This window comes from Podarcis muralis, chromosome 14 (genome assembly GCF_964188315.1).
Source record: "Podarcis muralis chromosome 14, rPodMur119.hap1.1, whole genome shotgun sequence".
Lineage (NCBI taxonomy): Eukaryota > Metazoa > Chordata > Lepidosauria > Squamata > Lacertidae > Podarcis > Podarcis muralis.
Genome location: NC_135668.1, coordinates 53,394,215 through 53,454,145, shown reverse-complemented (window position 1 = coordinate 53,454,145; position 59,931 = coordinate 53,394,215). Strand labels below are relative to the sequence as shown.

The 59,931-nt window shown below is 46.3% G+C and overlaps 1 protein-coding gene across 4 annotated transcripts; it reads left to right on the top strand.

Annotated features, from left to right (window-relative positions):
* The first annotated feature begins 16,286 nt into the window (after positions 1-16,286).
* LOC114584056 (cytochrome P450 3A9-like) lies at positions 16,287-58,383 on the top strand. 4 transcript variants are annotated; one of them, XM_028705516.2, is made up of 13 exons: positions 16,287-16,543; positions 18,958-19,051; positions 19,176-19,228; positions 20,487-20,586; positions 22,213-22,326; positions 22,792-22,880; positions 24,482-24,627; positions 28,098-28,225; positions 28,599-28,686; positions 29,917-30,077; positions 31,790-32,016; positions 33,016-33,178; positions 37,310-37,682. In XM_028705516.2, exons 1-13 carry the CDS (start codon positions 16,473-16,475, stop codon positions 37,406-37,408), a joined length of 1,533 nt encoding a protein of 510 aa, XP_028561349.2. In that variant the 5' UTR covers positions 16,287-16,472; the 3' UTR covers positions 37,409-37,682. The 4 variants fall into 4 exon arrangements, with proteins under 4 accessions (XP_028561349.2, XP_077774851.1, XP_077774852.1 ...); XM_077918725.1 differs by lacking the exons at positions 18,958-19,051; positions 19,176-19,228; positions 20,487-20,586; ... (7 more) ...; positions 33,016-33,178; positions 37,310-37,682 and adding exons at positions 48,846-48,939; positions 49,090-49,142; positions 49,300-49,399; ... (7 more) ...; positions 57,691-57,853; positions 58,126-58,383 and having other exon boundaries at positions 16,301-16,543; XM_077918726.1 differs by lacking the exons at positions 16,287-16,543; positions 18,958-19,051; positions 19,176-19,228; ... (8 more) ...; positions 33,016-33,178; positions 37,310-37,682 and adding exons at positions 46,329-46,487; positions 48,846-48,939; positions 49,090-49,142; ... (8 more) ...; positions 57,697-57,853; positions 58,126-58,383.
* Positions 58,384-59,931: the final 1,548 nt, after the last annotated feature.

Sequence of the window (59,931 nt, the reverse complement as noted above, 5' to 3'; positions counted from 1 at the left end):
AGCTCTTCCTTCCTAAGGTTTCCAGCAACTGGGTTTAATAATAATACATTTTATTTATACCCCACCCTCCCCAGCCAAGACAAGGCTCAGGGCGGCTAACACCAGGTATAACAACAATGGATTAAAATACAACTTAAAAACAAGATTAAAACACAACATTAAAATGCAGCCTCATTTCAGTAGAAACTCAAATCAAAACTTTTGGGGGATGAAAACGTCAAGTCTTCACCAAGGCCAACTATCCAGACTGGTCCTTCGTGGGCCAGAAAAAGCCAGGGAAGTCCCCAAATAGGAGTTCCATCACAGAAGGAGAAAGGATAGAGGGGAAGGGGATCAAGTTGATTCCAAGCCAAAGGCCAGACGGAACAACTGTCTTACAGGCTCTGCGGAAAGAAATCAGATCCTGCAGGGCCCTGGTCTCATGAGGCAGAGCGTTCCACCAGGCCACAGCCAGTGTTGAAAAGGCCCTGGCTCTGGTTGAGGCTAATCTGCCTTCCTTAGGGCCCGGGACCACTAGGGTGTTGCTATTTATGGTCCTTAAGGTCCTCTGTGGGGGCATACCAGGGGAGGCAGTCCGGTAGGTACGAGGGTCCTAGGCCATGAAGGGCTTTAAAGGTCAAAACCAGCACCTTGAACCTGACCCAGTACTCCACCGGGTGTCAGTGCAGCTGGTAGAGCACTGGGTGAAGATGCTCCCATGGCAGAGACCCTGTGAGGAGCCTCACTGCAGCATTCTGCACCCGCTGGAGTTCCTGGGACAGCTTCAAGGGCAGCCCCACGTAGGGCGAATTACAGTAGTCAAGCCTGAAGCATTAAGAAGCATTGCTGCTCCCAACTGTGGAGGGAGAGCAGAACCACCCTGACTAATAATAATAATACTAATAAACACAAAACCCCCAACAACTTGTATCCTGCCCTCCCTGGCCAAAACCGGGCTCAGGGCAGCTAACATCAAATATATAACATTAGTATAAAATCAAACAATAATTAATTTACCTCCTAAAAACAAGTCAGGGTCAAATTAAAATCTACCGTATTTTTCGCTCTATAAGACTCACGTTTTCCCTCCTAAAAAGTAAGGGGAAATGTGTGTGCGTCTTATGGAGTGAATGCAGGCTGCGCAGCTATCCCAGAAGCCAGAACAGCAAGAGGGATTGCTGCTTTCACTGCACAGCGATCCCTCTTGCTGTTCTGGCTTCTGAGATTCAGAATATTTTTTTTCTTGTTTTCCTCCTCCAAAAACTAGGTGCGTCTTGTGGTCTGGTGCGTCTTATAGAGTGAAAAATACGGTAATTAGATGGCTTTCCGCAGGATTATGTTTGGGAACAGCAAATGTTCATCATAGTAGCCCTCTCCTCCTCCATGAATTTGTCCAGTCCTCTTTGAGTGCCTTCCAAGTTGGTGGCCATTTCTGCCTTCAGGAAGGAGTTCCATAGATTAACTATGCGCTAATTTAAATGGTGTGTGTGTGGGGGGGGGAGTGGATAAAGAATTAAACAATGCTGAAATGTGGGCAAGCCCTAAGGCAGCTTAGGCATTGGTCCTCACCCACTATATCCGACTCCAGCCCGTCCGCTTGAAGTCCGGGAAGGGTTAACCAGTAGGGGGAGTCCTGCTGATGCACATCAACTAGGAACTCCCCCGGGGTCACCGATCGGGGGCGTGCCTTAGGCCCTTACCTCCCGAGGCTACGCCCCCCGGAATCCTTTATCAGACTACCCTTCAATATGTGGGGCAGGTGATGGCGCTTCCTCCCCTCTTCCATCTACAAAACAATACCAATGCCTAACCGCCACTACCAAGAAAGTTGTGACAATTTGCTACGAGATAGGCAAAAACCGGGGACGCGGGTGGCGCTGTGGGTAAAAGCCTCAGCGCCTAGGGCTTGCCGATCGAAAGGTCGGCGGTTCGAATCCCCGTGGCGGGGTGCGCTCCCGTCGCTCGGTCCCAGCGCCTGCCAACCTAGCAGTTCGAAAGCACCCCCGGGTGCAAGTAGATAAATAGGGACCACTTACTGGCGGGAAGGTAAACGGCGTTTCCGTGTGCTGCGCTGGGTCGCCAGATGCAGCTTTGTCACGCTGGCCACGTGACCCGGAAGTGTCTTCGGACAGCGCTGGCCCTCGGCCTCTTGAGTGAGATGGGCGCACAACCCTAGAGTCTGTCAAGACTGGCCCGTACGGGCAGGGGTACCTTAGGCGAAAACCAACTGGCTGGTGCCAATTTGCCAAGTGGAAAAAAATCCTACCAGGCCCCTCAACGGAGGGCAACCGAGGTCCATAGCAAGGTCAAGGATCGCAAACCTTATAGGGAGGGAGGGTGGGAAACCGGAGCAGCTGGAGGCGGCAAAAGAGGGAGATCCCCAGCCACGCCTGCATTAAATAGGGCAGGCCACACACCCCGAGCCAGCCGATTGGCTGTCCAGGGGATGACGTGGCTGGGGATTCCCTGAATCGCACAGAGGCTAAGAGCCAGCCACCGCGCGTGTGGTAGGGGTGTGCAGCCCGCAACCACACCTCCTCTGAAGGCGGAAGTGGCTTTCCAACAGCTCCACGTACGAGCAGAAACACATCTACTCAAGCACTTGGGACCAAACCCTAGCACAAGCATCCTTGGGCTTTCAAAACAAGAAGCCCCAGGATGTTCTTGTGTAATCTCATAGGGCTGCCTGAGTTCCTGCGAGATATCACATGAGAACCCAAGATCCGGAGAGAGGAGAAGATGATTTCTGTTCCCTGCACATTCTCAGCCTCCATAAGACCAGACAGGAAGCATCTGTGCAGGTGACAGCTCAAATTAATTGGATACCCCCCAAACAACAACCCGGCTCTGCAGAAATATTCTCAAGCCCTGAACTGGGCATCATCTCTGAGGAAGCCTGTCTATTAGCAGAAGCAGCTGTCCTGATTACCAGCGAGACATCTGTGGGCCATCAGTTGCCTCAAACCGGCACTCATGTCTGGGGGGAATCACTGTGTCAAGTATGGCAGAGACTGAAGCCAGATCGTGTTCTGCGGAAATCAAGCGAGTGCTCCATCGAAAGAAGCCTTTGCAAGTGGAGCTGGCGAGGGCAGAATTGCACAATGATTGGCTTGGTGCGAATTGCATGATGAGTAAATCCGCTGGTGAGAGAAGGGCCATGCAGCTGAGAGGCCAAGCACCTGCTGGGCATGCAGAAGCTCAGGGCTTCAAGTCCTGGGTTCTCCAGGTGCAGCTGTCAGAAACCCTGGAGTGCTACTGCCAGCCAGTGTAGAGGTAATCTAAGCTAGATGGGAACATAGGAAGAGCCTGCTGGATCAGGCCCTGGCCCATCTGGTCCAGCATCCTGTTGCGTGTTCAGACCCAGAAACCTCCCCCCTAAATAAATTCACACATGACTCAAATTTTGGTTTTTGGCAGAATTTAGGCCACAACATTACAGAAAGTGACTGGTTGCATAGGCTCTGGTTCAACTAGCTCACTGCCATGCAGGTAGCGCTGACCCAGGGTTCCAGCATAGGCCAGCTAAGGGTGAACACCTGGATAAGCAGAAAGCGGGGAACAGGTTATCTCCGTCACCCAAATTCCCCCCTGGACTCAGGCACAGGCACAACCCCCCTCTCAGGGGTTGACCAAACCATTGAGTCCCTGGATTCCTTTAACGGAATACCCTTCACATAGGGATGGCGAGAGCGTTCTCCCATCCCTGTCACCTGAACCAGAGCCTATCCGCGACCTTACAAGTTGTGACTATTTGCTACACAGCAGGCAAAACCCAAATGGCACCAGCCAATCAGCCAAGAGGGGAAAATTCCTGCCATGCCCCTGTCCCAACAACAGACAACACACGGCGGCATAACAAGGTCAAGCGCACAGCCCTAAATATAGGGAGAGGTGGGTGGGTGTTACAAATGCACGTGCTGAAAGAGGAAGCTCTGGGTCACGTTGCACGGGCATAAATAGGTCCCTCAAACCGTTTGGACTGTGTCCCATTGGCCAGATTGCACCCAGCTTCGAGGGACCTGCCAATCGGGTGTTGTGGCTGACCAATTGTACCCACCCACAACACAGGGTGTCTGTTTTCCAGGTCTCACCACAACATGTGCCCTCTTTAAGGGAGGACCCGATTTCTCACAGCAGCCAACCCAGTGTGATGGCCTGGGACTCAGGCTCGGACTTGGAACCAGAGGAGTCTTAGTCTGCACCAGATCCTTTGCCTCAGGCATCACCTGAACCAAGTCTGGGGCCTGATCCTGAAGAGCCCCAGTCTGCACAGGTTCTCCTGCAACAAACACCAGCTGGGCCGAGTCAGGGGCCTGAGCCCGCCCTGGCTCCAGATGTGGGGATTCCCTCGTTGCCTCCAGCTGGGCCATCACTTACAGCTGCTTCCCTACTGGTTGGGTCAGGAGAGGCTGAGGCGGCTCCTGGGTCTAGTAACCCACCAACGTCTCCCGAGCTGCAGAGACTGAGGTCTGAGAGAAGGAGAGGAGTGCTCGCCTTCGGGTGAAACAGGGAGGTGAGTCGCCAGGGGATCAGGACCAGCCACTACCCTGACAAAGATAAAAGGCTGTCGGATCCCGCCCCAGGTTGAGGGAGCAACACTGCTGTTTGCTAGAACCTGCCCCTGTCCTTGCCTGGTTTTCTGCCTTGGCCCTGTCGGACTGACTCCTAGCAGAACCTTTGGATTCTAGACCGGTCCTGGACCGCATTTCATGGGTTACCCCCCGGGCCCAGCACACCCACAAGCAGGGCCCAAGCATGAGAGTCCTCTCTTCTCCCTGTGGTTTCAAGCAACTGGGATACAGAAGCACTGCTACCACCACCGAGAAGGCCCTCTGCCTGGTTCTCTGTAATCTCACTTCCCGCAGGGAGAGAACCACCAGAAGGCCCTCAGAGCTGGACCTCAGTGTCCGGGCTGAACGATGGAGGTGGAGATGCTCCTTCAGGTCTACTGGGCCAAGGCCATTTAGGGCTTTCAAGGTCAGCCCCAACACTTTGAATTGTGCTCAGAAACGTATTGCTTGGTTTCTAGTGAACCAGTTTCTGTATATATAATATCTGCAAGCACAAGGGTGGAGGTGGGGGGGGGGAGAGAAAGGAGGGAAATGGTATTTTGAGAACTGGAAAACAACAGCACACTGTCAGACTCTTGCAATATTTGGAAATTAATTCTGTCCTGCAGCATTTTTGAGGCTGGCTGGTTCTGAGAATGCCGTCATTTGAGAGCTGCGTGATTCCTGAATCTTCACCGTGCTTCTGTGATAAACCCATCTGCAATATTTCCATCTGTCCTGGCGTTTCCGTTAAGCCACAAAGAGGCAGGTTTGTTATTTGGAAACATCATTCCCTGCTCCAATAAGTAACCGGTTAAACATCAGAAGAAGAAATCAACAGCTGGAGCCAACCTGACAGCAGAGAATTATCAAGCCTATCAGGAAGAAAGCAAATCCAGACTGTGGGGGTGTTTGCCTTCCAACACACACGATGCAATAAGCAGAATAAAGTCCATGACCCTGGCCAGGAACTCCGGTTGCCTTGTGCACTTTCATCTCTAGCACAAATTCCTCTGGTCAAGAATGGACTTCTCTGAACCTGCAAACTCATTCATAAACCAGGGCTGCCAAAACAGCGAAAGAAAATCAGATCCTCAAGCCCTACGAAGGAGGAAGGTTATTTGGAGAGGGCAGAAAGCACAGCCAGGTGCCGTCGTGTTTGAAAGTTAATTCTGAGCTGCCCGGCATCAACCTCTGCAGCCATGAACTCCACTCATCTTCTGAACTTGCCCTCCAGTACAAATTCACCTGGGTGCTGACGAAACCAACCCCTGTATCTCTCCTTGACATCTGACAGCAAAAGAGGCTGTGGAAATCTGCAGCTGTTGCTCTGAGGTCAGCGAAGAACTGGATGTGGGCCACTAAATTGATCCCAACAAGCTTAATCCAAACGGGAAAAGGAGATCCGTGGCAGAGTATCTGCTTTTGCAGGAAGGAGGTCCTGGGGTTAGCTTCCAGCACACCTTGGTTTTCAAACTGCATGAAACGCTACTGAAATGAGACGGGGAGAAGCCATTGCATCGTCTTCGGTCAAGAATTCCAGGCACGTGACGTGGTATCTCTCACCCCAGGGAGGGATAGATCCAGCCTGCAATCTTGGAGCTGAGTCTGCAAGCTGACCTGCAGGCTACCAACACCCAGCCTAATTTTTGCAAGCTGGTGTGTGTGTGTGTGAAGTTTTCCTCCTTTCCCCCTGTGTTATGTCACATCTTGCCCAATGACGAGTAGAGCTCAAAAGATTGCCAAGATTTTGTGATGTTTCGGTCAGTCTAAATAAAGGTATTGGCCAGCTGTGGATTTGGGGATGGGTATTTCTGGGGGGAAAACATGGCCTCGCCTTCCCCACTTTTCTACAGTAGCTTTTGCCCCAGCAGAATAAATGTCGAGAGAGGACGCCAACAAATTATTTATTGATCCTATCCAATCCAAATAACTTTATTGTACTTTATTTATAGAAATATTTATACTGTATCCCGCTGTTGTGTGTCACTGTGTGTGTTTGAGTGGTTTATAGTAGTTGTATATAAAACCATACAACAAAAACCAAATTAAAAAACAACAACCCATATATTAAAACCAGAAACTGACCAACTGCTGTGAAAATAGGTGTTCTTAATTGCTGGCATAAACCCGAAGGAATAGAAAAGCTTTCAGCGGGTGTTTAAAAGTCGAAATGGAAAACACCTGCTGAATCTCCAGTGGCAGGGAGTTCCATAAGACTGGGTGGTGACACTAAGGCCTTGGTTTCTTGCTGTTGGATCATCCTACTCACGTGTAGGACCCTGGCAGAGACACTGGGAGCTTCAAAAGCTTTCTCCAGCCTGAACATCACAGCAACTGATATCAAAAGGCATTAGTACGCTTTAGGATCTTGCAGAGTGTGGCAGTTTGCGTAACAGAACTCAGTAGCACAGCATTTTGGCTAATCTACTTTATTTATATATAATACATTTGGAGCATTCTGACTTAGCTCCTTCCTCTTTCTCATCAGACAGCAAAGAGAAAGGACAAAGGACAACAGTCCCACATCACGAAATACAGTAATACCAAAACATCTTGTCTCCGTCACTTCCCACACTGTGGAATGAAAACATACACCGTCATGTGATAGACAACAATCCCATGACTGCAAGCACGGAGCCAGAGTCCTTGTGGGCTTCCCAGAGGGCATCTGGCTGGTCACTTTGACCAGTGCTGGATTTTTGTATAAGCAAAACCAGCTATAACTTAGGGTCCCACTGTCTTGGGGGCCCCCAAAAAATTTAAAGGAAAAAACAACAACAAAATATAAGTTCAACAATTACTTTGATAAAATACATATTTTGTTATGTGCAAATGGCTTGAGATACCTATTAGGTCCATAAATGACCATATAGCATATATTCAACACAAAAAACAGTGGCAGTTTGTTGTTGACAAAGGACAGCTGGACATAGAAAGGGCCCCATTGCCTTCAGCAGCTGAGGGCCGCATCAAACCTAATCTGGCCCTGACTTTGACAGCCAAATGCTGGACCAGACGGGTCTTTGGCCTGATCCAGAAGCCAGACTCTTTGCATGTGGGGCTGCCCCTTAAAAAGTGGGTCAAAGCTTTCAGCTGGTCCAAAACGCCACCACTAGAAATTTGAACCAGAGCTATTAAAACGTTTGCCCCATTAGTCAGGAGATATCTGGTGAGTTATTTGATGTCAACATTTGCGGAGGCAATTTTTGAGAAAGGCATCTGTTTGGCTCTTGTGGAAATAGCAGTGGCACAATGGGCTTCCCCTCTTCTTGCTTGTTCAGACGTTGCTGTCTCCACCTCACCCCACTGTGGTTTGAGCAAAGTGTTCCTTTCGTGCAAATGCACTCCCACCTCTAGGTAAAGGTAAAGGTAAAGGTAAAGGTAAAGGGACCCCTGACCATTAGGTCCAATCGTGGCCGACTCTGGGGTTGTGGCGCTCATCTCGCTTTATTGGCCGAGGGAGCCGGCGTACAGCTTCCGGGTCATGTGGCCAGCATGACTAAGCCACTTCTAGCGAACCAGAGCAGCGCACGAAAACGCTGTTTACCTTCCAGCTGGAGCGGTACCTATTTATCTACTTGCCCTTTGACGTGCTTTCGAACTGCTAGGTTGGCAGGAGCAGGGACCGAGCAACGGGAGCTCACCCCATGGCGGGGATTAGAACCACCGACCTTCCGATCTGCAAGCCCTAGGCTCTGTGGTTTAACCCACAGCGCCACCCGCGTCCCACCTCTGCTTGCTCCCAAATCGATTCCTTTCCCCTGGAAACTCTCTTCTCCCTCAAGATGGCCCAAGCAGCATTTCCTTCCGCAAGGAAGGCTCTCTCTCTCTCTCTCTCTCTCTCTCTCTCTCTCTCTCTCTCTCTCTCTCTGTGTGTGTGTTTGCTTGCTCTGGATTTGCATAGTAATTGTGCATCCTCTCTGCCACCTATGAATTTTTAAAATCTTGCCAATAATTGAGGAATTCCATGTAACACATTCATCGCTAGCAGGCAAATTATGTGGCAGGAATACATCTACAGCTAAGACGCACCCTCTGTTGCCATTAAATAAGTTGATGGTTTATCTTTCTTGGACACAGCTTACTGGTGCCATGATCACTCACTTCCATCATGTCCCACCCAGGTGGAGACAGTATTAATCCACAGATTACCAAATATAAAAACATAAAAAGAACCTGCTGGATCAAGCCAATCACATATCCAATAGGTAAAGGTAAAGGGACCCCTGACCATTAGGTCCAGTCGTGACCAACTCTGGGGTTGCGGCGCTCATCTTGCTCTATGGGCCGAAGGAGCCGGCGTTTGTCCGCAGACAGCTTCCGGGTCATGTGGCCAGCATGACTAAGCCGCTTCTGGCGAACCAGAGCAGCGCACGGAATATATAACATAAAAACAAGATTCCAAGGAATCTCCTGGACTTCCCTCCTCCCCTTGGTGGGTCCTCTTGTTAATCATTTCCTCCTGGATTTTTAATAATAATCCAAATCTTTTACATCTCCATTATGTCTCAAAATTCATCATTAAACTACAAGTGTCATTCCAGTCCTGCTAACAGTTTTAACTGTTTACAATGGTTTTTAAGATAAACTCTAATTTCTTCCTGTTCCTTATTGAAACTTTGGTTTCTGATTCTTCTGATTCTTCCGGTCATTTTTCCCAATTCGGCATCATCCATCAACTTGATTTGCCATTCTTCTCTGGTAGGGACTTTATCTTCTTTCTGTCTCTGGGCCAATAACATCTGCGCAGTCATGGTCGTGTACATAGTCTTTTCTGCTCCCTTGGGATTTCAGCACCTAGAATTCCTAAAAGAAAAGCTTTGGGGCTTTTAGTGGCCAGTCAGATGCACAGGCTCTCTGAGTGATGAATAGCTGTTGGGTTTGGAGAATTGGAAAATTGGGGAAGGGGAATTCTGGGAAAAGGAAAGGAAAGGAAATGGGGCGTTGTGACAGAGCACCCTATATTGCAACGCTTGTTATTTTGTCATTGCATCAGTTTTGCATCAGCCAAAACAGCACCCTTCCGGATATGTTCAAACTCAGCCTATTGGTGAGCAAGTGAGTAATGTTTGAGATTTGCAATCTAGACATGTCAAGAGACATCCTGGAGTGTGTCTGACTTGGATGTTTCCTCTCTGATTGAAGTGGATGCTAAACTTGTCAATGCAACATCAGCTGCCCCCTTGCACACCTGTTGCATCAGATATTCAGGAGCAGGAGGAACTGCTGGAAGAGGAACGCACAGAAACAATTTCCTTTCTTCACTTTTTAAATTTTCCAGGTCAAACCAAAGGGCTTTGATACAGTCCCTGCACAGGATCAGTCAGCAAAAATGTGCCACTGTTGGGGTAAAGAATTATCTAGAGATGTTATGGCTGTATCGAAAAGAGAGGAAAAAATGGTGTGGGGAGGATAGAATAAGAAAATGTACTTCTATACTTCTGAATAAGATGAAAGAAGGTTGTGAGTTTTGAGGTTATGACTCTATCTGCTGTGCAAACATCTGATACAGGGTTTTGCAAAGGGACGAGCGCCTGGGCATTAGAATCCAGATGAATTAATTGCTTCCACTGAGCAATATTAACACTCCAAGAAATATCACTCTTATTTGGGAAGGGAATGTCTTGCCGGCATCCCTTCTGTTAGGGCTGAAAGGTTCCTGGCAACTCAGGTTTAGGTTCTGGGGCTTTAGCAAACATGCCAGCCAGATCACCAATTCTTGGGTTCCTGTATCTGTGGGGGCAGAAGGAGGGATATGCTGAGTGTAATGATCTCTAGCAGACAAGCAAGTTTTGATAAGAAGTAATTGACTCTCCGGCAGAAAGACACATCCAGAGCCTGGCTTCTCCCCTGCTCGCAATTACCTTTGTTGGTCAGCCTGAAGTTTCACTCCTCCCACAACAGGAAGGACGCCAGACTCCTGCCTTTCCCCTCTTGCCCTTCCATTGCCTTCTGATTTTATTCAAATGCATGGATCGGGGTCTGAGAAGCTGACCTCTCCCCTCCTTCTCACTCTCACTCAACCCAGACTCAGACCACTGCTTATCTGCTTATTGCCTAGTAACACTTTGACTGCCTTCGAACTCTTCCTCTCCTTGAGAGCTAATAGAGCCCTCTCCAAAAGTGGGGATCAAACTGCCCTTTCTTGATTCTGATAGGTAGTTCTGCAGAGTCGGCCCCTAGTTCAATCTCAAACTCATCCCCTGTGCTCTGGGGGGGGGGGCACATTCCTGACACTGAGGTTGAAATTGCCTCAATTAGTTCTGTTTCCAATTGGTCCCATTGTTTTGTGGTGTCATCTAAAATAAAAGGGATGGCATGTATTACTTTGAGAGCAATGAAATATCGCCCCAAGTTTGGGATGACCCAGCCTCCTTCCACTATGGGAAGGTACAGGAGTTTGTTATTCCCACCTCGCCCCCAGTCTTTTGCAGGAAGAAATAAATCAATTTTGTTCCTGTCACGTTCGTATCTGGTTGAGTGGGATCCAAATTGGGAATGACAGGAATAGAAATGGCAGTTTTGTTAGCTTCATCGTTTTTACCGCTGCTAATCTGCCTGAGAAGGCAATATGGGTTTTGCTTCATTTTTCCCACTCCAGATTTTGCAGAATGGTTCCCTCAGAAATGAAGCCATCAGGGCCGTTTTAATTTTTTTTTTGAAGAGCATTGTCCATTTCTTCTCAGGAGTTGTGGCTATCTGTCTCATCAGGAGTTAGTGATGGGGGAAAGGAAGAGAAAAGTCAGGGCAGGGTCAGGGAGTCAGGTTAAAGGCTAAAATCGATTACCATTTCATCGGCCCAGTAGACCTGAAGGAGCGTCTCCGCCCCCATTGTTCAGTCCGGACACTGAGGTCCAGCTCTGAGGGCCTTCTGGCAGTTCCCTCACTGTGAGAAGTGTGGTTACAGGGAACCAGGAAGAGGGCCTTCTCGGTGGTGGTGCCCGCCATGTGGAACGCCCTCCCATCAGATGTCAAGGAAATAAACAACTATCTGACTTTTAGAAGACATCTGAAGGCAGCCCTGTTTAGGGAAGTTTTTAATGTTTGAAGTTTTATTCTGCTTTTACTGTTCTGCTGGGAGCTGCCCAGAGTGGGTGGTGTATAAATGATATTATTATTATTATTATTATTATTATTATTATTATTATTATTATTATTCCATCCCTGGCCCCCTTGTGCATCAGTGGAGGGCAATATGCATGCCCCAACCCATTACACGTTACATCCTGCCCTTTCCCCTGCTCCCTCCTTTTAGTGACATTTTCAGTCACTTCTGGGTTGGGCGCTGTGCGCATGTTTGCAATCTCCCATCTTTCAGACGCACATTAAGCGACTGTTTCCTGTATTTAATTCCAGCTTCTTGCTTTTTCATCGTGCAAGCACGTAGATTTCCCCTTTCCTTCAGTGTTTCTTAAGCCGGGTTCTGCATCCTGATAACTGGGCCGGTTTTTTTTAATAAGTGATGGATATTAGGAACCTCAGTTTGTACCACACTTCCTCCTCCTCCTTCCTGCAATGGGCAAAACAGACAATTATATCCTGGAGGGGGGAGCTCCCTCCCTCAGTTTCGGTCCGAGTGTACTGTGCGCCCGTTCATCAGACGTTCCTTCCCAAGGGACCCTTTTGCTTTCTGGGTTGTCAGATGCCACTGCGGAAACAGTTGACGTCCAGAAGTGGCCGAACCTCTGCCCCCAGCTTGTGTGGCAGCCTCGGCGTAGAGGATCGTTGCTATTCTGCACTGATCAATTCCAATTGATTTGTACCTGAAGGTCACAGGAAAGGCCGAGGAGAAGGTGAGGGAAAGGTCACAGGCTACAAATCACAATGCTCACCAGAGAGCCAGTGTGGTGTAGTGGTTAAGAGCAGTGGACTCGTAATCTGGGGAACCGGGTTCGCGTCTCCGCTCCTCCACATGCAGCTGCTGGGTGACCTTGGGCCAATCACACTTCTGTGAGGTCTCTCAGCCCCACTCACCTCACAGAGTGTTTGTTGTGGGGGAGGAAGGGAAAGGAGAATGTTAGCCGCTTTGAGACTCCTGAAGGGGAGTGAAAGGCGGGTATCAAATCCAAACTCCTCTTCTTCTGCTGCTTCGAAATCCATCAACAGCACATTTCTCTCCCCAGATTTCTGACTAAGGCGGTGGGGTTGGGAGGCTGGCCATTTACCCTCTGCTGGAATGCATCTTCAACAAAAAGGGCAAATGAGGTGTGTGGTGTAGTGGTTAGAGTGTCGGACTAAGGCCTGGGAGAGGCCAGGGTTCAAATCCCGACTCGGCCACGAAGCTCGTTGAGTGTGATCTTGGGTGAGTCACTGCCTCTCAAACTATCCTTCCTCCAGGAGTGCCAGCATGGCCCTGTGACCGTGGGTGCCATGCAGTGTGCATGGCCCTGGCCAGTGACGGATTTACGTATAAGCTAAACAAGCTATAGCTTAGGGCCCCACTCTCTTGGGGGCCCCAAAAAAATTTAAAGGGAAAGAAACCAGGATGCACATTTCCAAAATATAAGATAAAAAGCAAATAAAATAAAACCTACCTACAGCAACAGTGTTTTGTGTTGTGTAGGCTCCTATGATATAAGTCATGGGCCCTGCCTGCTAGCCTGCTCCCTAAAATATCACTGCTTTGCTCCTTTCTATATATAGGGTGCCCACATTCTGCATGGACTGGTTGCATGGCAAGATGTGCAAATGGCTTGAGATACCTATTGGGTCCATAAATTGGGTCCAGTGACAAGTTGTTGTTGACAAAGGACAGCTGGACATAGAAAGGGCCCCATTACCTTCAGGAGCTTAGGGCCTCATCAAACCTAAATCCGGCCCTGACCCAGGCGCTGAAATTTGTGGGTGCCTGGCCGCTTCGTGTGGAATTTTGTGGGTGCTCAGGTACTCAGGACCCCAGGGCGCCGGCACCTATGCCTGCCTCACAGAGTTGTGGTGGGGACTGAACAGAGTCTGTAACCTGAGGTATGACTGTACCCATGACAACCAAGTGATGGAGCTCTCCAGGAAGCTAGCAAAGAAAGAAGGAGAAGACTTCATGAAAGAAGAATGGATACAAAAACTGATGGACTATGCAGAAATGGCAAAACTTCCCGGAAGAATAAGAAATCAAGATAACATTTTTTAAAAAATAAATAAAAGAATGGAAATGGTCTATTGAATATTTACAGATAAATTATAAACATATAGAAACATTGGCAGACTAATTGTAACAACCTGCAGTTTTATAAGAGTACCTATTTAAAGAAGGTGAATAAATGAGCAAATTAAGTGAATCTGGATATGCAGAAGATATGAAAAACAAATTTAAGGAACCGCAGAAAGAGGGGGAAGGAAGTCAAGATTTTGAATGTTAAAATGATTGTAAAATTATTGAAATGTATACAACTGAAAATCATAAATAAAATATATTTAAAAAGAGACCTACTCCTTTTGAAGATCTCTTTTTGAAGTGCCAAAGTCCAGTTCAACGAGCAAAAGAACCCTAAAAATGTAGCGTGGTAGGAGGGGAGCCTGAGGGGGCCCCTTGGAATTACCAGAAAAGACACTTTAAAATAACTATTTAAAAACCATTTTTAAAAATAATTAAAATGAGTGATAGGCTAAGAAGCAGGTGAAAACACACACCAGCATTCTGCGCATCTGAGCAGGCATGGCCAGACAGAAATGTTTTTAGCAGGCGCCGCAAACAGTGCAGCGAAGTTGCCTGCCTGGTGTCCATCGACAGGGAGTTCCAAAGTGCAGATGCTGAAAGATTGGAATCTGATGGGTTGAGCCGATATTATTATTCTTCTCCCCCCCTCCCCCTTTTCATCTAATGCAAGCGCTCTGGTCCTGATGATTTATCTGGAATGCCTGAGATTGAGAGCAGCTGTCTGAGAACAAGAATGCCTCTTCCTAGGGAGAGCACAGAGGCTGGTGCAAACAAGCCAAACATTGTGTTAAAGCCTCCTTCATCTATCTCCGTTTTAATCCGGAGGAGAGCATGTGCTCTCTGCTGTCAGAATTCACAGCCTGACCCTACTTTCTGCGTTTCCCAGAGGCGAAAATGGAGACAATTTCGTTTCAGAAATTGGGACAGAGATGGGAAGGGATGAGAAGCACAAAGCGGTTCTACTCCCCTCGGTCAGTGTTGGGTGCAACTCTCTGTAGTTGCAGATCGTAGCTTTTTCCTGATAACCTTTGGAAACCCAGTGCCTAGAAAAGGCAGAGCTTGAGATCAGGGAAGATTGTTGGACCCCAGAATCACAGAAGACTGGAGAGTCCAGTGCTGAAAGAGCCCAGAGCCAGTGTGGTGTAGTGGTTAAGAGCGGTGGACTTGTAATCTGGTGAACTGGGTTTGATTCCCCGCTCCTCCACATGCAGCTGCTGGGTGACCTTGGGCCAGTCACACTTCTCTGAAGTCTCTCAGCCCCACTCACCTCACAGAGTGTCTGTTGTGGGGGAGGAAGGGAAAGGAGAATGTTAGCCGCTTTGAGACTCCTTTGGGTAGTGATAAAGCGGGATATCAAATCCAAACTCTTTCTTTCTTTCTTTTCTTTACCAATGTGGAATGGCTATTGCAGAAGAAAGTGCTGAGCAGAGCAAGGGCGGCAGTCAGCTCCTCCATGAATGGGAAGCCCTGGTGCCAAGATATTACTAACAAACAACACAAGCAACATGAAGACCAGTACAGTGGTACCTCGGGTTACATACGCTTCAGGTTACAGACTCCGCTAACCCAGAAATAGTACCTTGGGTTAAGAACTTTACCTCAGGATGAGAACAGAAATCGTGCTCCAGCAGCGTGGCGGCAGCGGGAAGCCCCATTAGCTAAAGTGGTGTTTCAGGTTAAGAACAGTTTCAGGTTAAGTACGGACCTCCGGAACGAATTAAGTACTTAACCCGAGGTACCACTGTATACTAGATAGCACTGTAGTTCTTATTGCATAATATACATGATTGCATGGTTACATATCCTTATGACCACTGCTCCTTGTGCATTTTTCTAATGTATGGGGTATGTACCTTTTCCCTTCTTATTGTAGTTGTAGCATATGGATTGTAATGTGTGAAGTTTATATAGCTTTCATGTACACAGGTCATTGTTTCATATTTGAATTCTTTTGTAGTCGTGCTGAAGAAGATTCCAGCGAAACAGTCAGATTATCTGGGATCACTGTCTACATTGTTATTCACTTACTACTTTGGCACCATGAACGCCTAAAAAGTTTTACCGCTCAGCCCACAGGATAGCATCTATTACTTTGCTTCAACCATAGACTTATTATACTTTTACGGACTTTCAAAGATTGACAGACGTGTGTTCATTTGTTTTCAAATATATTAGAGAATTTACAAGTGTACACATTTTGTTTTTGTTGTACTAAATCATGCAATAAGAACTACAGTGCTTTCTAGTATACTGGTCTTTGTGTTGCTTGTGTTGTTTGTTGTGTTAAGTTTGCAACACAGGAGTTTGTTGTTCTGTATTAGCCAAGATATTCCTGGCAAGTGGCAGGAGTGAGGCCTAGGAGGGGGAGGAATGTGCCACGAAATTGCAGGCTTTGGGGGCGACGGTGCTGGAATTGGACGCAGCAGAACGCCCTGACCTCGCTTTTTGCACCCCTCCCTTTGCAAGCCCAGCTCTCTTCCCGGTTTTCACCAGAGACATTGCACAGGCAGATTGCGCCCTCTGAAGAGGTTGGCACAAAATGCTGTTATATAAGAAAGGACCCATGGCAACGCAGCCTCGCCAGCCTTGCCCCATCCAGGACAAGGAATCCTCACCCCACCTCTTTTCATATCAAGCTTGGCCCAGTAAGCGCAGTGAAGACAAACAGATCGCCAACAATATTGTGAAATTATTTTCGCCCTTTGAGCTCCAGCATGGATCAAGCAGAAAGAGAATAGAAATCTTCCGTCAAAGCCAGAGGCAGAGAGACGCCAAGGGACAAGAAGATGAATCTCCTTCCAAGCTTCTCCACTGAGACATGGTCCCTTCTCATTGTCCTTCTGGGCCTTTTCATGCTGTATGTACCACTCTCTTGTCTTCCTTTTCTTGGGCTTGTTTTCTAATTGTGAAAAGGAGAAGGGGGGGGGGGGGATTTAAGTCTGTTGCGTCTCCTGAAAGCCATAAGAGATGCCAGTCTCTGAACTGCAAGGATATCCCTTCAGATTTAAGGAAGGTTCTCCTCACAATCCCTTTATCCAGGAAGGTATTCCGACAAATAGGTGTGACCTGACCAGTTTACAAAGGATTAAAGCAAGAACAAGCCTTAAAAAGAATAAATGCTAGACAACAGTTTGGTTTTTTCTTTCTTTCTTCCAAGGTCATGTAACAGTTAAAAATCAGTTTGCATTCCTCTCTCATCTTCCTCCTCTTGGGCTGTTTCCTAACTGTTAGGAGGAGAACAGGGACATTTTAATCCATTGCTTCTCCCAAAAGCCACAGGAGATGGTAGAATGCAGAAGAGTATAAAATGCAAGGCAAGCTTTGGAAGGAAAAGTTCCATGCATTTTTTCACTCCCTTTTGCAATGCAATCCAAAAGAGTTTACTCAAAAGGGAGTTCCTTAAGCCTTGGCAGCAGTCCTAGATGCACGTCCCTGAGGCCAGGGTAGGCATGGGTTCAATGGGGCTTACTCCTGAGTAGACACAGGGTGTTTAATCTGCAATGTTCTATTATGTTTTTATATAAGCTGGAAGCCATCCAGAGTGGCTGGGGCAATCCTGTCAGATGGGCAGGGAACAAATAGTTGTTGTTGCGTGGCAAGTCCCCTCCCTCATGTGAAATGAAGACACTGGACACGTTATTTAAGGTTAATGGGCATAAAAAGGCCACAATTTTATTGATTACAGAATTGAAAGGTATTGGCCTTAGGCATTGGCTCCTATCGACTACCCGGCATGGAGACCGGGAAGGGTTATCCACAAGCCGTGGGAGTCCTGTTGAAGTACGCCAACTAGGATCCCATGGGTGTCACCGGTCGGGGGCATGCCGGAGGCCCTTACCTCCCTAGGTTTCGGACAAGGCAATGCCCCCCGGAGTCCTCTACTGGACTACCCTTTTCCTTGGGGGAAGGTGATGGTGCTTCCTTCCCCCCCATTCATTTGCATAACAATTAACCCCTGCCAATGCCTAACCGCCAATACCGCGGAAGTTGTGACGTTTGCTACGAGGTAGGCGAAAAAACCAAAAGGCTGAAAGTGCGCCAAGTTGGAAAAATTCCTACCAGGCCCCATGCGGCGACCAACCGGAGTCCATAGCAAGGTCATAGCTAGCTAAGCCTAAGGGTGGGTGGGATGGGAAAACTGCTCAGCTGGGAAGGGGAAAGAGGGCGGTCCCCGGGCGTGCCTGGCCTTAAGTAGCCGATTGGCGGGCCGATTGGCGGGCCGGGTAGAAGACACGCCCGGGGATTCCCTGGATCTCGCGGGGGCAGAAGGCCAGCCCCCGCGTATGTGGGAGGGGGGGTAGCCCGCAACCCCCTCTCCTCCTGAGCTCGGAAATGGCTTTGTTGTTGTTGATATGAAACTGCCAGCACCATTTCTGACCCCTAAATGAATTGGGTGGTGTGTGTGTGTGTTATGTCCAGGGAGCCTCCCGGGGGACCCAGTTGAGGACCCCCTCAAACATGGAGCCAGCCCAAGGAAGGTTCCCAGGAGATGCCGAGGATTCAACCTGGGATCTTGTGGATGCTAAGCAGGTCACCTGACCACTGGGACCAGAAGGCGTCCCAGCTCAAACCACCTGCAATTGCATCCTTTGGCCAGCAGCCAAGAACACCTGCAGGGCTCTCCTTTTGAGCCCTGTCGTGCCACCCCAAAAGGTTAGCTCTGTGTGCATGTGTGTTTAGCAGGAGGTGTCTTTTGTCAGGAGTTCAGCCTACACTTGAGTAGGACCTTGGCATGGACACATGCCCGACTGGCATGTTCTCTCCCTCCTGGCCGAGCGTTCGGGAGCTTCATAAGCTTTCTTCAGCCTGAACATCACAGTGACTGATGCCAACAGCCACCGGCACACTTAGGGATCCACAGGTCTTCGCAGCTTGCGTAACAGACCTCATCAACTCAGCATTTTGGCTAATCTACTTTATTTACATATAAACACACACGGAGCACTGCAACATGGCTCCCTCTCTCTCTAGCATCAGACAGTAAAGAGAAACAGAACAAAGGACAATAGTCCAACTTCACGGAACACAGTGACACAAACATCCTGTCTCCGTCACTTCCCACTTTGTGGAGTCAAAACATACACCGTCATCTGATAGACAAAAATCCCATGACTGCAATCATGGAGCAGGAATTCCAACACCTTTATCAGGTACAACAACCTGCCAGGTTTCCCCAAGGAACCCTTAACAACATTTTACGCTCTGCTGCTGTCAATGATCATCTGCCAGATTTGCATCTCTCTCTCTCTCTCTCCTTTCATTAAAAAACAGATATGGAATTTGGCCATACAGCCATTTTCGAAATCTGGGCATTCCAGGTCCGAGGCCATTGCCTTTCATCGGAACTCTCTTGTCGTATCGTAAGGTGAGTGTCTGGGGACATTTCTGCCCTGCTTAAGAGGTTCACCAAGACCCCTGTCTGCTCCTCCCTCTGGGTCTTCTTCTGGCCCAGAAAGGCTGTTCTTAATTCCTGAAATGTTTTTCCGCAGGGGTTTATCAACTTTGATACAGAGTGCTTTCAGAAATATGGGAGGAACTGGGGGTAAGTGACCTTTTATGACCAGCTTGTATTTCTTTTCCTTTCCCCCTCCAACAGATTTTATATAAGTTTGAATGAAAATGCAGAGGTTAGTATCAAATATCCAATATCTTTCTATCAAGGATTTTAAAAAAACACTAATCCAAATAAAAACACAAACTGAAAGGAAGAGAGAGAGAGAGAGAGAGAGAGAGAGAGAGAGAGAGAGAGAGAAAGGAAAGAAAAAAAGGAGAGAACTTCTGATTCTGACCAGCTTGTATTTCTCAGGGCATCCCAAACCCTATTGTTTGATCGCAAGGAGGAAATATTCTGAAACAGAAACCTTAATCTGCAACTGGATGTCTCTGGGATCTCAAAAGCTTGCCATAAACAGTGAACATTCTGGTAGCCAGACTCTCCTGACTGCCCCACCTTTTTAGGGTTTCCTTTCTGTTGCCTCCAGCTCTTCAGTGCTCAATCGGAGCAAATGGCAATTGGTTTTTGTCCAGATTGCTGTTCGTTCTGATTTAGAGTTGAAGAGTGGGTCTTCCCTGGGAACGGAGTAGGGCAGGGGGGAAACTGCTCTGACTCATGTCTAGAGATAAAAGGTAAAGGTAAGGTAAAGGACCCCTGGGTGGTTAAGTCCAGTCAAATGGGGTTGCGGCGCTCATCTCCGCTTTCAGGCCAAGGGAGCCGGCGTTTGTCCACAGACAGCTTTCCGGGTCATATGGCCAGCATGACTAAACTGCTTCTGGCACAACAGGACACCATGACAGAAGACAGAGCGCAGGGAAACGCTGTTTACCTTCCTTCCACAGTGGTACCTATTTATCTACTTGCCCTGGCATGCTTTCGAATTGCTAGGTTGGCAGGAGCAGGAACAGAGCAACGGGAGCTCACCCCGTCACAGGGATTTGAACCGCCAACCTTCTGATCGGCAAGCCCAAGAGGCTCAGTGGTTTAGACCACAGTGCCACCTGTGTCCCTATCATGTCTAGAAAGCATGTCTCATGCAGGAAACCACCCAGAGCTCTGCTTTCTAGCCATGGGAAAAGCAGGAATGAACCCTTAGTCAGCCTCCACTGATCAGGCACCGTTGAGACATTTGGGACTACAGTTGCCATCAGTCCTTGTCAACATGGGGTGATGGGAGATGTAGTCCAACACATATGGAGGGCACCAGGGCAGGGAACGCGACCCGTAGCTCAGGGCAACACACTTGGCTTTTCAAAATATAAAACTGGTAGGATGTGCCTTCTTCTCTTCCTCACTCTTCATCCAGGTTTTACGATGGCCGGCAGCCTATATTAGCCACGATGGATCCCGTCATTATTAAAACTGTCCTCGTGAAAGAGTGCTACTCCACCTTCACCAACCGCCGGGTAAGGACTCATGTCTTAAGCGATGCGACAGGAGAGCAGGCGAAGGGCAGGTTATTCATGCCCCTGAATTGGGAATGCTAAATTGGGAAGGATTGGGTAATGTCTTCTTCTTCAGCGATCCCTCGTAGCCGAGTAAGATTGTTTTCCATGAACACGGCCTTAACAGGGAGTCCATAAGTGACTGTGGAGGCCAATTCTGGATCCACATGTCCTTCCACAGTGGGGACATTGGTTTCTGGGCGGGAGTTGATCACAGTGAGGGTTTGCCAAGCGTTCCTTCCTCTTAGCACGTTTCTCCCTTGCGTCCTGAGTTCGAGTTTCTTCAAAGCCCATGACACCTTTGGTAAAGGCTGTTCTCCAACTGGAGCGCTCACAGGCCAGGTCCGAGGCCAGTGTTTCCCAGTTGTTGGTGTTTATACTACATTTTTAAAGATTTGACTTGAGAGAATCCTTAAACCTCTTTTGTTGATCACCACCATTACATTTTCCATTTTTAAGTTCAGAATAGAGTAGTTGCTTTGGCTCACAGGCCAGGTCCGAGGCCAGTGTTTCCCAGTTGTTGGTGTTTATACTACATTTTTAAAGATTTGACTTGAGAGAATCCTTAAACCTCTTTTGTTGATCACCACCATTACATTTTCCATTTTTAAGTTCAGAATAGAGTAGTTGCTTTGGAAGACAATAATCAGGTAATGTGGCAGGTAGATGAAGACATCTTCTAAAGTCAAGTGTGAACTTGGGGCTCATTCGCCCCTCATTCCTGTCTTCTTTAGTATAAAATGTCCTTAAACTTACAAACAGCACAGGCATTTCAAAACGGGCCTTTTGTTTGAATGGGATTAGGATGACAACAACATTATCCATAGTTCAGTTAAAACAGACTATTTGCAATTAAATTAGTGTGTTTATTAAGCACACCTGGACTCAGAATTCAGCAGTGCTTGAAGTGGGATCAAACCCAAACTCTCCTGTCTTCTTTATCCCACTTCAAGTACGGTACTTCAGATTATAAAAGTACAAAGAGCGTCTCCAAGTGTATGTCTGAAGGACCCAGCTTATTGTTTATGGTTGCAAGGTGTTTTAAATTGTTTTTCATATCGTGTTTTAATGCCCTGAGACCTTAGAGCAGAGGGTGGGAAATAATTAAACAAACAATAAATAAATAAACAATAAATTTTGTGCCCTGTTTCTAGGCACCGGTCCAGATTTTCCATGTCTGTGTCTGGATGTGTGTGTGTGTGTGTGTGTGTGTGTGCGTGCGTTGTCTTGGTGCTTTCCCCAGGAAAACCTATGTTCTACCAATGAATCAGAGCAAGCAGCAATCCAGTTTGCTCTGACTCAGTGGCAAAATGTGGGTTTTCCCAGGGAAAGCGTCAGGATGAAAACAATGACAGCAATGCTTGGATACAGACCTGGGAAGCCTGGACTTGGGCCTAGGAAGCATGGAGCTGAGGGAAGTGTGACCGAGTCCTTAGTCACCCAGTCACCACTGTACTCCATGCTCATTGAGTTCACGAGTCCCTCCTGGCTCTCACTGAAATCCCAGGTTTGGGGTCTGTCATGGGTTCAAAAGCCGACTCATTGTTTTGAAACCACCTCACTTCCTGCTTGCTTGCTTCCCTCTAGAATGTAGGTTTAGGTGGGCTGTTTGAGTCTGCCATCACGATGGTGAAGGACGAACAATGGAAGAGGATTCGCACTGTGCTCTCTCCAACCTTCACCAGCGGAAAGCTAAAGGAGGTAAAAAAAGAAAAGAAAAACATACTGAGCCTTGAAGAACTCAGATATTCAACACTGGTCTGTATGGTCCTTATAATTCCAGCACAATTCACAGAAGCTATTCAGTCCGAAACTGGAGCATATCATGTTCCAATTGTGTTGTTAGCAAGAATGGGTGTAAATCAGCCCCTTTCACATTGTCATGAAATGAGACGACTGGCATTTGTTTTGGTTTAAAGTGATGTTGCAACATTGCACCATTTCTCCAGGTACTCAGTGCATCCTGCCAATATTGTATTTCCATCCTCTCTGAATTTTCTGTTTGGAGCTGGGAAACCTTGCCTCAAACCACTTGGGTCGATCTTCTGTAGAATGTGCCCCTCTTTTTCTCTTCATCCTTGAATGGAGACCTTTCTGCGACCCCACAGGCTTCTGTGCAGCTGCTTCCAGTTCCTTGAAAGATCTCCATCATTTATTGTATTCCAGATGTTTCCCATCATCAAACACTACGGGGAGGTTCTGGTCCGGAACGTTCAGAAGAAAGTGGAAAAGGATGAGCTTCTGGTTGCGAAGGAGTAAGTCACTTGGGGCCAGGGAAGGCTGCCGTCAAAAACAGAGCCCTCTTCTATCCTCCCGCGACAACGTGGGCTGTCTTGGGGGTAAATCCAGACCAGATTGGGTTAACAAAGTGAGCAGCCATTAGGTGGTAAAAGCACGTAAATTCATGCTAGAAGTATCCATTCAATAAGATGTTCATGGGACCAAAGTTAGATGTTATCAGAAAAAACTGTTCTTTCCCCCTTATGGGGTACTCAAGAGCCCTTCTAGAGTCCTTTGCAGGTTCTCCATCGGTCGGAGAAAATAACAGAGGTCAACCAGAGAATATTGAGGATCAAAGCAGCTAGTAAGCCTGATCTTTATTAAACTGTTGCAACAGGGTCCCCCACTCACCACACACAGGAGGGAGGAGGAACCCAGAACATTGGTGTGAAAGCTCTTATATAGACTTTTGAAATTGCCACCCTGTAGCTCAAGACCCGCCCCCCCCCCAAATACATCATACATACATCACAGAAAGAGGTGGTCCCCAGCAGAAATACATCACGGGGGGGGGGGGCGGTCTACAGCAGCATCCTGTCTGGCAGGAAACCTGTTACAGTCATACCTTGGGTTGCAGTAGCTTCGGAATAAGTATTTCCGGGTTGCGCTCTGCAATGACCTGGAAGTAACGGAGCACGTTACTTCCGGGTTTTGCTGCTCGCGCATCCGCAGATGGTCAAAATGACATCATGCGCATGCACAGAATCGGTGAATTGCGACCCGCAGACATGCAGACGTGGGTTGAATTCGCTTCTGGATGCGAACGGGGCTCCGGAACTGATCCCGTTTGCATCCAGAGGGACCACTGTAATGGGTTTAGCTGGACTGCCTGGCCATCCTTTTGTGATGATAACTACTTAATTCCTGAGTCCAGGTCACAGGCTCACCCTATTCATACCCAAATGTGCCCTTAAGGCAGGATTTGTGAGCACAGAGACAATGGGGAGGCTTTTCCTATTTGCATCCAAACTGCAGAGGAATATTTGAGGTCACCGAAAGAGTCAAAATGGCTTTAGGACTCTTTTCCTATACTGTTTCTGACATGTGGTTTATATATTTGTTTATGTGTTTGCCTGGTCCATTTATGAACATTTATTTTATATCTTAGGGACGCGGGTGGCGCTGTGGGTAAAAGCCTCAGTGCCTAGGGCTTGCCGATCGAAAGGTCAGCGGTTCGAATCCCCGCGGCGGGGTGCGCTCCCGTTGCTCGGTCCCAGCGCCTGCCAACCTAGCAGTTCGAAAGCACCCCTGGGTGCAAGTAGATAAATAGGGACCGCTTACTGGCGGGAAGGTAAACGGCGTTTCCTCTTGAGTGAGATCGGCGCACAACCCTAGAGTCTGTCAAGACTTTACCTATTTTATATCTTAGACCTTATAATTCTCATAACACTAGACATCCTCCTTCCTTGGACATGAGAAATCTGGACTAATTACTCTGTGAACAGCATCAGGCATGCCATACATTCCTGCAACTTCCGTTCTGATAAGCCTTCAGGCAGGGATGGTCTCCTCCTTTAAATCGTTTGCTATTTAACACATCCGAGAGCCTGATTTGGCTGCTCTGTTCCCTCCCCAGTGTCTTTGGGGCCTTCAGCATGGATGTGATCACCAGCACTTCGTTTGGTGTGAATATTGACTCTATGAACAACCCTGATGACCCTTTTGTCAAGGAGATCCAGAAACTGACCAAGTTTTCCTTTAATCTACATATACTTTTAGCATGTAAGTTGGCTACCAATTTCCTTTTTATATCAATTTCATTATGATACAATAAAAACCCAACTCCCAACTAGTATAATAATAAATAAAATAATAATAATAATAATAATAATAATAATAATAATAATAATAATTACAAAGAAGAAGAATAATAAAGGAGAGAAAAAGGACAGAAAGAGAGAAAGAGGAAAATAAGAAGAGAAATAAAATAAGCACAAAGTTGTGTGTGTGTGTGTGTGTGTGTGTGTATATATATATATATATATATATATATATATATATATATATATGCAGGTTTTGGTGTCCTCGGGTATCTTCCCGTGTAAAAGTTGGGGTGTCTAGGCGACGTTTCGACGAGGTCTCACTCGTCATCTTCAGGCTGGTGCTTTCGGCTTCTTGTTACTGGAACAGAGCAGGATCTCAGTGTTTGAGTTCCTATAAATACTGTTGAGGAGGTGTGGCCTCCTATGTTCTGGGCAGAGAGGAAGTTCCCAGGCTAGTGGCACACTAGCCTGGGAACTTCCTCTCTGCCCAGAACATAGGAGGCCACACCTCCTCAACAGTATTTATAGGAACTCAAACACTGAGATCCTGCTCTGTTCCAGTAACAAGAAGCCGAAAGCACCAGCCTGAAGATGACGAGTGAGACCTCGTCGAAACGTCGCCTAGACACCCCAACTTTTACACGGGAAGATACCCGAGGACACCAAAACCTGCATTCCTGTACCCGTGAAAATCTACGAAAGCAAATATATATATATATATATATATATATATATATATATATATATATATATGCCTACCGGCGTGGTTGCTCGAGAGCGAACAGGCAAGATCCCCATTGGTTTTTCCAAAGGCTTTATTATTGGTGCAAAAACATTTACAGTGCGGAACGTCTCAATTCCATGTCTTGTTCAGTCACTAGCAGAATTTGAGAGAGGGCAGTCCTTAAACTTTCCCCAGCAGAGTAGTCTCTTGACCCCCATCCGACGCCTCCCCTCTCTGCGCATAAACAGACTGTGCAGAGAGGGCATGGCTAAAGGGGGACCTGCCTCCCCCCGCTTTGCTCATGCACGGTGTCTTGGCTCTCCCTTGCATCCTCCGAGCCCTGCATCTCTTCCCCACTAGAGGCGGGGCTTCCCTCCTCCGCGGAGGAAGTGCTGCTTCTCACGATCTTTGGAGGCTCCCTGTAACCCAGCTGCCCTTCCGCCTCTCGTCTCTGAGCTGATGGCAGTTCCCACACACACACACACACACACACACACACAGCCCTCTGTTATATCTTAATTTTCAATCCACATACATAGATGTGAATCCTCTTGGATCTCACCTGGGAGAACTTCCCTCATCCTCAGTCTCACGGCCTGAGAAAAGCCGCTCTGGCCTGCCTCTCTCACAGGTTCCTTCTCCTCCTCTCCACCACCTCTCTGTATGTATTTTCATTTATCCTGAATTTAAATCTTCAGAGATCAAAACATACATATGAATAATATTAACAGAGAACTATCAATAACTAAAGATCTTAAAAAATAAAAAAGAGGAAGAAAGAAGAAAAGAGGTACTTCTGCTTCTCTATCTACCAGTTATGCATATAACAATTATTCTAAGCATTTAGCGTATGCACTCCAGAATAGTTTCTAGCTGCAATTGATATCCAGCTTTCTCCTATTCCGCTAGATGGTGTTTCCACAAACTTCCCTCCCAGGCCACCAGAATTCATCTTTCTGCCACTCAGAAAGTCCAATATAACTCTTCATTTATTGTTATCTTTGTGTGTCCCACATTAATCTTTCTCCAGTTCCTTGTGACATGTTCTCTTCAGGGGTTCCAACAAATCTTAGTAAATCCATATTTATTTGCCTGTTGCATTTTCCTTAAATCGTATTTGATCCTCCTGTTTCCTTCTCCCTCCTTTTCTTCCAGTCCTTTATCAGTCTAAACTCCAGTAGGTGAGTTGCTTTCTCTATTTGCATGCTTATTCTTCCACTCATCTCTTCTTTGAAAGCACGTTAAGCACGAGAGACCGTGCTTTGAACCATCGTCAACTCTCCTTCTGACTTTGCAGCAGATTCCTTCATCAGGTCCAGCCCTGCAGACAACTGCAAATCTGCCTTGCCAACATCTGCTGATTTTCCATATTTAAGCAAAGATCATTCATCATCCACAGAACCACAGAACCTGTTTAATCAAAGATAGTTCCAATTCACCATCCTCAGATTCCACACCTTCTCCCATATCTGTAATCACATCTCTCTGGTCATCCCATGAAGTTCAGTTTTTAGATCTGCTGGTTGTGGTTTAAGCAGCCCTTGCATGAAGCATCAATGAACAGGGCCGTCTTACCCATAGGTGCTAGGGGTGTGGGACACCCGGGCGCCGGGCTCTCAGGGGCACCAGGCCAAGAGTCTGGTGCCTGAGAGTTGAGTTCGGGAAAGAGCCCTCCCATCGGTCGGAGCACCACGGCAGGTTCTTCTGCTGTGGGCAGCTCTGCACCACGAGTTTGGGGGTGACCGAGCCAGCGAGATATTGTACTTGAAAGGCAACTGTCAACAATTGACATCGCTAGTAGGGTTACGAGAAGTTTTGTAAAGATAAAATTATCATTTATTATGAAGGATAATTTATAATTTATTCATAAAAGGATTTGATTTAATAATAATAATTAAATATAACCAAATACAGGATTAGAGAATAAGTTTGAAAACCATCAGCCGAGGGGGAGGGAAGTCTCAAGCTTATATAGCCAAATGTCTTTTATTCTATTATACAACAGTGATTAAAAATTTGTCCAGTAGCACCTTAGAGACCAACTAAGTTTGTTCTGGGTATAAGCTTTTGTGTGCATGCACACTTTTAGCTTATACCCAGAACAAACATAGTTGGTCTCTAAGGTGCTACTGGACAATTATAATTTTTTAAAAATTTATTTCAACTGCGTCAGACCAACACGGCTACCTACCTGGATACAACAATGATGTTATGTTTGAAAAAAATGTAAAAACCAATAAAATTGTGTGTGTGTGTGTGTGTGTGTGTGTGTGTGTGAAATAAAAAGTCAATTATATAAAATACATTTTAGGGCTTTGAATCAATAGTCAAATACTGGGTCTTCTGATTGCCCCAGCTAAAAACCTTGCAACCTTTCCTGTCACCTGCTCATCTTGATCTGCCAAGAGAAAGGACACAGTGGCAGTGGTTGGGCGACAATAAAAGAGGGGTGGAAAACTCATTCCTCAAGTCTTTATAAAGAGTGTAGGCCAGAAGGGCATGCGCCACCGATTCGGTGCTGCGCATTATGGATCTGTAACCCTGAGATTCACAATGTGTTTGGGCACTGACCACATGCTATTAAGGCTTACAAGCATTGACCCTCAGAGCAAATAAACCAAAGTTTACTCATGGATTTCTACAGAACTATGTCTGTCTGCCTGATGTTTTGCTTCCCGTTAACTGTGAATCTCTGTTTCTTGCAGTTGTGTTCCCGTTTGTGGTTTCTCTCCTCAACTTAATGAAAATCACTTTCTTCAACCCAGAAGCTATGAACTTCTTCGAGAGGTCATTTGCGAAAATAAAGGCGACACGGGAGAAAGAAGGCCAGGGGGTGAGCATTCAGGCCGCACTGAATTTTGAGGGTGAAAAATTCACACAAAAAATTCACACCAGAACGAACTTTCCTTGGAGGGGACAAAATTATTCACCCAAAGATCCCCCAAGACTCACCTCTACTGTGCTACTTCATTGCTATTTTCTACACAAAACAACCCAATATTTTGACTCTTTTGCCCCCTCAGTATGTCCAAATCTGCCTAAGAACAGTGAGATCACCACACAGCCAATGTCCTTAAGGGCAAAGGCACCCAACTCTCAGGGCTGCATTCAACCCTTTAAGAAACTTGGGGGAGCAAACCATCTTGGTCTGTGGGGGTCTTTCCTCTGCTTGCTTTCTCCGCTGTTTTATTTGTTTCTATGCTTAGGGCCGGGTGGATTTCCTGCAGCTGATGATCAACTCCCAGAAGTCCAACAGGGAGCACCAGAGCAACGGCTCGGATCCTTCCTATAAAGGTAATGCTACTTCTGGGAGTCAATTCAGTGTAACTTTGAGGTCTCTGAAACCGAAGGGGAACAAGTCCAAAAGATATCAGGGGAGGCGCCAAGCAGATCTCACCGGGGAGGGCATTCCACAGATGGGGAGCCAGGACTGAAAAGGCCCTTTTGCGATTTAGGGATGAAGTTCTGATCCATGTTGGCAGAACGTCTAAAGCAAACAAAGCTAAGAGGCTCAATGCATGGCGCTCTCATTCCCAGACTTCAGGGAATCGGTGTCCTCCCCCCCACTGGAAGTAGATAAGCAGATCAAAGGAAAAGGAGTCTTTTTACCAGTTAAAAACTTTAATGATCACAGCGAGAGAACAAAGAATCCATTTCCTAGGGATGGCGGTGCTCCCAATTAAGGGTTCCACCCACTTCCTCCCTAATCACTACTGTGTCTTGTAACCAGATCTTGTAACCGCTGTGCTTTCTGTGCTTCCACCTTATCAGCTCTTCTTGACCTTGGGCTGAGCAGCTGAATGCCTTCCAGGGACAGTGAATCTGTTAACTCTCTCCTCCCCAGTGTTTCTTCCCCTAGCTGTTCCCCATCCAGTATTTCCCAGCTTCTGCCTTCTGAACTATGTCCCTCTGCAAACCGCTGTTCCAAATCTATACTGTCCTACACCCGGGAAGATTCAGGATCCTGATCAGGGGGAGGATCCCACCATTCCTCCTCAGTCCAGACCTCCTCAGCATGGTCCCTGACATTACCAATGCAGATCATTTCCCCACCTAGTGTATGTGCTGTATTATTGGGGCTAATAATAATATTTATACCCTGCCCACCTGATAGGGCTTCGCCAGCCACTCTGGGTGGCTTCAAACATAGTCTGAAAACACAACTAAGCATCAAATATTTGAAACTTCCCAATACAGGGCTGCCTTTAGGGCTGCCTTCAAAAGGTTGTTTAATTCTTTATCTCCTTGACATCTGATGAGAGGGTGTTCCAGAGGGTGGGTGCCACTACTGAGAAGGCCCTCTGCCTGGGTCCCCTCTTGCAGTGAGGGAACTTCCAGAAGGCCCTCAGAGCTGGACCTCTGTGTCCGGGTTGGATGATGGGGGTGGAGATGCTCCCTTAGGTATATAGGACCGAGGCTGTTTAGGGCTTTAAAGGTTAGCACCAACACATTGTATTGTGCATGGAAACATTCTAGATTAGTTGTAGTTTCTGCTTCATCTTTCTGGCCTTTGTTTGTTTGCAGGCTTGACTGATGATGAAATCCTGGCCCAAGCCTTCACCTTTGTCTTTGGTGGATACGAAACCAACAGCAACTCTTTGGGCTATACGGCCTACTTTTTAGCCATTCACCCAGATGTCCAGCAGAAGCTTCAAGCTGAGGTAGATACGATCCTGCCCAACAAGGTGAGAATGTGCAGGTTGTAAAGGTGAGTCTGGATTCAATGGAGAAGGTTTTGGGGGTATGGAATTGTAGAATTGTAGAGTTGGAAGGAACCCCCCTGGGGCATCTAATCCACCCCCTACAATACAGGAAACTCAACTATAGGATCCCTGGCAGATGGCCATCCAACCTCTGCTTAAAAACCTCCAAGGAGAGAGAGTCCAAAACCTCCCATTGTTGAACAGCTCATACTATCAGAAAGTTCTTCCAGATGCTGAGTCGGAATCTTTTTTCTTGTAACCTGATGTCAAGTATGGGAGTTCCCCTCTCCCTTTTGGTAACTCAGCAATCAGAATTAAAGAGCATTTGTTAGATTTACAGTAGTACCTTGGTTCTCAAACTTAATCCGTTCCAGAAGTCCACTCCAAAACCAAACCGTTCCAAAACCAAGGTGTGCATTCCCATAGAGAGTAATGCAAAATGAATTAATCCATTCCAGACTTTTAAAAACAACCCCTAAAACATGAATTTTACTGTCTAATGAGACCATTGATCCATAAAATGAAAGCAATAATCAATGTGCTATACTATAAAATAAATAAGACAGTATTGTAGATGATAAAAATAACCCCCCCCTTGTCTACGCTGATGATAGCCATTGTTTGGATGGGGGGCTTTTATCCATTTCCACAGTCAATCAATCAATCAATCAATCAATCAGTAGCTGAGCTGGGTTCCACACAGTCACAAAAACAAATTAACCGGAAAAAGCCTCAAAAACAAAAATGCAAAATAGACAGCAAAAACAAAAGCACCAAACTTAATTTGTTCCAGAAGTCCATTTGACTTCCAAAATGTTCGAAAACCAAGGTGCAGCTTCTGATTGGTGCAGACGCCCCGGAAACAATAGCTGGCAGCCGCATCGGATGTTCGGCTTCTGAAAAACGTTCAAAAACTGGAACACTTACTTCCGGGTTTTCAGTGTTTGAGAACCAAGTTGTTTGCGAACCAAGGTACCCTGTATAGTCTTTTTATTACAGCATTATTTGTGCAAGCACAAACAGGTAACCCTCTGCAAAGATATCAGTTGCCTATTCTGACTCCTCCCCACTTTCGCAGCATGAAGCACGCCAAAGGAATGTCTCTCCTCTGCTGCGTCTCCTTTGTTCTCTGACACGCTCGGACCTCCGAGTTCAGGGGGTTTCTCCCCTACTCTCGAGTGATGTATCACCCAGCTGCTCCCCCCCTTCTGGTTCTTTAGCTACTATTTCATAGCTGGGTAGCTCCTCTCTCAGCTGTGGAGCTTCTGTGTCTGCCTGTCTCTCTGCTTCTGGAAATGCTGGAAGCGGCGGGCGGGTATTACTCCTCTTCTGCTGTTAGGAGCTGATCTCCCTGCGATTGCATTCCCCAATCTTCCAATTCAGACCAGCCCCTGACACCTGAAGCCATTGGTTCGAATTCTACCCTCCAGAGCAGGAGTATAGGAGATGGGTTTTGAGGTCTTTTTTTAAAAGAAAGAACAGTTGCATTTGCTTCCTTCTACCTGTGTTGAATATAACCCAAAGAGTTTTCCCCATTCATGGACAGAAATCTTAGAATAAGGCTACTGAGAGCTTTCCTTCTGATGGTCTCTGCGTCTGGGCTCCCCTGCTTTCCCCAAGAACTGTAGAAAGACGGAGCCTGATTTCAGATCCCACCAAGTACGACTAACCTTCCCCCTTGAATCACCCCAAAGGCTCCTCTCACCTACGATGCCATCATGCAACTGGAGTATCTTGACATGGTCCTGAACGAAACGCAAAGGCTGTATCCTTTTGGAGGGCGGCTCGAAAGGCTCTGCAAGAAAGATGTCGAAATCAATGGCGTCACTATCCCGAAAGGCACATTGGTGATGATCCCACCCTACACGCTTCATCGGGACCCCGAATACTGGCCGGAACCTGAAGAGTTCAGACCTGAGAGGTAACAAAAAAAAATGTGCTGGTGAAAAATAGGAAGCACATTCATGCCAATGCTGATTCACACCTGAATGTACACAATTAATAATAATAATAATAATTTATACTCCACCCTCCCTGGCCAGAGCCGGGCTCAGGACGACTAACACCAGTAAAATTACAATAAAAAATAATAGTGGAAAAAACCAATTTAAAATACAATTTTAAATGCAGCCTCATTTTAAAAGTAGCCCATAGATCAAAACCAGAAGGGGAGGGAAACATAAGGGTCAGACTGAGTCCAAACCAAAGGCCAGGCCGAACAGCTGTCTTGCAGGCCCTGCAGAAAGATGTCAAGTCCTGCAGGGCCCTGGTCTCTTGTGACAGAGCATTCCACCAAGTCGGGGCCAGTACTGAAAAGGCCCTGGCCCTAGCTGAGACCCATCTAACCACCTTGCGACTTGGGACCTCCAAAGTGTTGTCATTTGTGGACCTTAAGGTCCTCCGCGGGGCAGACCAGGAGAGGCGGTCCCGTAGGTACGAGGGTCCTAGGCCACATAGGGCTTTCAAAGTCAAAGCCAGCACCTTAAACCTGACCCTGTACTCCACCAAAAGAGCCAGTGCAGTTGGTAAAGCACTGGGTGAATGTGATCCCGCAGCGAGGACCCCATAAGGAGTCTTGCCACGGCATTCTGCACCCGCTGGAGTTTCTGGGTCAATCTCAAGGGCAGCCCCGCATATAATAATAATAATAATAATAATAATAATAATAATAATAATAATAATTTTAAAAAAAATATTATTTATACCCCGCCCATCTGGCTGGGTTTCCCCAGCCACTCTGGGTGGCTACCAACAGAATATTAAAATACAATAACCTATTAAGCATTAAAAGCTTCCCTAAACAAGGCTGCCTTCAGATGTCTTCTAAAAGTCTGGTAGTTTTTCTCTTTGACACCTGAGATCTGCCCTTTCCGGTCCCTTATCCAGCCTCCATTTTTCTTGTCTCTGTGAATGCAACCAGGTTCAGCAAAGAGAATAAGGACAAAATAGATCCCTACACGTACCTGCCCTTTGGAGCTGGTCCCCGGAACTGCCTGGGAATGCGCTTTGCTCTCGTCACGATGAAGGTGGCAATTGCAATCCTGATGCAGCATTTTTCCTTCAAGGTCTGCGATGAAACGCCGGTGAGGAGGTTGGATGTCTGGCACACCTCTGTGTGTGCGTGGAAAGGGAGGGGAAGGTTTTCCTGACCCTGTCCTGATCTCCTCCATCTTCTCCTGTTATGCAAGAGCCTTTTCCTTCAGAGAAGTGGCTGGCCATAAGGTAACAGGGACTACAGTGGATGCTCAGGTTGCGAACATGATCCGTGCGGGAAGCACATCTGCAACCCACAGTGTCTGCAACCCTCAGCGCTGCGTCTGTGCACACGTGGGTTGTGGTTCGGCGCTTCTGCGCATGCACAAAGTGTGATTTAGCACTACTGCGCATGTGCAAGCGCCAAAACCAGGAAGTAACCTGTTCCGGTACTTCCGGGTTCAGCGCGGTGCGCAACCCGAAGCATCTGTAACCTGAGGTATGAATGTATAATGCAATTTGGGAAAAGGAGCGAGATGGACATTGTCTTCACCTGGGGCGACTGTAGGGGATCCTGCATTTCAGAAACTCTGCCACTTGTGTTTTCCGACCCCTATGAGGTGGTGGAGCAAGCTGATTGGGCGCCTGGGGTGACATGCGTGCCTTGCGCCCAGGGGCGAGGCTAGCCAGGGCAGGACACTCTGTGGGGCCTCCAAGGAGTCTACCTGCCTCCTCCCACTCAGCTGCCCTATAGCTCAGGGGAAGCTGGCGCGAGGACAGTTTGGGGCAGCGCGGAGCCTGCGGGAGCCCAAGCCACTGCGTCACTCCCAGGAGAGACACATGGCTTGGGTGTGCTGCAGGCCCCGCGGGGAGTGCCGCCTGACATTTTGTCACCCCCCTCAGTGGTGACACCTGCCCCCACCGCACCCCCCTTCCTCTGCCCCTGCCCCTATGCTGTAACCTGCAGCCTGTGCAAGTTTATCACTGGCTCTGTAATTAAACCCCAAATAATGACTGCTTTTAATCCTTCACTGCTATGATGAATGCCTCTTACAACTTTTTGTTTTATTGGTGTATTACAATGCTCAGCTCTTTTTTTAAAAAAAAAATATTTCTTTGGGCTAACAACAAAAACACAAATGCGTACCAGGCTGCTAGAATAAAAATAAAAGGCTGAGTATATCTTTAAACAGAGAATGAAATAAAACCCATTATTGTCATGGGTGGGATGAATCTTAAAGAGGAATAATATAATATATTATTGAATCAATTAAACCCATTGATAAGCTGAGGGAGGCGACAGACCACATTTTTCTTTATTGACATAAGTAATGAAATCAAATCAAACCAAACCAAACCTGTGAATCTATCCTCTTCACATTGCCCCATGGAAATGTGTAGTTTGTTGCTCAACTTATCAAGCAAGTTCCCAAACATTGGAATAACAAAAAGAAATGTTGGCGCCATTTGTATGTCTCCAGAAATGAGCCACTGTGGCTCCAATATCTATTAAAAATGAAACTTTAAGTACAGTACATTAAGTGTATTATAGTTAAGTATGGTATATTAAGACCAGCTTCTTCCAAAATAGATAAAACTGCAAGCTGGGCAGAATGGGTATTATAACAATTCCAAATTGTATGGATTTCTTCTACCAAATTTTAGAAAGGCCCGAGTCTTATGTTTCCGCACTTGGGAACTGCTCTCTGGTGGCACATCCAGGGAGAGTTTGCCACATGGTGCTCACACGGGGAGTTGTTTGGAACAGCTATTACAGCTCGCCTCTGATGCGCAGGTGCTGAAAGCAGCACCTGTGAAGTCTTTGCAACTCTCATATAGAATCAGAACCATCACCGCATCTGCCACTGGGATTATTTAATAGATAAGCGGAGGGCAATTTAAAGTTTGCTGAGTCGAAAGAAGAAATAACGTCTTCGCTCTATGCATCGACGATGATCTGAAACCATGTCTGACAACCACTGAACTCCCCATTGTCCTCCCCACTGGCAAAACACGAGGTCAGTCATCCCATGGAATCTTGCCAAAATCGATGGACTTTAGCATGAATACAAGTACAAAAAGTGCTTTATCTCTGCTTGCATAACCATCCATTTGCAAAATGCATTTGTACAGCTTATAAAGCAGTATCCTGCCATTGGAAGATTGCTGTTATTACATTCCCATAAACAAGAGGGGATAACTTTGTAAGCGCAGTGAATCATTCAACCAAGTCTATATTAATAGGAATGCTGAAGAATGCTTAGTCTGGATGCCTCGAGTAAGTTAAAAACAGGCAAACATTGCAGTTAAACTGCATGAAACTGAGAGCACCGTTGAAGGCCAGAGATCCAAATTAATGTGACAATAAAATGTTGGGCCACCGTACTAGGTTAATTTGAGCTTGGAGCTTGTCACATCAAAAAGGTTGGGAACCCCTGGTGTAGTGGTTAGAGTGATGGACTAGGGCTTGGGTGACCTGGGAGAGCAGGGTTTGAATCCCCACTCAGCCACAAAAACTCACTGGGTGACATAAGAACATAAGATCCAGCTGCATCAGGCCAGTGGCCCATCTAGTCCAGCATCCTGTTCTCACAGTGGCCAAAGGGTTACCTGTGGGAAGCCAGCATGCAGGATTCGAGCACAAGTCCATTCTCCCCTCCTGTGGTTTCCATCAGCTGCTATTCAGAAGCACGGCTGCTTCCAACTGTGGAGATGGCGCAAAGCCACCATGGCTAGTGGCCATCAGTAGCTCTCTGGCCATCAATTTGTTTTGTTGGTTGGCATCCGTCTGTCTCGGGAGACAATGGAGGAGTGTGCCTTGGGGGGTGAAGTCAAACCACTGAAGAGTTGCAGCGCCTGCTGTGGCTGTAGAGACTGATACAGGAGAGACATGCTGTATTGCAGTCAGGGCGGATGAAGGTGTCCGATTATACCGCTGCAGATGCACCAGGCTGTTTCCTTCCTTCCTTCCTTCCTTCCTTCCTTCCTTCCTTCCTTCCTTCCTTCCTTTCCCCCCACTTACTAAATTGCAGGTTATCTCCTGGTCCAGTTCAAAGGCGATCGAAGTCCCAGCAGGGGACGTCAGGACCGGGGGCAAGATGGCGGGGTGGGAGCAGGAACAGGGGTCCAGAAGCCAGGAGTCAGGAAGCCAAGGGTCCGAGGGTCAGGAAGCAAGGAGTTATGAAGTCAGGGGTCCGAGGGTCAGGAAGCAGGGAGTCATGAAGTCAGGGGTCCGAGGATCAAGAAGCAGGGAGTCAAGAATCTGAGGTTCAAGGATCAGGAAGCAAGAACCCAAACACAGCAAGGCAGGAAGCATGTTGCTGTGGCAAAGAGCCGAAGGGAAATGCAGACCTTATATCCCTTCCCAGCTCTTGCCAACAGGTGCTGTGAGTTACCAATGGGCCTCACCTGTGAGGCCACGCCTTGCCCCTTCAGAACAAACTTAGGAAGGCCCCACTCCTGCAAAGTCCTATTGGTCACAGGGCCTGGCTCCTGCACGCACACCTGACACCTTCCGAGCGACCCTTATTTTCAGAAAGCTCTTCCTAACATTCCCTTCACACCATAAGACTGTGATCCTACAAATCAGGGGTGGGTTCCTCTGGAGGACTCTCAGGTGCTGTTAGACCCCACTTCCCATGGTCCCTAACCATTAGCCATGGGACCCAGGGCTGAAGGGAATTATTATTATTATTATTTTTTAAATTTTTATTAAGGTTTTCCAAGTATTACAAAAAGAAAAAGTACAAAATAAAAACAGTTAAAAACAGTTCAGTCTTTTCATGTCTTATTTTTCATTTGCCTGTTTCTCGGACCTCCTCACACCTCCCTTTTTTTGTATCCAGTTCAATTAGTTGGTTCAGCAAATCCTTTCCCTCTTTATTTTTATCCTAATCTTTAATCTTAATATATTATAACTTTAGATTATCCCCTGTTAACAATCCATTTTTACACATCTTTATAACATTACTGCTGAAAACCACTTTACTTCAATCCAACATCATTCTAACATTCATTAATTTTGCAGTATTTCTGTAAATAGTCTTTAAATTTCTTCCAATCTTCTTCCACCGACTCTTCTCCCTGGTCTCGGATTCTGCCGCCGGGGCTGAAGGGAATTAGAGCCCAACCACTTCTGGAACATAGCAGGACCCCCACCCTTGCTGTCAAGATTTGCTGGTGGCTTAAGATGGGTCTAATGGTTTCCTAAGTGCTCTCTTTCCCTTTTCATCCTGCTGCAGATTCCTCTGGAGATGAGCAACGAAGCCTTCTTAGTGCCAAAGAAACCAATAGTTCTGAAGCTGGTGCCACGAGGTGATCCCCGGGCGAAGGGGGAGTGAAGCCAGGCCCTGGACCTTGGTAGAAGATGCAGAAGCCTCAGGTGTTGCTTTGAGAAGTTCCCCCCAAAAGAACTTCAGATAGTTCCAGAGAATTGGACCGATTCGCAAACTGAAACAGAGCTCTCTGAAAATTCGTGCATCTCTGAATTTGGCACTGCGGTTTTCCAGCCAAAAAATGCACACAAAATGGGAGTCATTAGTGCATCGCCAAAAAAAATGTGTATCTTGGTGAAAGTAGCATTAAAAGATGTGTTCCATTAAGGAAAAACCAAAATGCTTGCATTGTATTCAGGCTTGCCAAAATATTTGCACTGTGAAACATTCATACAAAAGTGTGTCTACTAGGAGAAAAGGGCACCAGAAATATGTACAAATGTTCATGCAAACCCCTCTGTGGAAATGGGGTAAAGCACACGTAAGAAAGTGGGAAATCTAAATTCTCAGATTTTTCCATCCCCTAACATTCCTTTATTTCCCTGATCTGTCGCTTCTATTGTTTCAAGGCTGTTTTGGAGATTTTTTAAAACAATATTATATATATTTGGTTGCAAGGCATCTTGAAAATTCTTGTACTATAAAGTAGATTTAAAAAGCCCTCCTTTAAAACCAGATCATCAATGATGATTAATTGGAGCATGCCCAGGCTACAATTTTGTATCAGTCTGAGACCAGTTTACCAGTCTTGGCTTCCCCCATGGAATTCTGGGAACTGTAGTTTGGGGAGGGTGCTGAGGAGATTTCGTTAAGGGATCCATACAGAGCACATGCAACTTGAATTCCTCAGGGTTGCTTGGGAAGAGAGAATCACTATGGCATCAAATCATGACCACTGAACGACAGGAAACTCAGTCGGTGCAGGCCAGGATTGCAAAAACCCCTTCCTAGAATTGACACACATCACAGTCCTGGGTAATGTGATTTATTTGGGTCCCTGTGACTCAGATACATTCTTTCAAAACTCTGTGTGTGGAAATGGTCTTGCAGAAACAGGACCCATCCACCAGTGCAAGCCCAATTTAAATACCACTCTGGAGAGAAATAAGATCTGCTGTGGTTTAGTAGATTAAACTTCCCTTGTTAAATGCAGCTTCCCTTGTTGAGTTGTTAGAGTCACCTAACAGTGTGTAAAACTGGGTCTGGAAACAGCTCAGAAGCAGTAGTTGCAGTTGGTGAAAGACCAATGTAATGTGACCTGCCTTTGGCACGATATACACTACAGTACACTGACGCCTGGTATAGGGGGTGCTTGGGACTCCTGCCCCCTCAATATTTTGAATCGGGGGCCGTGTGAACAAACCCTAATTTCATGGCTACAAGAGCATGAACAACTGAGACCAGTTGGGTTGTAGCTGCCACATCAGTCTAAGATGGTACGAGCGTCTCTGTGCCGTGGAAGCAACCTGTGATTTTCTGTGACCTCCTTGTTGCACCATATAGCATGCTCCAGTAGCCTTTGGCTGCATGCACACATTCTCATTTGTAGCACCGAAATGTGGTTTTCCTCAATATGGAATCACTCACGCTTAGCTTCAAAATGCTGCTTTCCATCTAGACCGGTTCTTAATCCTGGCTTCCATAAGGGTGTGAGTGTATACATTTGAAAACCCTTCTCTTGATGAAATAAACTGCAACCTTTTCCTTCCTGAGCACAACCAAGGTGAATGAAGAAGAAAGCTGTGATTGTGGTCTTGGCATAGAGACATCCACAATGTCATTGGATGTTAAGAATAGGTCAGCAATAAAATCTTCAAAAAATGCCCCCCCTGCATTGTCCTTGCAAGCTGGCACCTCTGGCCCTAACAGTCCCATCCCCCCTGAAAAATTTCACCGCATGCTACTGGCAAGAAGGCACCTGAGACAAGACACCCTCTCTCCAATTTCACCTCTGTGACAAGCAGAACTCCCCTGGCCTCTTTTCACATCAAACATAGCAAGCTTGTTCGGAGTCAGCCTGCCAGACATCAGAGCAAAGGTGAACAGATCGCAAAAGATATTGTGAAATTTTAATTTTTGTCCTTTGAGCTCCAGCCCTGAAAGAGAATAGAAATTCAAACAAACACAGTAGGAACAGGTTGTTATTTTTTTAAAAAGCCATGCGAGAGTTTTAATTCAGTTAAACAAAAAACAAAAAAACCCCAGAAATTACAATGTTAGGTATATTCAGCCAGGGAAACCCAAGGTCATTATATAATAGGTTACTTATTAACGGCAGCAAGAATATTGATAGCCAGAGACTGAAAAGAAGCGAAGGGTACCAATGTACCACAAACGGTATCACATAATTTGGGAGGTGGCACTTTGTGAAAAATGGATGCAAACAATTTGTGAGGGCAACCAGCATTCCCTTCACCCTGAAAGACTTTTATAGCAGACTAGTGGCTCTTTATTCTGCCCAAGAACAAAGACTCTGCAGGGCAAAGTGTACCTGTGACATTTCGTATTATGCGGCTGTGCTAACACTTCCCTTTATATTGACTGCAGCAGGGCTTTTTCCCAGGGGGAACTCCCAGGAACTCAGTTCCACCACCTCTCAGGTGGGTTCTGGCACCTGTCAGGTGAGCACCTAAGAGAAGGTTCCTGGTGAGTTCCAGCATCTCTTTTTCTAGAAAATCAGCCCTGGACAGCAGCAACGATTGGACTCTTTCTGCTCCAGGGCTTATGAACTCACCTGTTTTTATTTTGATCTCACCTTGCCAACAAAGGTCCGTATAGTTAAAGCTATGGTTTTCCCAGTAGTGATGTATGGAAGTGAGAGCTGGACCATAAAGAAGGCCGATCGCCGAAGAATTGATGCTTTTGAATTATGGTCTGGAGGAGACTCTTGAGAGTCCCATGGACTGCAAGAAGATCAAACCTCTCCATTCTTAAGGAAATCAGCCCTGAGTGCTCACTGGAAGGACAGATCCTGAAGCTGGGGCTCCAAGACTTTGGCCACCTCATGAGAAGAGAAGACTCCCTGGAAAAGACCCTGATGTTGGGGAAGATGGAGGGCACAAGGAGAAGGGGACGACAGAGGACGAGATGGTTGGATAGTGTTCTCGAAGCTACCAGCATGAGTTTGACCAAACTGCGGGAGGCGGTGGAAGACAGGAGTGCCTGGCGCGCTCTGGTCCAGGGGGTCATGAAGAGTCGGACACAACTAAACGACTAAACAACAACAACATGCCTTCAGGTTGGGAGGGGAAGGTGTGATGCTGAGTTTGGCATTTTCATCTTTTCACATATAACAACATACACACACATGCAAGAATAAAAATAATGATTTTTTTTTAAAAAAAGTACAGCAAAAACACACAAACACAAGGGTGTTTGCTATAGATAAAGTTGTGGCAACTTTAATTGCAGAATAAGGCAGTGGGATTCTGGGCTGCCCCACTTCCACTGGGCTGGGTCTTCTCCAGAGAGAAAGACTCCTGCATTAAATGATGCACGTCGGGGAGAAGGACAGGCTAAAGTTCAGCAGTTATGAATACCTGAACGAGAGGATTTCAGCTGCACTTCTGTGTGCTCTTTGTCTTAAGACGTCACGTGACTATGTTCATTGCAGATCACTGCAGATATCATCCATTATTTTATTTATTTATCGAGAAGCATTTGTATTCTGCATAATGAAAAAAGATATATCTCTCAAGCGGTGTACACAAAGCAATTAAATATGATTAATTCCTCCTCTCCATGCATTGAGGTCCTGATCAGTTTATGCAGTAAGCTTATGGTTCAGGGAGCGCGTGAAGAATCCTCTCATAGAGAACAGGTACCCTGGAGAGAAGGAGCAAGCGATTAAACCAGCTTAAATCTGTGGTGTAGATATATCATTGTTATTACATATTTATTGCATCCATATCACACCTTTTCCTCCAGGTTGGTGCACCTGTGTTTTGGCGCCTCCTGCTAAAAAACCCCAAACCATTTTCTTCCTTACTCTTAATCCAGGATTTACGAGGACCGACAATCTATATTAGCCATACTGGATTCGGCTATTACAAAAGCCGTCCTTGTGAAAAAGTGCTACACCACTTTGGCTTGCTGGCGTAGGAATGACAGAGAGGGAGCCAGTTTGACCTCTCTCAGGAGGGGATCCCATCATCTGGGAGCAGCCACAGAAAAGGCTCTCCATGAACCCACAATTTTTTTTTATTCATTTTTCTTTTTCATTCCTTATATACTTCTCAAATTCTTAACATTTACTATATATTCCTCCCTCCCTCCCCTCCAGGGCTTCCCCCAACTTCCGCTTCTGGTTTGTTTCTCTTTTCACCCACTTTGCTATCTCCTAACAGAAAAAGTTATTAATAAGATAACATCAAGCCTTAAAACATGAAAATAAAAGGTAAACACACCATAATATTTCACTATCTTCTAAACATTTTCTAGTACTAATAATGTGAATGTTTATTTAAATCCTGCCATCAAGTCTATTGATTTTCTTTGTTTCTACAAATATAATATAAATGGTTCCCATTCTTTTTCAAAGTCGCTGTTGTCTTTTTCTCTTAGCCTTTCTGTCATTTTTGCCAGTTCTGCATAGTTCATCAACTTCTCTTGCCATTGTTCTTTAGTTGGTATTTCTCCAGTCTTCCAATTTTGTGCAATCAATTTTCTGCAATTCTTGCTGCTTTGGTGGGGGACTGTAGTCTGCTGTAGTGTAGAGGACTAAATAAAGTCCTCATTTCTGTTGGTATGTCTTGGCCTAAAATACCTAGCAAAAAGGCTTCTGGGTTTTTTTACGAAAGTTATTTTCAACATTTTCTTCAATTCATTGTATATCATTTCCCAGTAGGCTTTTACTTTTTTACAATCCCACCATATTTGATAAAACATACCTTCTGTTTCACATCTCCAACACACTTTCTTTTTACAGATAGGTAGCCGTGTTGGTCTGCCATAGTCAAAACAAAAAAAATTCCTTCCAGTAGCACCTTAAAGACCAACTAAGTTAGTTCTTGGTATGAGCTTTCGGGTATCTGAAGAAGTGTGCATGCACACGAAAGCTCATACCAAGAACTAACTTAGTTGGTCTTTAAGGTGCTACTGGAAGGATTTTTTTTTTGTTTTTAGACTTTCTTTTTGTTTTTATACATTTTTGCCAATTTAACCGGTGATAAATACCATCTATACATCATTTTCATATAATTCTCTCTCAATAATATACAATCGGCAAATTTCAAATTTACTTTCCACGATTTTATCCAGTCCTGAAATTGCATATTATGTCCTACGTCTTGCGCCCATTTGAATATTACTCCATGAACCACACTTCTGATGTTGATGGGATCGCAAGAAGGTGCTCACCTGAGGATCTTAGCACCTTAAGGTGGCAACCTGTACCAGCCAGGGGGCAAGAGGTGGAGGCAGGGGGAAGCTTCAGAGCTGGAGGAAGAGGCAGGACAGGCCAGGCAAGCCAAGGGCCAGGTGCTTCCCCACCCTCTCCTGTGCCCCTGTCTCCCAGAACCAGGAAAGATTGAAGCATCTTCGTTCGGCTAAGGGAGCTGGGCATGTTTAGCCTGGAGAAGAGGAGGTTAAGGGGTGATATGATAGCCATGTTCAAATATATAAAAGGATGTCATATAGAGGAGGGAGAAAGGTTGTTTTCTGCTGCTCCAGAGAAGCGGACACGGAGCAATGGATCCAAACTACAAGAAGATTCCACCTAAACATTAGGAAGAACTTCCTGACAGTAAGAGCTGTTCGACAGTGGAATTTGCTGCCAAGGAGTGTGGTGGAGTCTCCTTCTTTGGAGGTCTTTAAGCAGAGGCTTGACAACCATATGTCAGGAGTGCTCTGATGGTGTTTCCTGCTTGGCAGGGGGTTGGACTCGATGGCCCTTGTGGTCTATTCCAACTCTATGATTCTATGAAGAGCAGAGGAAGTTTCCATGCAGGCAAAGTCTTCATGGCTTTGTGTGCAGACCATAGGGTCCCATAAACAGGTGGAGGGGGAGCGCTCCCCTGTTGCTGCAGCTGCTCCATTGTGCTCTGATCTGGGAATAGCTGCCTAGATTCTATGGGAATGTTCAGGGTGGCAGGAGAGGCTTTCTTGTTTATTAATATCCTTCCTAACTTGCACCAGCAAGTTCCTTTACTTAGCAGAGTTTCACATCCCCCCTCTCACACAGCAGAAAACTTAGTATCTGAAGAAGTGTGCATGCACATGAAAGCTCATACCAAGAACTAACTTAGTTGGTCTTTAAGGTGCTACTGGAAGGATTTTTTTTTGTTTTAGCAGAAAACTTGTCGTGTGAGTTTCTTAAGTCAATACGCAATTCAATCTGGCTTGTCCAGATTGAAAGGTGTTCTAATATTTTCCTGGTAAGACCCCTTGAATCCCTCCTAAAAGAATAAAGACACCATAGTCTTATTCATAAGTAACAATAAGAAAGTTTACTTACACTCAGACAGAGCACAGTGTGATCCCTGAAGGCAGGCTTTAGGGTTACAGTTCCAAACATATACAAACAGGTTTACCCCATAAGGAGATTTACCTAGTAACTGCAGGCTAGCAGTCCAGCAGTTCACAGGATGAAAGGAAGATGGAAAAGAAAGAGAGTGGCAGCTTGCCTTTTCCTTTTACACGCCCACCCACTAGTCACATGCAAGTAAAGATGCTGCAGGCCAGGAGGAACGGGAAGTTCTGACTGGCTGGACCAAACATCCCCTTGCACGGCCACTCTAGGAAAACAAGGAATGTTGTACTTGACTGCTCTCAGTGGATTATATCCCACAGATTCTAGATGGGAATGTGTGGGTATCCAGAGCTTTGGAAGAAACTGTGTTACCTTTGACAATAAAGAGTTAAGTCTCTGCCGTGTGCATTCCTTGACTGGCAAGTGTCCTTGACACGTAAGCTGCCTTCTGCCTGTGCAGCTGTTGAATGCAACCCACGGAGATTTTGACATTCATGGACAGAAATCTCAGAACAAGGCCACCTCAATTGAGATCTTTCCCTCTGAAGGTCTCTGTCTGAGCCTGGTTCAGGGTCCCACCGGTTACAGCTAACCTTCCCCCTTGAATCACCCCAAAGGCTCCTCTCACATACGATGACATCATGCAACTGGAATATCTTGACATGGTCCTGAGTGAAACGCAAAGGCTGTATCCCCTTGGAGGACGGCTGCAAAGGACCTGCAAGAAAGATGTGGAAATCAATGGGGTGACTATCCTGAAGGACATGACTGTGATCATTCCTCCCTAATGGGTGTCATTAGTGCATTGTCAGTGAAGAATTCAAGCAAAAATGTGTATCTTTGTGAAAGTAACATTAAAAGATGTGTTCTGTACAGGAAAAACTAAAATGCTTTCATTCTATCCAGGTTTGCCAAGATTTAGTTTACTTATTTTATTTATTAAATTTGCATATTGCCTTTCATGACACCTTGCAGTGTGATGAAGTCATCCTGGAAACAACTCAGAAGTAGTTGCCATTGGAAAAACACCTGTGTAATATGACCACAGCACTTGTTCCCAGGATACAACCTTGGAAATGTATTTTGAACGATCTCCCTTTTGCAGAGTATAATGTACTACGGTAGCCTTTAGCTGCAGGCACACAAACCCATTTGTAGCACAAAAATGTAGTTTTTTCTCAATTCAGAATCGTTCATGGTTGTCTTCAACATGCTGCTCTCAAGCTATTAAATCATCATAATAATTTTATTATTTGTACCCCTCCCATCTGATTCAATATGGTTATTGATACACATTTGAAACCACTCCTTGAAGAAATAATCCACACCTCTCCCTCCCTGCGGTGATTGCATTCTTGGTATAGGCCTACCCACAATGCCATTGGGCAAGTCTGGGTACATATACCACATGGGTGAGACTACCTACATCTCTTTTTTTCAAATTGACACACTGTGGGGGATTGCAGAACCAATCTGCATTGAACTTTTGTTTTTGGAACGGAAGCAGTTTATTACGAAGCATTTCAAATGGAGAGCTAGATTGTGTGTTGGCTATAAAGGAAAAACAACTAGTATCCTCCATTGGTCCCAGAATAACATGCCATGATGTCATGGACTGGCTGGATGCAGAGGAGGGGGGGGAAGGCACCAGCTGGGGAGACCCCAAGGAAACCCCCAGGGAAGGAAGCTCAGAGCCAGGGGATTGGTGGTGGCATGAGGACGAGTAGTCAGAGGGAGAGGAGGGAGCTGAATGGGAGGAGGAGGTGTCAGAAGCGGAAGAGGCAACAGGGTTTAGTGAGCAGGAAGAGGCTGGGGCAGAGAGCAGTCCAGAAGTGGAGGCAGACGCAGAGGCTGGAGAGGAGGTGGACCAAGAGGCAGAGATAAAGCAGACTGCTGAAGAAGCCAGGGAATTTCTCCCTCCTGTTGCAAATAACACATGTTGTTCAGGGTGCATTTAAATATCCATGCTATAGTTATGCAACCTCTGTTGGGAAAGCCTCCAAGGAAGGAGAGTCCACCACCTTTGGAGTGAGACTGTTCCACTGTTCCACTGTCAAACAGTTCTTACAGTCAAAACATTCTCCCTAAGGGTTCAAAGGAATTTCCTTTCTTGTAACTTGAATCCATCAGTTTGGGTGCTCACCTCCAGAGCAGCAGAAAACAATCTTGCTCCATCTTCCAGGCACTTTGATAAGGCAACTGTACCCCATAAAAGGCGGCCAAATGATACAGCCCCTTCGCTTTTCAGAGATCTAAAGGGCACCAGGTGAGCGAAAGCTGTTCTGTAGTAGAAGGAATCAGAAGATGACATCATGCATCTCCTGGAGCGCTTGGCAGGAGATGTTTTTACATAAGAAGGCAGCCAAGGCAACACACCCTCTCTCAGTCCTTGCCTCTTCAGTGAAAGCAGAACTCACCTGCCCTCTTTTCACAGCAAACAAAGCAAACTTGATCTGAGGCAGCCAGTCATCAGAGCAAAGTTGAATGGATAGCAAAAGCTATTGCGAAATTTTTGTTTTTGCTGTTTGAGCTCCAGCCCTGAACAAATATAGAGAAGAAATCCTCAATCAAAGCCAGAGGCAGAGAGCCATCAAGAGCTAACAAGATGGATCTCCTTCGAAGCTTCTCCACTGAGACATGGTTCCTTCTCATTGCCCTTCTGGTCCTTTTCATGCTGTATGTATCATTCTCTTCTCGTTTCTTTGGCCGTTTTCTAATTGTGAAAAAGAAATGGGGGCGTTTTAAATCTGCTGCTTCTTCTGAAAGCCATAAGAGATAGCAGCCTCTGAACTGCTAGGATATTTACTTCCAAGGAAGCTTGCATATGGTTGGGTTGTAGAAGCAGCTCTAGAAGCACAGCATATTGTCTTTGGCATGCACCTAATAGTGGTCCTTGGAAGGGCTTCCATCTTCTGGGTGCCAACCATGATGCCAGAAGCCTTTTATTTTGAACTCACATCCCAATGGCTCAGCAGCTGAGGGACAGGGAGAAGGAATGGAGACACAGGACAAAGTTCTTGGGCAGCCAATTCCTGATCTATTCTATCTAGCCCAGGACTGCGAGGCCTTTAAAGCTTAAAACTAGGGAAGAAGGTGACAACTCTGGAGATTGATGAAAGGTTGACCTCATGCGGTTTGATCAGCTGGCCATCAACAAAACACTTCTAGTTATCACTGGGCTGGTGGAATTTTCTAAACTGCTTTCATGGACACAGCCATGTAAAGAACATTATAGCAATCTAATTGAATACTATAGCCATTACGGAGGGCGGGGGATGGGATGAGCGTTTGCTACCCAGCTCTTTGCTACCCAGAATGTAATTACTCTGTTGTTGGGCTCTCTGTGTTGTATCCAACCAACTTTCAGTCAGAGTAGACCCTCTGGAATTAATAGATCTAAGTCACATTCTTTAGTTTCTATGAGTCTGCTCTCAGGAGGACCAGCAATGGTTGCAACCCAATATGAGTTTGTGTGTGTGTTTGCTTTCTGTTTCTGATTTAATTGTATCCCACAGTTATTTTTTTTTAAGAAAAGAATATCTGCTTCTGCTGCTTTCAACTTCCTGTGACAGTATTTCTTTTGCTCTTTATCTTTGATTTATTAATAAAATATTTTTGGAACCCCGCCCCCAACCCGAAATATCATTGTTAGGTATATTCAGCCGCGACAACTCTAGGTCTATTATATGAACATATAATTGATTACTTATTAACAGCAGCAAGAATACTGATAGCCGGAGGCTGAAAAGAAGCAAAAGGTACCCATGTACCAAAAATGGTATCACATAATTTGGGAGATGGCACTTTGTGGAAAATGGACTCAAACAATTTGTGAGGGCAACCAGCATCCCCCCCCCCACCCTGAACGACTTTTAAAGCAGACTAGTGGCTGTTTATTCTGCCCAAGAACAAAGACTGCAGGACAAAGTGTACCTGTCACATTTCGTATTATGCCGCTGTGCTAACACTTCCCTTTATATTGACAGCAGCAGGGCTTTTTCCCCAGGGGGAACTCCCAGGAACTCAGTTCTGCCACCTCTCAGGTGGGTTCTGGCACCTGTCAGGTGGGCACCTAAGAGAAGTTTCCTGGTGAGTTCCATCATCTCTTTTTCTAGAAAATCAGCTGTGGACAGCAGCAACGATTGGACTCTTTCTGCTCCAGGGCTTATGAACTCTCCTGTTTTTATTTTGATCTCAGCTATGCCTTCAGGTTGGGAGGGGAAGGTGAGATGCTGAGTTTTCATCTTTTCACATGTAACTCAACACACACACAGGCAAGAATAAAAATAATGATTTTTTTTAAAGTACAGCAAAAACAAACAAACAAAAAAACCAAGGGTGTTGGCTAAAGATAAACAGAACAGGGAAGGAAAGATCTGGATTTTCAGGGGAGAAATCAGCTGGTGGACTTTGGAGCCTGTTTATTACTGTATATATGCAGAGCAGGGTGTGCAGTAAGTTGATCCCTAGGAATTGGTGAGTGATTTCATTGAAGGAGCTGTGCAGGCCAGTTGCTTTCTGCCCACATCAACCCCCGGTTTAAAGCTTAGTGAGGTGGGGCCCACAAATCCCTGCCTTGTTTTCTGGCAACTTTAATTGCAGAATGACTTTGCTCATTGTAAAAACAGTGCTTTTTCGGGGGGGGGGGGTATGCAGGGGTACATATTCCCCTAAACATTTTGTGCATCTTTGTACTTTTGCCCATTTACTGTATTTATTTTTCCTGATTTGAACTATAAAATGGTGATTTTCTTGAGTCAAAATGAAAATACTCCTAAACATTTTTAAGAAAAAAACAAACCCACTGGTTAAAAAGGTTAAAATGACTCTGAATGTAACAACAAAGTTAATCAAACTCATGTGTGCCAATTTTTTTGCCCTGTGGTGCCCAAGTCAGTTCCTTGTGGGATTTTTCAACAGGAGGAGCCCCCACACAGGTGCATCAACCTGCCAGGTTTCCCCTCTGAACCCTGGACAGGCTTCCATGCTCTGCTGACAGATTTCTCTCTCTCTCTCGTTTTACAAAATGAACAGATATGGATTTTGGCCGTATGGCGTCTTCAAGAAACTGGGCATTCCAGGTCCATCGCCGTTGCCTTTCTTTGGAAATATCTGGTCCTATCGTAAGGTGAGTGTCTGGTGACATTCCTGCCCTGCTCAAGAGGTTTCCTGAGGCCCCTTTCTGCTCCCCCCTCTTGGGATCAGAGGTGCTCCTCAAAATGAGCCTTAATCTGGTTCAGAAAGGCCGTTCTTAACTTTCTTCAATGTCTTTCCACAGGGGTTTATCAACTTTGATTATGAGTGCTTTCAGAAATATGGGAGGACCTGGGGGTAAGTGACCTTTTATGACCTGCTTGTATTTCTCATGTTAGCCCAAATCCCATTGCTTGATCCCAAGGAGGAAATGTTCTGGGGCAGGAAAATGCTACATCTGCAACTGGATCTCTTTGGGATCTCAAAAACATACCATTCTTTACTCTTAATCCAGGATTTACGAGGGCCGAAAGCCTATGCTAGCTACGCTGGATCCGGCTATTATAAAAGCTGTCCTCGTGAAAGAGTGTTATACCACTTTCACCAACCGCCGGGTAGGCATTCACTTCTTAAGTATACAATAGCATCATGGAAGTAGGAGAGTTTCTACACGTCCCTCCATTGGCACCAAACTGGGGTAATGGGGAGGGCAGATTAATCCCTCTCCAAAAGTCAAGTGTGAACTTTGCCACCCAGCCATCACTGCCCTCCATGTTTATTCTGTTTACAATTCCCTGTTGGATATTATTGGTTCCACATCTGTCATGAGTTCAAAACCTGACTTTGCCACTCATTGGTTCCAAACTGTTTTGCTTCCTCTAGGATATAGATTTAGTTGGGATCTTGAAGTCTGCCGTCTCACTGGCAAAGGACGAACAATGGAAGAGGATTCGCACTATTCTCTCTCCAACCTTCACCAGCGGGAAGCTCAAGGAGGTAAAAAAAGGAAAAAGATATCAAGTATTAGGTACTTCCACTGGTAAATATGGGTTGTACAGTTCAAGCACCATTCAAACTGTTCAGTCTGAAATTTCCCATAGGTGTTTACATCTCAGTTCATTGATTTGTATTTCAGATGTTTCCCATCATCAAACACTACGGGGAGGTTTTGATGCAAAACGTTCAGAAGAAAGTGGAAAAGAATGAATTTGTGGTTATGAAGGAGTAAGTGGTTTGAGCCAGGAAAGGCCTCAGTCCAAAATAGCATAGCATACAATGTGGGCTGCCTTTGAGGCGAATCCAGATCATATTGGGTGGCCAGAAACAGGCCTATGGAAAATCCTAAGTACAGTGGTACCTCGGGTTAAGTACTTAATTCGTTCCAGAGGTCCGTTCTCAACCTGAAACTGTTCTTAACCTGAGGTACCACTTTAGCTAATGGGGCCTCCTGCTGCCGCCGCGCTGCTGGAGCACGATGTCTGTTCTCATCCTGAAGCAAAGTTCTTAACCTGAGGTAATATTTCTGGGTTACCGGAGTCTGTAACCTGAAGCGTATGTAACCCGAGGTACCACTGTATACTGAGAGCCTGATTTGGCTGCTCTGTTCCCTCCCTAGCATCTTTGGGGCCTACAGCATGGATGTCGTCACCAGTACTTCGTTTGGTGTGAACATTGACTCTATGAACAACCCTGCAGATCCTTTTGTCAAGGAGATCAAGAAGGTGACCAAGTTTGCCGCTTTTGATCCACGCTTCGTTTTGATAGGTAAGTTGGCTTCTGATTTCTGATGGCCCAGTGGAAGTTTGAAGTCTGGTTATTATGGAAACATAATAACTGGTCCATCAAGCACAGAATTTTCTACAGATTTTTCTACTAGGTCCTCCAGGGTTTCTGACAGGGGGCATTCCCAGCCCAGCCTGGTCACGAGGACCGAATGTGGGTCGACCATTGAGCCATGATGGCCTTTCGAAAATAGGATTTCTTTCTAGACTGCACTTGCATCTAAAATATTGTGAGGATTATTCTAAGAACTGGCTTTGCCCCCACCCTCAACCCCAGCTGGATACCTGGAGGTTCCCGCCTAGCATCGACAATTAACCAATCCCAGCTGTGGGGGACGTTGCCAGGGGAGTTGGCCAGGTAGGGTTAGGACAGCCCCACATTCACAATAGAGGGTGTAACTTACCTGTTAGTCCTCAGTCTAATGCTTTGCTTCAGGAAGGTTAATTCCTGTTCACCGTACGATTTCTGTCTCTTGCAGCCATGTTCCCATTCTTGACTCCTCTTCTCAAATTAATGAATGTGAATTTATTCAACGCAGAAGCTTTAAGCTTCTTTTCAAGGTCCTTTGCAAAAATGAAGGAAACGCGGCAGAAAGAAGGGCAAAAGGTAAGAATTAAGACTGTGCCGTAATTTGGGGCTGAATATCTTTGGCTTGTCGGGACGCAGGTGGCGCTGTGGGTTAAAGCCTCAGCACCTAGGACTTGCCGATCGAAAGGTCGGCGGTTCGAATCCCTGCGGCAGGGTGCGCTCCTGTCGTTTGGTCCCAGCGCCTGCCAACCTAGCAGTTCGAAAGCACCTTCGGGTGCAAGTAGATAAATAGGGACCGCTTACTAGCGGGAAGGTAAACGGTGTTCCGTGTGCTGCGCTGGCCTGCCAGAGCAGCGATGTCATGCTGGCCACGTGACCCGGAAGTGTCTGCGGACAGCACTGGCTCCCGGCCTATAGAGTGAGATGAGCGCACAACCCTAGAGTCTGGCAAGACTGGCTTGTACGGGCAGGGGTACCTTTACCTTTTATCTTTGGCTTGGAAAAGGGCTTTCATTTTGTCTGTCTGTGTGTGTGTGTGTGTGTGTGTGTGTGTGTGTGTGTGATTTTTCACTGAAAAATCCCCTAGGTGTCAACTTTTCTCTGTGCTGCTTCACTGCTTTTTGCTCCACAAAACAGCCTAATATCTTGACTCTTTTACCCCCTCAGTATGTCTGGTTGTGCCTAATTACAGTGAGATGATCACACGGCCACTGTCCTCAAGGGCAAAGGGGGCCAGTTCTCATGGCTGTATTTAGCCCTTTAAAAAACCAGGGGCTTCAAACCATCTCAGCCCAGTGGCCCCCGTGGGGATCTCTCTGCCACACATTTCCTCCACTGGTTTATTTGTTTTCTGGTTAGGGCCGGGTGGACTTCCTGCAGCTGATGATCGACTCCCAAAGTGCCAAGACTGACCACCAGAGCAATGGCTTGAACCACTCCTATAAAGGTAATGCCACACAATTTAACTGAACTGAAGGGAAGTTGTATTTCCTGAAGACTTGAAATTGCCTATCCCAGTTTGAAAAATGCAATGCAATGAATGTTACCTACACAGATCATGTTCCCGAGTTGTCTTTCCTGAGGAGTTGAAATTGCCCAAATCCTTGATGACTTAGGAACTTCACTTGCAACTGAATAATAATAATATTATTATTAATAATAATAAAGCTATTATTTATACCCCGCCCATCTGGCTGGGTTTTCCCAGCCACTCTGGGCAGCTTCCAACAAAATATTAAAATACAATAGTCTGCCAAACATTAAAAGCTTCCCTAAACAGGGCTGCCTTCAGATGTCTTCTAAAAGTCTGGTAGTTGAAGACAGGCTCCAGCAGATTGAGTGGAAGAGACCAATAGTGTGTCCTACGACAGTTTCTGCATGTGCTGTAGAGGGAAGTGAGGAGCAAATGGGTCTCGTCCACCTGGGAAGGCAGCCCAGGAGTGGGAAAACTCTGATCCTAAACTTTGGTGGGATATCTTTGGGAGAAGAAAAGGCTGAGGAGTAAACCCTACAGAAATTCAGAGCGGAATCCCTAAGACAATTGGATGGCGCCTTGTACACCTTCTTCCAGCAAGTCCTGCAGCCAAGCTGGTGCCAAATGTCTTGCTCTGCTTTCCTTTGGACATCAGCAAGGCCAAGAGGGGGGGTTCTGGTCTTCTGGGCAGCCCAGGACCTCCAGACACACAGCCCAAGCTTGGGGTCCTGGAGGGGTCACTTCAGTGCTGCAAATACACAGATTTGACTTCATCCCCAGAGGCACACTCCATCGTCTCTCAAGACAGAAGGATGCCAGAAACAAGACTGCACCCACAGACACAATTCCAAACCAACCCCACACAGTCTTCTAACACTACGTATGTTGTTGATGATGGGACGCGGGTGGCGCTGTGGGTTAAAGCCTCAGCGCCTAGGGCTTGCTGATCGAAAGGTCGGCGGTTCGAATCCCCGCGGCGGGGTGCGCTCCCATCGCTCGGTCCCAGCGCCTGCCAACCTAGCAGTTCGAAAGCACCTCCGGGTGCAAGTAGATAAATAGGGACCGCTTACTGGCGGGAAGGTAAACGACGTTTCCGTGTGCTGCGCTGGCTCACCAGATGCAGCTTTGTCACATTGGCCACGTGACCCGGAAGTGTCTCCGGACAGCACTGGCCCCCGGCCTCTTAAGTGAGATGGGCGCACAACCCTAGAGTCTGTCAAGACTGGCCCGTACGGGCAGGGGTACCTTTACCTTTTTTATGTTGTTGATGATAATGACTTTTCAGTCTCTTGTAACTCAAAGGTCTCCAAGTGACTTTGTTGTTGTTGTTTAGTCATGTCCAACTCTTCGTGACCCCCTGGACCAGAGCACGCCAGGCACTCCTGTCTTCCACTGCCTCTCACAGTTCGGTTAAACTCATGTTAGTAGCTTCGAGAACACTGTCCAACCATCTCGTCCTCTGTCGCCCCTTCTCCTTGTGCCCTCCATCTTTCCCAACATCAGGGTCTTTTCCAGGGAGGTGGCCAAAGTATTGGAGCCTCAGCTTCAGGATCTGTCCTTCTAGTGAGCACTCAGGGCTGATTACCTTAAAAATGGATAGGTTTGATCTTTCAGTGACTCACAGCATATTTTAAATATAAATATATTATAGCACAAAACAGAACAAAGCAGGTCCCATAAACAGCCATAGGAAGCTTGGGCAGCAGACCAGTAGCAGCAAAGCATCATTTCAGTCTATCAAAAGCCAGGGGGAAGCCTTTCCTGGTGCTAAAAAGAGGTCAGTGAAGGCGCTTGGCAGACCTTGCAGGGGAGAGTTTTGCACAGAAAGAGAGCCAACACCTAAAAGGCCCTACTCTCCCTTGTCATTACACTCAGTGGTAAAGGCCTCAGAATGTCACTTTCCGCCTTATTTAAGTTGCCTGCAAGACTGTTCCCAGGAGTAATTCCCATTTTTTCCTGCCCCCCCCTTGATTCCACAAACTCATTCTCAGTACCTCCTCCCCTCTCAAAAGCATTACTATCCAAATAGTGATTTGCACAACACCCTAAGGCAGACAATGACACAATAAAATTCAAAACAGCAACATTTGATTGCACATTGATTGAAAAATCACATTAAAAGGGTTTAGTTTAATTAATTCAACAAAACTCATGAACTTGATCTTGTGAGACCAGCTTTTCAAAATCTGATTTTATACCTCCAGCAACCCCTTGCCTTGCAATGCATGTTACCTGCACGGATCATGTTCCCAGCCAGACTACACCTGTACTTGTTTTCACTTGAATTCTCTCACTTCTGCTTGTTTGCAGGCTTGACTGACATTGAAATCCTGGCCCAGTCCTTCATCTTTGTCTTTGCTGGATACGAACCCACCAGCAACTCCCTGAGTTATGCGGCCTACCTCTTGGCCACTCACCCAGATGTCCAGCAGAAGCTTCAAGATGAGATAGATACCATCCTGCCCAACAAGGTAAGAATGTGTGGGTTGCAAAGGTGAGGCCAGTCCCAATGGAGAAGGTTTTTTGGGTGGGGAAGTTACAGGAGAGTTATTTATCTAATTTGGGGGGCAGGGACAGAGGAGTGATAAAAACGAACCAGTTAGAAACTAAAGTGAAAATACACCAAAACACAATTTAGTACCAGCAAGGAAAATCCAGTTTGCCCTGACATCAGCCCAGTGGTCAGCATCACCTGGACCTTAGATTTCAAAGGCCTGTTTGAACTGGAAGGTCTTAGCCTGCTGGCAGAGGGGTGACAGAGAGGGAGCCAGTCTATCCTCTCTTGGGAGGGAATAGTGCAATCTCAGAGCAGCCACCGAAAAGGCCCTGTCTCTCTTGAGTCATTGCCAGTTGGGCTTCTGATTTTGATGGGACCAAGAGAAGGGGCTCAACTGAGGATCTTAGCAACTGAGCCATGTTAGATTGGGGCAGTGGAGAAAGAAACAGATCAGTTGCGTAAGTTGCATCCCACCTGTGCAGCTGTTGAATGCAGGGGTGAAGCTACCTGCCTTGGCACCTGGAGCTGCGGGGGTGGGGCTAGCTGCTCGCACAGCGAACGTCCCTAGCCACCTCCTGCCCATGCAGTGAGCGGGGTGTGTGTGTGTTTGTCGCGGCAATATCACCTGCCCTCACAGCTGACACCCGGTGCGTACCTCATGCCCCGCATCAGCCTTCCTCCACCAGTGGTTGAATGCAACCCGTGGAGATTGTCATATTTATGGACAGAAATCTCAGAATAAGGCCACTTCAGCTGAGATCTTTCCTTCTGAAGGTCTCTGTCTGAGCCTGGTTCAGGGTCCCACCGGTTACAGCTAACCTTCCCCCTTGAATCCCCCCGAAGGCTCCTCTCACATACGATGCCATCATGCAACTGGAATATCTTGACATGGTCCTGAGTGAAACGCAAAGGATGTATCCCCTTGGAGGACGGCTGCAAAGGACCTGCAAGAAAGATGTAGAAATCAATGGGGTTACTATCTTGAAAGGCATGAGTGTGATCATTCCTCCCTATACGCTTCACCGGGATCCCGAACACTGGCCGGAACCAGACGAATTCAGACCTGAAAGGTAACCCTCCCAACCCCAACCCCTCTAAAAAGCCTTGTGCACCTGATGAAAGGCCACGTGTTCGAATGACATGAGTGCAAGATCTACCCAACCACTAGTAGATCACCAGCTGCTCCTGATTTCAGCCTCAGCTGGGCTGCTGACATCATCACCACCACCATTTTATTACATTTATTTATATCCCACATTATTTCTAGACAGGGACTCAAGACGTAGAAACATAGCAATTAAACTGTAATAGAATTCAACTGTGATGAAGGCATATACAAACATCACAATGCCAGCCAGGATACCAGCATTTTGCAGATGCCTGGCTGGAGGTGAAAATAAAACAGACATCACTTTCACTCTCTCTTTAAATGTGAGGTAGCCAGAGGTTTCATCTTCTCTTAGATCTGAGTATATTTCACTCAAAATTCCACATCCCTGTGGGTGTAAGTATAGCATCCAGTTTTCCTCAGAAATATTTAAGTCTTTACAGGTCCATTCAAAACTTAATAGGAATGCCTGTACAGTGGTACCTTGGGTTACATACGCTTCAGGTTACAGACTCCGCTAACCCAGAAATAGTACCTCGGGTTAAGAACTTTGCTTCAGGATGAGAACAGAAATCGTGCAGTGGCAGCGGGAGGCCCCATTAGCTAAAGTGGTGCTTCAGGTTAAGAATGGTTTCAGGTTAAGAACGAACCTCCGGAACGAATTAAGTACTTAACCCAAGGTACCACTGTACATCATACTTTTACATACTTTTACATACTTCGGAAACCTCTTTACATTAGCTGAGGTAAAATCTCCACCCCTCACAATGGTTGTGGCAGTTCTGCCCTCAGCTTAATTTCCTCCATTTTTAAAAGAAACATATCTTTTTCATGGGCCATCTTGGCCTCCCTTTCCCTGTATTCTTGGGCTAATCTGGCATCTCTTTCTTTCTCTTTTTCCTCCTAATCTGCTCTCTCTCTGTGCCATATCTCTCTCAGTCTGTATCTGTGCTAACTGAATGTCAGCTGCAGTTCTGGCTTGTTCAGCTGCTAATTTTGCCTTTTCTTTCTCTGCTTCAACTTTAGCCAATTCTAACCTTAACCTCACCATTTCTAACTCAGTACTAGGATTTTCCTCAGATGCAGTAGCTCCCTGCACTGGGTCATCCCGAGTCTCTTTCGCTTGCCGCTTGCTGGTCATTTTCTGGCAGGAAATTTTCCTTCTTTTAATAAAATAACGTCAGTACTTTATTAAATTGGTTGTTCTGTGTCTCTGGGTACGTTTCTGTGTGGGTTTTAACTTCATATCATGGTGCTGCCACCAAGTAATATGCTATGGGCGAAACAGCACTTTCCCCTCTCAAGCTGTTGGGCCCGTTCTCACTCAGATAATTTGCCCCCCCCCCCCCCACTGAGCCGGAATGAGTCGGAATGATAGGATTTTGTCAGGGGACTGATTTGTAAATCTGGGGACTGTTCCCGGGAAACGGGGACATCTGGTATCCTTACCTTTGGGGCTGGGAGGCACCTCCTTCTCCTTTTGGCCTGGCCAGCTGTCCTGGCTAAGCTGGAAGGTTGCTGAGCTGCCATGCCAAGTAGAAGTATCCCCATTGCCATCAGTGGCGGCAGCGTTGGCAGCCATGTGTCTCCCTGGCTCTGCACTACTTCCCTCCCGACACACCTCCACCCTACCTGCCCAGTCCATGGGCAGTGGGGATTTGCTCCATCCTGACCATAATGAAAGGGGTCTCTTCAAACAGTGTAATCTGAGCAGGAAGAGCAAAGAGACTCTGGAGGGACCTTTTGCATCACAGACACCATAGGTGGTACCAGTGGGTACTGCACTCATGACCCCCATTTGTGCGACACTCCGCAGCATCGTCCCCACTTGATTCAGCTGGTGGATGCAGCTGAGGACGAGCAACTGAGAACCAGCTGGTGGTGATCAATGTCCCCTTGTTGTGAGCCCTGAGCTGCTGCCTTCTTCTTCCTTTGCCTCGCCCATCAACACGTCAGATCTGCCCGTTCTGGTTCCTTACCCAGCCTCCATTTCTCTTGTCTCTGTGAATGCAACCAGGTTCAGCAAAGAGAACAAGGATCAAGTGGATCCCTACCTATACCTGCCCTTTGGAGCTGGTCCCCGGAACTGCCTGGGAATGCGCTTTGCTCTCGTCACGATGAAGGTGGCAATTGCAATCCTGGTGCAGCATTTTTCCTTCAGGGTCTGCAAGGAAACTCCGGTGAGGAGGCTGGATGGTGTGTGTGTGTGTTTGTGTGTGTGTGTGTGTGTGTGTGTGTGTGTGTGTAAAAGGAAGGGGCAAGGGGCATGACATTTGGAGTTTCAATGTCTGGCACCAGTGCCCAAGGCATAGATAGCATCATACTGCATGTTTTGATTTAAGCCAGGGAAAACAAAACATTGAAACTCCCCTGTGTTCATCTGCTGGGGTCTTGATGTTAAGATGGGTTGACTGATGTGCTGATTGCTCTCTCGATTCTCACCCTGCTGCAGATTCCCCTTAAGATGAGCAACAAAGCCTTTTTAGTGCCGGAGAAACCAATAGTTCTGAAGATGGTGCCACGAGGTGGTCCCCAAAAGGAGGAGTGAAGCCTGGTTGTATCTCAGTCACTTCGGCAGCAAGTGCAAAAGCTTCAGGTGTTTCCCCAAAGAGAACTTTGAATGGTTCCAGAGGATCAAACTGTTTTGCAAACCGAAACGAAACTTGCTTTTAAAATCTGCACTTCAATAATAAAGGATGGGGAAGAGTCAGCTCTAAGTTTCTATTGTAAACCTTTTGCAAAATAGAGCCTCCTTCTCCTTTTCCTTTTTTTACACACACAGTTCTGTTTGCTGTTATATTCCATATTTATAATCGAATTTCTTTCACCTCACTTGTACAAATATAATGTAAACTAATATTCAGAGGAGGGTTGCCGAATAGTAAATATAGAGAAGAAAACTTTCAATAAAGAAACCATATGCTCCTCCCCTCACTGCCTTTTGTACTGAGTGAAGTCCTATCTCAAGTTCAAACCTTAAGGTCTTTACAGTTGGTTTGTTCCACAGTTTGTGATCTCATCTCTTCTAGCATGCACTTGTACTTTCATAGAATCATAGAGTTGGAAGAGACCACAAGGGCCATCGAGTCCAACCCCCTGCCAAGCAGGAAACACCATCAGAGCACTCCTGACTTATGGTTGTCAAGCCTCTGCTTAAAGACCTCCAAAGAAGGAGACTCCACCACACTCCTTGGCAGCAAATTCCACTGTCGAACAGCTCTTACTGTCAGGAAGTTCTTCCTAATGTTTAGGTGGAATCTTCTTTCTTGTAGTTTGGATCCATTGCTCCGTGTCCGCTTCTCTGGAGCAACTTTGGTCTGCTTCTTAATGGCGGCGTTGGAGGGTTTTTGGCAGGTGAAGTGCTTTTGCACTCAGCATTTCCCTGCCTCCATGCTGAAGCGAAAGTCAGGTACCAAGACGAATCATCCTTATTTTTCCTTCACCAATGATCTCCTGTTGTCATGGAGGCTGCCTCCATTAAGGCAGTGTGGAACCGGAAGCCCTTGTAACTGTATTTTGAACAATCTTCCTTATGCAGAGTATAACAGAGTATAGTAGCCTTTAGCTGCAGACACACCAACACATTTGCAACACAATAATGTAGTTTCCCCCCTCAATTCCTAATCATTCATGTTCATCTTCAACATGCTGCTTTCAATCAAATGAATCATCATCATAATTTTTTTATCTGTACCCCTCCCATCTGATTCAAGATCTTGCTGTCCATAAGGCTGTGAGTGGTTACTTGATACACATTTGAAACCCCCCCTTTGAAGAAATAATCTACACCTCTCCCTCCCTGCACACAACCCAGATGAATGAAGGAGAAAGAGGTGATTGCATTATAGGCCTAACCACAATGCCATTGGGCAGGTCTGGGTACACACACCTCAGGGGTGAGACTACCTACATCTCTTTTTTCAAACTGACACACTGTGGGGGATTGCAGAACCAATCTACATTGAACTTTTGTTTTTGGAATGGAAGCAGTTTATTACGAAGCATTTCAAACCAAATACATTATCAAAACCTTCCAAATCTAAAACATCCGTATCTTCCAATAAAACCCATTCTCTCAACCAGCAGCTTCAAAGTAAATCCTTAAATCTGGCAGGGAGAAACCCCCCCTCTCTTTCACATCTGTTAATAATTTAAACTTAATTCTGGGTTTTCCCCCCTGCCAGATAAATTTCGATAATACCTTTTGCCATTCCTTAAAACAATTCAGCTTATAGGAAGTACTTGGAACAAAAATAAC

Excerpts from the sequence above, each read along its gene's own strand:
- LOC114584056 (XM_077918725.1), top strand. The coding sequence starts at position 16,473 with ATGAATCTCCTTCCAAGCTTCTCCACTGAGACATGGTCCCTTCTCATT. Across the intron at positions 50,010-50,400 it reads GAATTTGTGGTTATGAAGGA|CATCTTTGGGGCCTACAGCA; the intron begins GTAAGTGGTTTG and ends TTCCCTCCCTAG. Across the intron at positions 57,854-58,125 it reads GGGTCTGCAAGGAAACTCCG|ATTCCCCTTAAGATGAGCAA; the intron begins GTGAGGAGGCTG and ends ACCCTGCTGCAG.